The 72,089-nt window shown below is 44.6% G+C and overlaps 1 protein-coding gene across 3 annotated transcripts; it reads left to right on the forward strand.

Moving 5' to 3' along the window:
- Positions 1 to 5,625: 5,625 nt before the first annotated feature.
- Positions 5,626 to 52,685, forward strand: lmo3 (LIM domain only 3). Of its 3 annotated transcripts, none has more exons than XM_018755681.1 (4): positions 5,626 to 5,638; positions 16,471 to 16,684; positions 45,570 to 45,695; positions 51,382 to 52,685. In XM_018755681.1, exons 2-4 carry the CDS (start codon positions 16,479 to 16,481, stop codon positions 51,485 to 51,487), a joined length of 438 nt encoding a protein of 145 aa, XP_018611197.1. In that variant the 5' UTR covers positions 5,626 to 5,638; positions 16,471 to 16,478; the 3' UTR covers positions 51,488 to 52,685. The 3 variants fall into 3 exon arrangements, with proteins under 3 accessions (XP_018611197.1, XP_018611196.1, XP_018611195.1); XM_018755680.2 differs by lacking the exon at positions 5,626 to 5,638 and adding an exon at positions 9,945 to 10,440; XM_018755679.1 differs by lacking the exon at positions 5,626 to 5,638 and adding an exon at positions 12,065 to 12,132.
- The last annotated feature ends 19,404 nt before the right edge of the window (positions 52,686 to 72,089 follow it).

Genomic DNA, 72,089 nt, shown 5'->3' on the forward strand with positions numbered 1-72,089 from the left:
CGCGATGAAAGCATCAATGTTGTCTTCAAAATACACAAGGAAATGCATCAGACATCCATAGTTGTTTTATTTGCATTTAATGTCAAGCCAAAAAAAAAGAATTGAGGTAGCGTGGGCTGCTTGTCAGATGTACACACTCGAGCACCGTGGGGTACAAAAGGGTGGCTTCACTTCAAATGCTCACAGGTAACTGTCAGCACATCTCAGCAAATGAGTTGTTCATTTGTGATGCGTTTGCACCCCTGCTTTGTGGCGGCATGGAAAATGGCAGGGCTTCGCTGTGACACAATATCAAATCAATATGCCAAACTCCTCAAGGTGAAGGGAAACGTCTATGATGGAATGTGTTTTGAACATCACAGGCGATATGATTTCTAAAGCCTTACTTGCAACAGGAAGATGGAACAAGAGTTCTCAGTGTCTACTTTTTGCCTGTTTGAAGTGTTCTGTGTGCTTTGGTTCTTATAGACCTGGACACCTCCATGTCGCCGTGTGACAATGTAGTTAATCTGTATTTTGCAGAAGCCTGAAAGCTCACAACAAATCAGCTTTCTTAGGATTTATGGGAAGAACCCGCAGAAACACTATGAAGTTGTTGGTTCTTCACTGGTGTTCTTCACGGAGTGCTCACATCTGTGTGTTCGCACCGTAGACGAACGGCTCCTCAACCCTTTACCTCATCAAGACAATGCTGGAAGGAGAAGCACAAGGCAGTGGGTGAGCTCTCTCTTTATGGGGGGGGGGGGGGGGGGGGGGTCCATAGGATCCATCCAATTTCAATAAGCACCAGTCATAAGCTGGGTTGTGGTCAGGACCCTGGGATACCAAACCATTACTGGGTAGAAACACACACATACACACACATACCCAACAAGGAATTTAGAGTGACCAGTTCACCTGAACTACATGTCTTTGGACTGTGGGAGGAAACCAGAGCACTTAGAGGAAACTCACACAGATGCAGGGAGAACATACAAACTCCACACAGACTGAGCAGGGACAAATCCCACGTTCTTCCATGCCGCCCAGGTGTTGTGAGGTGCCAGTGCTACTCATCGTGTGTTACTGTGCATGCACCCACTGACTCATTTTAATTGGTATAAATGTATGAAATAAATATAAAAAGACAAAGTTCATTAGGAGTAGAATTACTATTTATATAATTCTCATACTTTTGTACATTTATATTACAGTAAAAATCTCAAATATTAATGGTGACCAAAGACCTGCAGTTCACAGACCCTGTTTTAGTGATAAAAGCATGGTAATTCCAGTTGGTAAACTGGTAGTTCCAGTTGGCAGTCAGTATAGCTCTTTTGTTTTTAACCTAATAAGTGTTCTGGCACAACTGTTCCTCAAAATTTATTTTCATTAGCAAAAGTTTTGCTGATATGCAACTGAAAACATCCAATATCTAAAATTATGAAAGTTACAAATAGTATGTTCCCTGGGCCAGAGCCTGAGCTGACATTTGGAACATGCTCATCATTCATTCACTCAGCAGAAACACTTAATCAAATTCTTATTTATTTATTTAAGTTTTCTTTCTGCTGATGTTCTTCTGACGGTTGCCACACAAAATTTCATTATATTGCATACAATGGCAATAAAATATCTTATTTTATCTTACCTCTTGTAAAAAGCAACTTGCAGTAATGAACTAGTATTTTGGGGTACCAGATGGCGTAGTGGTGAGAAAAAACACGGGGAGGAGATGTAAACTGTACAGAGAGCCACATTCAAACTCACATGTGAACCACAGAGCACAAGTTGCAATGCACTTTTTCTATGTGGCTCATTAACCTTGAATTTCTGGGGTTGTGTGAAGCTGACAACAGGGGCAGCTGGCGGCGTGGTGGCTGGAGATGCTGCCTTCAGATCCAAAAGCTACCAACTTCAGTCTCACCTGGTTCTGTAGTACCCTTGAGCAAGGTAAAATTGTTCCACTAAAATTACACAAATACAGTATATAAATGAGTAAACAACTCTGGGTAGCTTAATATTGTAGCGAAATCAATGTGTAAAAGCAAATGAACTTAGGTAGAATGCTCCACTGCCAAGCGTGGTAAAGTAAACTGATGTTAAGCTCACTCTTATTCCATTATTACTACCTTTAATATTGCTGCTTAGTGCAACCTTCCCAACAGTGTCTCCTAAATAACTCATGAAGGAGGCTATTTTATCACTGATATATAATAATTTAATTCAGTCCCCCAACAAATCAACACAAAGTTCTTGACGTGCGTTAATGCTGGAGCCAGGCTCCAGAAATTGGTATATAATTGCGAGTCACTTGTAAGTTGCATTGAACAAAGGTGTCTCCTCAATAAATAAAGATAATGCTCATAATTACTCCATAAATCTAAGCAGTTCATACCGTAATACAAGAATGGTGAAACCGATGGCAGGCCGATGACACTGCCACTGAATATTTAAAAAAAAAAAAAAAACTGCCCTTTTAACATGAATAGAATGTAATTGTTTTTGTAACTTGTAAGCACTGACGCGTGTTATAATCACTTTGATTAAGAACATTCAATTTTCATGACTGACGGTTGACTGACTGAAATAATGGTATCGTATGGTAACTGTTGCTTTGTGCTACATTAAAGAACAACCATTTTACGAACATTACTTTTTCCGAAAATGCATCTTTACAAAACAGATGGTCCTTGAGGCTTATTGGTTTCTATAGGCAAGTGCACCATTATTTTAATCAGTCAATCAGCAGTCATGCAAACAGAATGTTCTTAACCAAAGCCATTATGGATGGTGCAGCGAGTAGCGCTAGTGCCTCATAGTTGGGTTGACATTTCTGTCGGTATTTATACACACACACACACACACACACGTGAGATCCACGTACAATAAATTCTATAATATATATCCATTCATTTTCAGTAACTGCTTGTCCTGAGCCTATCCCACAGTCACTGAGCACAAGGCTGAGGGGGGTACACCCTGGATGGGATGCCAGTCCATCACAGTGTATAAATCTTTTTCATTGATGTGTAACTTACCGAGAACCATCTATAGCTGGATAAGTGGTTGGGCTTTTCTGTAGTTTATGCCATGTGATCTTCAGTAGAGGCTGCAATGTGTCCACCACCACCATCTTCATAAGCTGCTCATAACTGCATTATATTTCCTATCCTTTATGTTATTAACCCTGATATATCTAAAGTAGTTTGCAGCTTGTAGTTATACAACTGGATACTTTGATTGAGCAATCCATATTAAAGACCTTACTCAAGGGTAACACAGCAGGACCCTTTATGAGACTGAGCCAGCTTCAACTGGAACACTTTACTTTGCCTTACAAATTTTTCTTCTGAACCACTATGCTACCTTGCTGCCAATGCTTTTTTTGCCCATCAGTAAAACTGGCTTGGGGAGTATTATTATTATTAAATGTGTTTATCCCTTGACCCCATTAGAGGGTCTACCTTAGTGCCCATTCCCATTAGGCCTATTTACGGGAAAGCTGCTCTACAGTTATATGTGTAGTGATGTGCTGACGTGCCCCCAGGAGGTGAATGTCTGGTGGTCCAGCAGCCATGGTGACAAACCACATTCACTCCTAAACACCCACCTGGCTGCACTGGATTCTCACACACCTATATATGTGGGATCTGAATATTTAGGATCTCCTAGGGTCCATATGAGAGCTATTCTTGGAAAGTGCAGGTCCCACAGACAGTGAAAAGATGTAGTAAAACATCAGCAACAGAGGAGATGGCACGCAGGGTGCCTGTTTTACCCGTGACTGGACGACAAACGGCAGCACCGCAATGCCTCTGACAAACACTCACGGAGATGTACATATACACTTGCTCACACACACACACGCCACAAGCACAGGTGAATGGTAAACATTTCCAGTTGTTCTTTGTGCTATCATGTAAACAGAAATAGCTGCAGTGCAATCATGTTCAGAATAAATCATCGTGGGTTTAGGGGGGAAAAAAAAACTAGAACCACAATTTGCAGCACACTCTTTATATGTTTAAAATATACAAACAAACACACACTTGCACACTGGGCAAACATTGCCCATTAGCAAAAGGACTTGACAGTGCCAATCTCCTCATATTTTTTTTTGGCACTGAAAAAAATGTCTCCTCTTTTAAGTGCAAAACCATAACATTACCATTTCCCAGAGTGCTTTCTGTTTTAGCCCGCTTTCTAATTAGAGCGATGATAACGGCGCCGTTGATTGGCATTATAAAAGAAGCGGTTTGGCTTCATCTGTCCCAGGTGAGCGCCGCCACTTCTCTCCCTCTCTCTGCGTTTCTTCTCACCGTTTCAGAGCATTACCTTCTCCCCCTGTACCGTTCCTCAAAGTTTCCATCAGAGGAATTAATGAAGATAAAAAGACATTAGGAAAAAAAAGGATCCTCCCCTGACATACCTTATCATTACAACCTTTTATCAAAAGTACAAACTATACAAGTAAGTTTTTTTCCCCTTTGCCTCCGTCTTACCCTCTCTCTCTCTCCCTCTCTCGCCCTCTCTCTCTCTCCTTCCTGCCTTCTTCCAGAGTGTTTCAAAACAGGAGAGAGAAAAAGGAGAGCAAGAAAAAAGGAGTGAGATTGAGCTCTTCCAATGGAGTGAATACACTATTAAATCTGGCTTCACTACAAAGGTTAGCAGATCCAACTGTCAATACTGTCAGAGCCAGGGAGTCATGGGGAAGGGGGTGGTGGGCGGTGGGGGGCGAGCAGAGGCAAGGGGGTACGAGGGTGGTGAGGAGGACAGGGGGGTTGCTTTGTGAGAAAGAGATACTTTGATATTTTGGAATGTTAGAAGGGTGAATGTGAAAAATTGGAGGTTGGGGATCTAATTACCCGACCATAATTGGGGGCTGGGGAATAAGTTGCCGTCCTCTCAACTCACTGCAGATCAATTATGTTAAGAGAACATCTGTAAGTAGAACTTAATGAGGTCCATTAGAGCAACATGTACTGCCTTCTCTAACAGTACTTGTCAGCTTCTTGGATAAGCTGGAGGAGACTGCTGACTGGGGACCTGGAGGAGAGCTTAAATACGGGAGGAGGCGAGGCGGCCCGCTCAGGTCTGCCTAGCGCTTTGGCAAGGAGCGAGGGAGGAGAGCGCAGCCCCACCACAGAGCGTGCGAGGACACGGGGAGAGCGAACGAGCCAGAGGGAGCCCAGGCAGGTGCTGCCCTCGCATCCACACCGTACTAGAGAGAGGAGGAGAGTCCGTGGGCCCTGCTTATGCCATCCCTCCACCTTGACCTTTGGCGCCTTTGACCCCCTCTACACCCCCCCCTTCATGTATGTGTCAGTGTATGTAAACAGTTTTTTTTTTAAAAAAAATGCTACCCTTGGGACACTTGGCTGATATTTCTATTCATTCGATCACTTTGGCCTTTTTTTAGCACAACAAACAACAACGGAGGAGCAACTGACCTACAGAGTAAGGAGAAGAGAAGAGAAGAGAAGAAAAGCCCTTTCACACTAATTTTTGAAAAATAATAAAAAACCAAGAAGACAAGAATAAGGAAATCTCCACTGCGTGTCTGTTTTCAGCATTTTAACTCCAAAAAAAGTGGAGAAAAACACTTGAAAAAACTTTGATTCTTTTTTTGACTGGAGAAGACCCTTTTTCAGAAAAGGTAGGTTATTTATTTCCCTTTGTGTGCAGCTGGATTGGACCATGTTGCCCGGGCTTCGTATATATTCTGAGGAGGAGGTTTTATAAAAAGGAGGATTAAGTAGATGCTTCTATGAAATGAAAAGTCTTGACGCGGAGCTAGAAAGGAAGCTCAGTCTAGGGTAATCGGACCAGGAAATAGCTCCTTACCTCATTCCTTTCAGGGGGAAAAAAATCCCCTCCCTCCAAAAAAAAGACGCTGTAATTAAACTCTTAATTTAGTCGCCGGGAAAAGAGAAACAGCTTGCCTTGTTCCGGACAACCTTTGGCTCGGGTGGTTGCATTAAGATGGCGATTTCTTTTTATTCCCACCCCCTGTTAGAGTGAGAGAGAGAGAGAGAGAGAGAGAAGGGAGGGTGGGGGCCTGAAGCACGGTGTGTTTGGGGGGCCACGAAATAACAAGCAGCCTTTCCCGGGCGTTAATGATGTCCTTTCGTGGAAAATGATGATACTCCACGTGTCCTCCTGCCGGATCGCTTGGCGCGGGGGCGCGCGTTCCCTGGCTCCACAGCCGGCCACTGTCGCCTCCTCGAAACCCATTAGGTGGATCTCCTCTTTATCTTCATGTTCTCTCCCCTCTCTTTTTTATTATTATGTTTTCCTGTGTGAATAATTCATGTGATTATGAGAGTGGAGGAGGGCAGCAATGGAAGAGGGGGTTAGTTTGCTCCTCTCCATCTTGGTGCTCACCCCCCCCACACACACACACACACACACACACACACACACACACACACACACACACACACACACACACACACACACACACACACACACACCTCCACTTCCCACCACCACCACACCCCTCCCGTGGCTCCCCTTCGTCGCGTGGGTCTCAAACATCCACACTGCAAAAAAACTGCATGATTGGGAAGATAGCCCACTCCAGAATAATTTAATTCATGACAAAACCTAATTACTGGCAGGTAATACCCTGTCAACTTTAATGCATTTCATCACTAATAATGAAAAGAGGAGCATTTTATGACCCGTCTAATTACCGTTACATTTTAGGCTGGAAATGAATGGCATGGAGCTGCATGTTAACCATTGATTCTGGTTCCTTCCTTTCAAATGCGGCCCAGCATCTAATTTAGCCATTTCTTTTTTTTTCTTTTTATCCCCTTTAGTGTCTATAAAAAGAATGCGTGAGGGTACACTCCCACTACCCAAAGTGCTCCCTCTCACTGAAAAGTGGGGGGCACACTTCAGACGGGGACAAGATAATAACGAAGGAGCTCTTAGGTGTCTGTCACTGTGTGGGACAGCAAGGCATCTTAGGGAAGGGGACTAATCCAGCTGAGGGGGCCGTGGGCTGCGGGCGCCATGGAGAGGCCAAACACGGTGCTGATTAGAGTACAGCCATGTCACCAGCGGCTGGGGGTGTCCTTCACTTAGGGCCATGGTTTAAACAAAGGTTTGCAAAGATGCGCTCACCAGCAGCTGCACTTGTACCTGGCAACCTCCTCTGATAAAGAACACGCGTTTTGCTTTGAGGACACAGTACAAAATAATCCCCCTCTATGGATATATTTCATGTAAAACTCACTGTTGGTTTGGTAATTTCCCTTGATTTCACTTTTTACCCCATAACCCCCCTCCAAAAAGGACCCCTGCTTCTTTTGGCCTGATGAATGAGCAACAGGGGTCAGGTCAGCTGTTCCATTGTCTCTAGTACAGTAGAGACAGACTGTGGGTGTGTGAGACACACAGTACTGTACATCACAAAGGCGGCTGGTGTCAGAGTTGTTATGGATAACAGCAGTGACCCCAATACATTTGACACAAACATGCATGACGAGGGAAGGACAGCGAACAACACTCCGCCACAATGATCAAACACTCCCTTAGGAACTGTAAATAGCTCTGTTCACCTCGCATAAGCTCACCAGTGAGCTGTTTGAAATTCTTAAAAAAAAAAACTCCTGAAGAGGTTTATTACATTTTTAGATTTAGTTTTCTGAGCTGTGTTTATAAAACATTACTGAACATTACCAAACGGTAACTGGAATCAAACTCTTTCTTAACAAATCCAATAAAGGCAAATAATACACATTAATCTATACAAGTCAAAAAAGGGGAAACAATAAAAAGTTTATCTGTTGTTTTCTAGAAACAGTCATTTCTAAATGAGCTACACAAATGGTGGTTGCTTATTACTTCAAGGGTGTATCTCATGTCAGATTTTCGGTGCTCTATTTTGATTATTACAGTAAAATCTTACTAAACACAATCATACCAAATCATACTATAAAACTCTAGCAGCACACTGCACATGAAATACCAAAAGATTACAAAGACACTAGATGGGCACAGATTTATCTCAGGCATCAGTCTCATTATGGCATTTACCACCTGAGTTCAGCCACACACACATTATGTAAAGTAAAACTGTGACTATTTATCAAACAATATGCGTGTTTAATATATAGATAAAAATACAGAGTAACATTATACACAGAGAAGAGTCGTATTCTGTTTTTGTTGATGATTTATATTACTGGACTCGTTTAAGCAGGAAGCATTTAAATGTGTAGGTGCACGTAACGTCAGGTGTGTTTGCTACGCTCAGAGTGCCTCTTTCAAAGGTAGACCCAACCTATTCTGAGGGACCAGACCTTACCCATCCACAGGGAAAGCAGAGTGTGTCAACTAAGTGCACCCAAAGCACTCGCAGCTCTTGCAGTCCTAACAGAGCTGGACAGAAACATTTCTGCAGAAGGCTGCGGCTGTGCTCTTGCAGATGATGTGTGAAAACTCTAGGTGTTGAGAAAAAATACTTACAATTACTAAAAATAAGGGTTTCTTTAATAAAAACATGCTTCTGGATTCTTTCCATCCATTTGCAGAATATCCAGGCAAACTTTAAAATGTATTTCATGTATTTTACAGATTTACTGCAAAGTGTTTCCAAACACCAGCCAGTGCTATTTCATCTTATTTGCAACCTGTTAGACATTTAAAAAACTTTTTTACCGTGTAGAAGAGGAGGACCATTCCAGTTGATGAAGTCCTCAAAGTTGCTGCAAAGTCTGATGCCATGATTATTTTTTCCCACTGTAATTCAGAGCAAATAAAAGCACAACTGCTTGTACTCCACTGAAATAGCAGAAACTGCAGCACTCGTTATTTTCTGCTAAATCACTGACAAATAGTGCGACTTGAGACACGTCATTCTTATATATTAGACTAGTAGCAGTGCTACTTCAGCAAAATGTTCTTATTTATTAATTAATAGTACTGCTGCTTATAGCGGTAGCACCGCTTATTATATATATTTTTATACATTTGATTTGCACAGGTTGTCCTTAGACACGTAAAACTAGTAATACTATACACACACACACACACACACACAACTACAAATTAGTTACATATCTAATGATCGTTTTTTTCCTACAGGTACAGATTTAAATTACACTACAGGTTTTAATTTCGTTGTGCTCGTCTATGAGGTGAAATAGTGTGAATGTATTGCAGACCTGCAATAAAGTGTAACACACCGCTGCGGTGTCCTCCTTCTCATTGCCGATTTACACCTAATTGCGACAGTTCCGCTCAGTTCCACACACACACACACACACACGCACGGACACATTTACCGGCTCTCCGCTCCACCGATTCGGAAAGTCGGCGGTTGCTGCCCGTGGCACGAGGGCGCTTTGACAAGTTCGGGTTGGGATCGATCGCGATCCGCGGACCCCACAACCCACAGCGACGGTCGAGTCCCGTTGTACGGAGATGCGCGACCGCAACACTAACACACTAACAGCTACCCGCCCCCCCCCCACACACACACACACACACACACACACACACACAGCGCGTTATTCCAACAGCACTCCTGACATACATGATGTGTACGTGTGTACAGCCACATGTGTTTGTTAATAAGTATGTATGTGTGTGTGTCTGCCTGCGCGCGCGCATGTGCATGTGTTTTACAGTCTCAATAGACACACAGTGCCAAAGCTGCACGTACGTAATAAGATGACACGTACCTATCAGTACAGTATGAGACGATGGGCTGTCGGTTGCCACTGTGTGTATTGACTGCGGGTTGTGTATGAACGGAAGGTAAATACCTTATCAGCGGTGTAAATTGCCGTATCACTGCGGTAGTAGTGCGGGAACTCTCTACATCATTGGCTCACACGATTCGCTGCTGTGGGTGTGAATATGACTGCGTGGATGAGAGAGATGCGCGTGTGCGTGTGCGCGCGTGTGTGTGTGAGTGAGTGAGTGAGTGAGTGTGCGCGCGCGCGCCGGCTCGCTTACTCGCGTTCCTCGAGCTCGCAGTAATAAGTGGATGACCTTTCCGCGCCGTGTTATGTCTCCACGGTGAGGGATTGGGGCTCGCAGATAATAAAGGCCGAGCCGCGTGCCGAGCGCCTCTCAGTCACCGACGGGCGCGGAGTGGCGGGGAGGCCGCCGGAAGCCCATGTCAAAGCGGACGGACACCTGTAGCGCGGCTGCAGAGCAGAGCGAGCCACTCGCGGAGCCACGCCACGCGGAGCTGCTCTCTCCTCACCTCTCCTGTCCTCCACGCGTCTCGCCGCGTAGAGGAGAGCGCTGAGGTGCCGCACGCGCACACGACACGGCCATGCTCGCGCTCTGAACTTCAGCTCTCAGTCTCTGTGTGTGTGGATATTGTTGGAAAGCTGCGCTGAGGTGAGGTGAGCTGAGCTGAGCTGAGCTACACGTCCTCACGCGTTGCCTCATCCCAGTTGCCAAGTGAGTCTTTCGCGTAACTTGGCCGACAAGGTGAGTAAGTGCTCCTCGTCATCATGATTAGTGCAGGCGTTTTGCACTTGATTCCTTCCAGCTTGTTTAAAACGGTTGGTGGGAAGTGCCGACAGAGACAATCACAATGGTAGCAGTAAGTTAACTGTAACTGTAACTGCGGGGCGTTCGTTCCTGAGGCGATTTCTCGTTCTGTTGTGTGACAGATGCGTCCAAACCCGCGCTTGTCACTCGCACTTTGCCAGTGGGCTTTTCCGAGAAATAAGTGCCTCTAAGTGCGTCTTCACGTGTCGTGTAAAAACACCGTACTGCCTTAATTAAATACAAATTGAGACTGAGTGAGGTGGCTGTGAACGTGATGCGCTGGAGCCCGCGCGCGAGCCGCGTTACGTCGTGTATACTTTTAATATTTCCCGCGTCCCCTGTCTCTGGATTTTATCACGCTGTAAATCTACCCTGTCTGTCTCAATTTTGGTGTCTCGCCGGAGTAAAAATCCGAGTGCATGATGTGGTGCGGCGTCAGTACCTTAGCAACAACAGTATCATATGTGCTTCGTGTTTACCGCGTGAGTCAAAACGTTGAGAGAATAATATGCGTGGCGCTTCCCTCTGCTCTGGTGTCGCGTGCAGAGCCACGCGGAGGAGGGACAGTCCTGTGGCGAGAACATAAGTTTCTCCACCCGACTTTGTTGTAAGTCTTTTGCGAGAAGGCAGCTTCCACTCCACGGCGAGTTGCGCCTGATGGTTAGGATCCTTGTTTCCGTCGCACTGCTTACACCGCCGCTCGCGCTGGAAGTGCCCCATGCGCAAGGGGATTATAACATCAGGGCTCCGAGGGGATATGCGTGCGTTTTCTTCTGGTCTGCTGTCATTCGCTCGGCATCACTCGCCCGGCTCAGGCTGCTGCCCCATCTGCTGCTTCCGCTTGCATGAACCACCTTCATAGGCTGCATCTACCACACATCTTCTCCATCACTCCATCTATCACATTTTCTCCATCAACTCCATCTATCACATCTTCTCCATCAGATCCATCTACCACAGCTTCTCCATCAACTCCATCTACCACAGCTTCTCCATCAGTTCCTTCTACCACATCTTCTCCATCAACTCCATATACTGCATCTTTATTAACTGCATCTACTATATTTTTCTCTTCTCTATCCACTTCCTTTACTGCAGCCATTCAATCCACCACATCTACTTCATCTACTCAATTATCTAATTCACGTTCTCTGTCATTTTGTCAACTATTTGCACTACCACATTCTTCCATACTGCATTTCTCCATTTATTGCATCTTCTCTGTCTACTCCAGCTTCTCCATCAACTATCCCATTATTTGTTCGGTCATCTTCTCCATCAATACTATTTACTCCTTCTGCTGAGTTTCCTCCATATACTCCATCATCTACTGTACCATCTTCTCCACCATCAACTCCATCATCTTCCTCATCGTCTACTGCATCCCCCTGTGGAGCTGCCCTTCTCCCCTTCCTTCTCCTTCCACAGCCTCTTTCCCCTCTATCCCTCTGCCCCCCCACCCCCCATTCGGCGGTGGGGCGGGTTGTCACTGTGAACAATAGCGAGCCGTCCCCGGTGCGTGTGCGCGCACACGGCTGCTCATTTGACCCCCGGGCGCGCACACACACACCGCTGTGCCGCGAGGTGCTGAAACGAGCCGCCAAATGCAGAAAAGGGACAAAAGTTTCGGTAAGACGTGTTTATTCGTCTGTCCGTCCGTCTTTTTTTCCACTCTCCTCCTCCCTTTTTTTTATTTTTCTGCGCGACGACCTGCCGCGACGCGCGCTTTCTTTATTCCTAAAAAACTTTCAACCGCGTCATAAATGTCCGTTAGCTACTGTTCGCTGCCATGTAAAAATACAGAGTGTTTACCAGCTGTGGAGGAGTAACTTGGTTGGTGTGTCTGCTGTGTGAATCTCGGCGCGGTTTTGCGCGAGCCTCAGCCTGCGATGTGGTGTGTTAGTGGTGCCGAGTTTTACCGTATGTTTATCGCCCCGAAGGGGGTGTCGGAGGGGGGGGTGGAGGTCTTTTCTCCGCCGGTTCGTCGCGTTCGGGGCTCCGTTCGGACACCGTCTCGCTTCCCGCGACTCCCGCAGGCAGCGGCCCCGCCACGCACCGGCACTTCGCTGCCATGGCAACGGTAATTAAAGCGATAAGAGTATGGAAATACGCGGGTCGCGGCGCTGTGGCGGGTAAACGGGTGCTGTGAACGGGACCCTTTCTTCACACTCCGCCCTGTGTACCGGGCATCTGCAGCTGTTCCTGCGTGCGGCTCGGGACAGGTGCTTGTGTGTGTGGTCATCCGCCACTTTGTTTGTTGTAAGCTGCGGGCGGCAGGGCCACATGGGCGGGGGAAAGGCGCGTTTTGCGGTCAAGTCCCGAGATCATGAGAGATGAGATGAACTGAAGTGATTGAGCAAAGTTCTACCCCCCCGTGGGCTTCCTTTACGAGCGGCCGAGTCCCGCACCGCAGCGCGCCGCAGAGCCAGCGATGGGTCTAAGTGAAAGCCCCCCGTGCGACCCCGGGGCAGTTGAAACTCTTTCCTTTGTTAATGACTTATTGTGTTAAAGAGCGGAGGGGAGACGAGGGAGAAGAGCGGCGCACAAAAGAAAAGGGCCGACGAAGCGTCCGTCCTTCTCACAGTGCGATCGCGCCAATTAAAAGCCCTCCGTTTCGCTGGGAATGGAGCGAAAGTGGGAGCGCATTCTCTCTTATCACACACACACACGCACATACACACACGCACACACCAGGTAGTTAGTAAATACTGTAATCCAGGAAAGGCGAAACTTTGTTGCCATCACATCTGACAGCCCCTGTTCAGAACCACGTTTTGTCCCAATATGTGCGACTTTTTAAAACAGATATGGTGTCAGTGCTCTTTGCATTATTTATATTCATGTGAACTATCATATCATGCTGACTCTGGATTTTGTGAACCTGGCTGTGGCTAAAAGTAAGGCAACGTTCACCTTGTTTACCAGCACTCACCTACATGAATATGCGTAGCAATTTATTCAAAGTCCCATAAATGACACGATCATTAGCCAGCTTTCGTTTTTGAGGAAAACTCTGTTCAGATATTTCAAATGACTTTAAGGAAATGAAGCTGTTTTCTTTTACTCATCTTGAATTGATATAACCTGTTACATTGAGGGCTTTAGTTAATCAGTTATCATTAAATATGCAAAACAGCTGCGCATGAACTTTGGCAACATTTTGCAGTTCAATGCATATATCTGGTGTACTAATAATATACAGTATATATGTACATAGCTATATATACATACTGTATATAAACACACATATGTCTTGTTTCAAAATGTATTGTAATGTCTAAAATATCTGTATCCATATATACTGTATATATGTATTGTCTGTGTGTGTGTGTGTGTGTGTGTGTAGTCCTATATGATTTCAGAGCATCATAACACATTGAAGCAGGACAGAGCTCTCATTAGGCTTTGTCCTTCCAGTGTTCTAGAACACCTGTAGTGCTCAGATTAGAAAACAGAACAGCAATCGCAACTTAACGTGACATGAGAAGATAACCTTTCCTAAGATTAATCTATTGAAACGGAATCTGTGATTTTTCTTTTCCCCTCAGTCAATGCAAATGTTTTATTCCTGCTGTTACATTTATGCTGTTGTCAGTATTAGTTTTGTGCTGCTCAATTTGTGAGAAATTCATTATGTGTGCATTTTCAGTCGTAGGCTGTGATGTGAAATGTCGACCTAGGAAGGAATGTGGTTCCATAAGTGCTTTGGTAGCTTATAAGTATCTTGTTAAAAGAAAGTAGCAGGTCACAAACTGTGTTTGGAAACATTAGACATTGGGTAAAAAATGCAATGAAAATGATTATGTTTCCAGCAGTCTTAAAATAGACTTTATCTTTATTTCAATAGTCTTGAGAATAGACTGGAAAATATTTTCAAATACTGTTTCATATATTTCACAGCTTTTTCATGAGGCGTTCTCAAACACCAGCTGGTGCTCCTGCAGCTTTGTTGCAAGAGCACTTCTTTTCATGGTGTACCATATAACACGGAGTCCTCCCTCAGTGATGTTTGCCTGATTGTAGATTGACAGTAAATTCTGAGATGTGCTATATGCTGAAAGACAGGCCACCTCATGCGTCTGCAGCACATCACTCGTGGAGCTGTACACAGCAGAGCTCCGTTTCACTGCAAAAGTTGTCTCTTAACTTCTGCATTAGTTATATTTACTATATTTAGGGAAGTTACTCTTTGTTGGGGACCTTCTTGTTCTTGTGTCATTTTTCTATGTATTTCATTTCTGGACATTTTGAAGCTATACGCCGCCAGGCCTGAGAATAGTGCAGGACCCTTGTTTCATTCTGAGAGGAGCACCATGTCCAATAGTGCGTCCTAAACTGCATAACAGCGTAGTACATAGTAAGTACGTGCATCAGAAATGAATGTGTGGCGCATGAGTGGCATTTCTCTTGTTACAATGCCTAGTCCTTCTGCGAAAACACAGTCGTCGTCGTTAATATTATCTTAGTGGGTGGCTTGTTGGCAGGTCCACCATGGCGGCTCTCCGTACACGGTGGCTGTACATGGGTGTGGCTTTGTGCAATTCGGGGCTGAGGTTCTCACCTTGGACGTGACAGTTCACATTGTGGCCTCGTTCTTGCAGAGCGCGATGGGTTCCTGTTTTTTCAGCGCTTATTCAGAGGCCTTCAATGTTTTGTTTTTTTCTTTTTTATGTAAAGGCAGTTGAATTGATGCGTCGTTGCAGTGTAATTAATGTCCACATTTTGGAATGTTCCAGGGCACCATGCATTTGTTTGGATCATGATCATTGCTGTGTAAACCCGAGCAGGTGCCACGGTGACACACACACAGGCGCATCGTAAACACACAGGAAGCACTCCTTAATTCCGCATTATGTATCGAATGCTATGTTCATTATAAAGGAAGGAGGAGAGAAGTGCAGAACACGGACAAACTTGTGGAAACCTCGGCATCGGGGAGATGCAGTGTTTTGTCACCATTAAACACTGAGGTAACATAAACAAATCATTATTTGTGTGCAGTGAGTCTGCACTCTTCACCTTAAAATGGCAAATGTGTTTTTGAAAACACTTCCCCTCCAAACGTTTCCTTATTCATTACTGGGGAAAGATGCAGATGTCAGTGTGATGCAGCGCTACAGCAAAACAGCATCCCACTTAAAAGGGGAACTTTTTTGCATTGAGCGCGCACAAAGGGAGACAAAACACGGTCGTTGCAGAGTGAGGACCGTTCGTCCGCCCTGTATGAAGGGAGAATACTAATTACGACCTGTGCGTGAGCCCACATTGTTACTGCTGCATTTCAATAAAACTCTTTCACACCCCAAGCAGGGACAGACAATGGCAGTTCCCACAGAAGGCTTCGGGCCAGTCCCCAGAGGAAGGCCAGGGGGGAGGAGTTGGGGAGAAGCTTTGTGTGCGTCCATCCGGCCGTCCGTCCATGCGTGTGTGTGCGTGTGTATATGTGAAAGCGAGCAAGTGTTTCCATGCCTATTCAGCACAAAGTTTGATAGGATTTGGCTCTACTGGTGCTATAATTTAGACAAACGTGCACTTGCTTGTACAGTGCTCCTCAAATCACGACAGTGAGACTAGAGGCCTTGCTTGCGGCTCACATCAGCGTCCTGTTTCTGTTAGAGAAAGTGTTCGCTGGAGCTTGGCTGCGAAACTTGTTGATTTACAAATTCACTGTAGCTTTCAATTCTACAATGACATGTTTCCCGAAGATCACCCGTGCGTTTATGGCGGTCACATCAACTTTAGGCTCCTCTGAAGGTTCACATAAAGTGATTTGTAAATGGACAGGTAGCGAAAATGTCCGCTTTCGTCATTCCATGCTGGGAAACTTCAAGACGCCACATAAAATCGGGGAAGCGGAATCTTTCTCTTGTGCTCAGTGGTAGCGGTGCTGTGCTGTGCACTGCTTTGTGGTGCTGCTGTAAGGGCCGTGAATGCGTCCTCACACCCAGCGTCCCTTCCTTTCCGCAGGTATACAAATGCTCTCCGTCCAGCCAGACACGAAGCCGAAGGGCTGTGCTGGCTGCAACCGCAAGATCAAGGACCGCTACCTGCTGAAGGCCCTCGACAAGTACTGGCACGAGGACTGCCTCAAGTGCGCCTGCTGCGACTGCCGCCTGGGAGAGGTGGGCTCCACACTCTACACCAAAGCCAACCTCATCCTCTGCCGGCGGGACTACCTGCGGTAAGCTTCCTGCGGCCACCCCACCGTGCACTCCCCATACATACCGGACCCGATGCGGGAATCCGCACTTTGCCATCACAAAGCTGTAGTACCGAGTTTGGCCATGCTATTTCTTCTACAATACATTCACCTCTCCATACCAGTGACAACGGGGCAGATCTCTGTTGTGCTCAAGCAGCCGAGCCCCACAAGATAAGTTGAGGTTCCGTCATTTGAACCCGATCACAGGACTTCTTTCTCGGGGGCTATCCCTTGATTGGTTCAGAAGCACAATGGCTGATGAACAAATTATACAAGAAAAGGGCCGGTCTGCTGGTGTAGTGAGAGTCGTGCAGCGTGGCTGGGGCCACGGAGGACTAGACTGGTTACGCAGCTTACGGCACAAGCGGTCATTGAGTGCGTCGGCATCCCCTTCCCTCGGATCGCACGCTTACAGGTGTCATACTTAGGGGAGGAGAGACTAGCAAGTCCAATAATGGCACAGGTGGACGTTGCGAGTTCAAACTCTAGCCCCTGCTGTTGTACCCTTGAGTGAGGCACTTACTCTGAATCGGTGCTGCAGAAATTGCCCAGCTGTAAAACTAGGTAGATAACTGTAGGCAGCTTCACATTACGATCTGTTTCGGAGGAAAGCGTAAGGAATGCAAAGGAACATTCAGCAAGACCAGATGGTCTCAGCAGGTCCTGATGGGGTGTTTGGGCAGCATGTTGCGTAGCGTTTAGTGCTGCTGCTTCTGTATCGGGAGGTTGCAGGTTTGAATCCCACCTCCTCCTATGGTTTTGCTGAGCAGGCTACTTGGCCAGAGTCACTCCAGTAAAAATGACCCTGTTGTGTAAGTGGGTAAATAACTGTTGGTAAAGTGACCTTATAAGTCACTTTAGAGAAGAGCAACCAATAAATGAAGGAGTGCCTTGTTCTACATGTCATTCTGCTGGAGCTGGAAAATACCATGTTTGAGGATTGTCTCTGGATGTGTTTCAGGTGGAGGGGTAAATAAGCTTTAGGGTTTTGTTTCTGTTTGTTGATCGTTGCTAATCCAACAGCCACCAGATGCTTTACAGAGAAAATGTATTATATTTGATGAGAAAGCGGTCTTGTAAACTAAAACTATGTATGTATCTGGACTGTAATTTTTGCAGGTTATATGTGCCTTACGAAGAAACAACCGAGATGTTCCTTGGAGAACATGACATTCCTATTAAGTAGAGCATGTGCTTCTTCTTTTGCATTCTTCAAAATGAGCAGAGTCGTGAAACAAAACAGCAATTTGATATAAATATGGTTTCCCAGCCAGATTTTCTTCCCTCTGCATGTGAGGAAGCATTTCACTGCGCCTGTAGAGCTACACAGATTTTTGAAGCGTGAGCAGCGTTTCAGCTCCGGTAGGAGAAATACACACAGGTGAGAGGTGCGCGGCGCCAGGCGCACACAGCCCTCTGCCACATGAGCCGGCACTTGGTGCGGGGTGGAGGGCGGCGCCCTGCACAGCTTCTGCCACTTCCCCATGAAAACACAGGTGCTTGTGGCAGGCGCTGGGTTCAACCCCTTGCTGGAGGGAGGCTTAAGGAGCAGGAATCCAGAGGCAGCGAGGTTTGAATCCCAGATGCTGACATGAGGGAGCTGACACATACTGGAAAAGAGCGACAATTGATTTGTTCTGTGCTGAAACGCTCACGGTTTTCCTTGCTCATATTCCTGCTCTTTCCTTCTTTTTTCGCCTTTAAACAATACAGTACAGAAGTCAGAGCGGACTTTCTTTGTAAAAGGAGCCCACAGCCAGTCTAACAAAGGTGTGTTTTTTGTATCGAGAAGGACGACTATTTTTGTACTACTTTATTAAAGCGTCCGAGCAGTTTGGGTGCAGAACAGCGACTGAGAAGGTGACATGAGTGAGGACAGGTCTGCCGGTTGGTCACTTTGTCTTGTTTTAAGATGCCAGACCCAAAGAGATTTTTTTAGCATGGGAGCTACCCGTTGGTCACCTGCTGGAGGAGAGATGACAAATGCATCGTGTGCCGTGCCTTAGCTCTGTTCAGCAAAGCCCTGTTGAGCTGCTGCGTGGTTCACAGAGCTGTGTATGTCTGTGTGTGTGCATGCACCAAGAAGCATAAGCCTCAGGACACCGATGTTTGTCAGTATCACCTCAACTAACATTTTAGAGTTGCACCCTTATTCTCATCCATTACATTTAATAAAATTACCATTGTTTGAGCAAAATGTAATGTGACTATTTCTGCCTTGTTACCATGCCAAGCGTATTATCCTTACCTCGCCAAATAATAATGTAAAAAAAAAATCAACTGGAAAATATATATTAAAATGTAAATGTTCTATGTGGACACTAATAGGAACTTATGGTAAAATTTAAAAAAATATATATATATATATATATATAATAGAATGAATATATAGTAAATACATCACACACACACACACACATATGTGTGTATATATATATCTATTATATATATACTCTATATATATAATTTTTTTTTTTTGTAAAAAACCTAGAATCCCTGCCAGTATGAATCCTATTCTCTCTTGCATTGTGGCCTATTATTCGGGCAAAATACACAGGGTTAATGGTATTTTGCAGAAGTATATGACCAAAAGTGATGTGATATTTGCTATTAAAGGAAGAAAAGGAGTTGCTATTGTAATGCACAAAACAAAGTGTGTGCAGAAACGGATGAATGTAGGGCTGCTCCCATCGCACTGTGCTGTGTGATCGAGCGCTAGGACAAAAGATGCTGTTGCAGTGAACCAGTTATTTTGCTTTTATAATATTCTCACAAAAAGTGTAATTATTCACAAGTAGTTCTATGAACTGCTATAACACACACACAGTGTTTTCGCACAACAATGCATTTACTGCAGTTTGTATAAATAGTGCTGGTAACATTAATCCTGTTATTAACACATTTTAGCTGTTTTACTTTTTATTTTACAGTGTGATGTTTTAAAAATAAGTATTTTGCTTGTGTGGTGGGGTGCGGTGGCGCAGTGGGTTGGACCGGGTCCTGCTCTCCAGTGGGTCTGGGGTTCGAGTCCCGCTTGGGGTGCCTTGCGACGGACTGGCATCCCGTCCTGGGTGTGTCCCCTCCCCCTCTGGCCCTATGCCCTGCGTTGCCGGGTAGGCTCCGGTTGCCCGCTACCCGATATGAGACAAGCGGTTCAGAAAATGTGTGTGTGTGTGTGTGTGTGTGTGTGTGTGTGTGTGTGTGTGTGTGTGTGTATTTGTGTTTTGCTTGTATTGTTGAAGTACAAAGATAAAGTTTGCACAGATCATATTCTGCTTGTGGATTTTTTTTGTTTTGTACGTGTGTGAAGAATTTTGAATCACTATTTGCAGTAATTTTACATTGTTTACTAATGAGAAAAGAAGCAGACACAGGCACACAGGCCCTCAAAGTCCTGCATGAAGGCAGAAGTGGCATTCGCAGGAGGGACCCAAAGCACCTTCCGTCACCACACGGTTGGAGGCGATGCGCCAGGCGTGAGCTGGGCCGAGCTGAGTGCTGGTACCCGCCATTTGATTGAGATTCTCCGAATATGTCAGTATTCGGTATGTCTGTAGTGAACGTGAGAGAGCAACATCACATATCCCAAACACCTGGGGTCAGAGATACCTGGTGGTACCTGGTGCTCCTATGTTGGGGAGAGATAAAGCTGTACACGTTAGAGCAGCAGTCAGTGGGTGGGCCTGCGGTCAGCAATCAGCACTACCCCCCGCTATGACCCGTGCTTTTCCGCCATTGCTACATGACGTGTTCAGACTGTTTGTGAGCGGAGGTTACTGGTGGCCTGCAAGCGGCTCCACACACATGTTGTAGTGAGGCCTCTTGTAGCGTCACAAAGGGCTGTGTATAGGTGGTCATGTAATCCACGTGTCACATCTTTGAAAGGCTGCTCTGACACCAGCGATAGGCTCACGGCCGCCACCTTGACCCAAAGCAGAATTTTTCTGTCCTGAAAAGAATCCGCTATTGTTAGCGAACAAGCTGCAGAACAATTACACTACTGCTCAAGAATAATTACAACTTTTTGTAACTCTGACTCGATTCTATTCTGACCTTACTGTGCTTTGCCGATCATAATCATAAGCAGGTGAATATTTTAAACTGATTTTTGAAATATATTTAATAGATTCTTGTTTCAGTATAGTTTTAATTAACGTAAAATTTTTTTATGATGAAGTGCTGTTTTTACATGTACAGTGTTGCCTCAGCCACCACGGCCACGCCAAGCGATGCATCACGCAGTCAAGGCCATGGTGTTAACGTCAGAAAGCTGTTAGGCATCACTTAATGAAAAACGGCAATTCTGAGCATACATTTAAAAGACAGCACAGGGAAAAGGTTTATTTATGTATCTGTTCGCTCATTTTTTACTGCAACTTCAATTTTCCTCTAGAGTGGTTTTACAAAGATTGTAAATGCAAGCAAAAGCGCAGAGCTGTCAAAATGTTGAGATTTATTAGTGTGCTGGCTAGCTGGCTATCAGTGTAAGATAACCAAAATGTAAAGCATGCTTTGCTGTAATTGCACAAAAATGCCATTTACAAGGTGCAGCTTGTTTTTTTTTTCCAGTTTCAAATTGACTTTGATGTCCCAAGGAGTCTTGTGCAGCCTAATGTTTATTTAAACCAAAATAATCAAATTTCCCCATACTGGCATTTTACTCATAAAAACATACCGATGAGGGCACATGGAATGTCAAAGCAAGGGCAGCAGCCAACACAGCAGTTAAGAGCCTGCACTCGGTGGGGAAGGTTGTTAGTTCAAGTCTTGGCAGCATTCCGTTTTGTACCCTTGAGGAAGGGGCTTAACCAAGCCGTCTTTTCCAGAAAAAATGTATATATCTACAAAGAAGAAAATAATAAATAAATGATTTCTTGTGTCACAAGGAGACATGGAGAGTTTGAGAGTGAGTTCACATGGAAAGGATTCTGGCCATTGGAACTCGAGTACTGAAGGCCTGTATAAAACTATCATTAATAAAAGCACTGGTGGTATAGAGAGGAGAGGGGAAGGTTTGATTCGCCGTTAGTTTTATAGATGTCAGAGTTCGGAGCAATCAGCCTTGGACCAGGCCGGTTCAGCGGTGTGTGTAAATGAGTTGTAAGCGCAGTAAATTGACAAAGAACCGGTAGTCGCTGAGGCAAGGCAAACAGACCCAGGCGGAGGCACAGAAGAAGTTAAATTAAAAGTTAAAGATTTCATGCATTTCCAATAAAAGGAGATTAAATTAAAGCATGACTTGTAGGCCTTTTTTTTCCCCTAGAAATCCTTACGGTGGCATGATTGAATGTACCATGTCACTGTCCTTGAAGGGCATGGTATACGTGGATAGCCGGCGGAAGCATGGCTACTTTCAGAGCTCAGCCCGGAAAGGTGGGAAAATTGGTAAAAAGGGACACTCGGTTACGACAGGGATGGTACAAACCTGGCATTCCTTCAGAATGTCCCTGAGTGACTGCTAATTTATTCAAATGATATTGAAATGTATTCATTTAACGAGGATGGGCTGAGGTCGGAGATAGCTCAGTAAACAATGCAGTTCTGGTGTCGCAGTCTGTCTGGACCCAGTACCGCAGTGCCCACAATTAAGGCATTTGTGAATGTAGGGTTTGTGTGAAGATGTGATGTGAAATAAACCCACCATGTGCTTCTGCATGAGCAACAATGCACCCAAATGTTTCAAGTTCTGTACAAGATATCTGCCTTTATTGTTCTTATTTCCGTGTTGGCTCCTGCAAAAGAGGTGCCGTTTAAGGTTTTCTCGGTCCAAAACCATAACACAGTGGTAATGTTGAGGTAAAGTAGGTGGTGTTGCGGTTAACACTGCTGTCATTGGAGTCCAAGGATGTGGGTTTGTGTTCCTCCTCTGACCATAATACCCCTTAGGAAGGTACTTACCCTGAACTTATACAGTAAGAAATGCATAGTTGTATAAACAATTAAAGCTTTTCAGTAGCTTAACATTATACATATTTTTGGAATAAGGTGTCAGCTAAATGAAAGTTTTACATTTAGTAAGTGGAACTGGTGCTTTTATTTGTTATTTACAAGAGTGTTAATAAGATAAAATTGCAACATACCGGGTAAAAAAAATCCTCAGTAAGTCCGAGTAAGCTACGACTTATTAAGATATTACTCCTCATAAAACAGCAGTACATTTTTCTGTACTCAGCATTAAAATCATTGATAAATGATGATATTGTAATTTTGTCATTCTGCAGCATCCACGCTTAAGTGAAATATTGAAAATCACTTTTTCCCCCATTATGTGCAAGATCCGTTCCCACCAAATGTGCTTTAAATCTCATAAATAGCATTCAATGCAAATTTCCCAAAGTGCCTTAAGTTTGATTTGGATGAATTTAGCGTGAGACCATGGTGACAGGAAAAGTTCAGCCCTGGAAAGTTACCGTTTTTTTGCTCCTTGGGGATAGTTGGCAGACACAAGTAGTTTGTCGTACAGTTTCCTCGCAGCCTCTCCTAGATGAAAGATTGAGGATGCTTCGAATGATTAGAGCAGACGTTGTGCTCTTCTGCTCGCATCCTGATTTGTTCAAGCAAAGGGCACAGCTAGCATGGAGCCACAGCTCCGAAACTTTCTCTTTCCTGAAGAGCATAAACGCTGCTCTGAAATACTTCCTATTGCAAGTGTTTTGTTTGGGGAGGAAAAAAATTTGCATTAGCTATGAAACATGGGCTCTGTCCCGACTGTTGTGTGCTCAGTATAAAAGCACCAAAAGAGGCTGCTGGGAAATGTAGGTCATCTCAAACCATGTGACGTAAATCAGATATGTATTATTTTGTTAAAAAATTATTTCGGCTAGCATTAATCTACAAAGGTGAACTCGACACCTCTCTGTCACTACTTGAACCTCGTCATCGTTCACTCCGCAGATTATACTGCGGTGGTGAGAAACACACACAAACCAAGGGCGTATCTCCCGGAAGTCACTGATAGACCTTTCCCTCCATTTCTGACCCACGTCAAACGGAGCATCTCTGAGCTTTGCTGTGAATCAAACAAATAGCACAAGGCAAGCCATGGCGTTGAATGACTTTTCTTTTGAACCCGTGAAAGCGATAGCTTCAAGGCATTGCAGCACTATCAGAGGAACCAACATTTTATTATTTCATGTTGTTGGTTGTAAATATTATATCAGAACCACATCAATACCTCGACACATTCTACCCTCTGGCCCCAGTTAAGATTTTAACATGAGCACTTTAAGCGGGGGGGGGGGATTGCAAACAGCCGCCCACTGCATCCTCTCAAATATAAAGAAAATTACTGGAGAACCTGTTGCCCTGGAGTGAACAGTCGAATGTGTTATAAATGGATCAAACAGTGGGGGAATCAAGCCGTCATATTGGGGTGAGAAACATGCAACCAGATTTGCAAATTGATTTTGATGGAGAAGCTGAAAAGGATCCTAGAAAGAGCTGTTATGTAATTTTCGGTCTTTTTTGGCTTTATTTTTGTGATTCTTGTTAGTAGGTGTGCTTCCTCATACTGCAGCCACTTCACATTTAAAATATTCTTTGACAGTTTTGTGGAAGTGATCATATCATCAGTAATGCCTTTAGAAATTGATGTTATGGGTCAACAGTTTTAGCAACCATTACGTGTGGAATTAAAATCTAGAATTCACGCCACTAATTGATTTTGTATTAGGGTAGGAGCTACTTTAGTGGTTAAGGAACTACATTATACCACCTGAATTTTTAAATATCTGGAGGGGTTCCATGTTTCACTTAAGTAACTGAAATTACAGTGTGTTTTCTGCACATAGTACACAGAAAGAAAAGAATAGTACGAAAGTAGGAGTGTTGCCCGTTTTTTTCTCAGGTTTTTTCAAATTCCAAACATTAGACCTGTCTGAAGTATACATGAAGCCAAGGTCTTGCTGTTACTAGTAGCATGCAAGCCGGGCTGAGTGCAGTAATGCATTTGGTTTAATGGCACTGAAATGCCCTAAATGTTTATATGTCTCAAAAAATTTTTTTATTTATTATTTATCATTTTTTCAGCCACTACTCTGGCATTCTATTTGCTTGTTTGTGTATCTTATAATATTAAAAAAAAAAAAATTTGGTATCAGGATTTGTCTGTCCTGTGTTTTATGCACCTACTTGAACGATGAACCTCGGTGCAGCAAGCGGAAGGTAACAAACTAGGTTTACTTGAGAGTCACATGTCTGCAGCCATGTCTCTTTCTCTTAATGTAATGCATAAATTGTTCTTTTGCTGAGATGTACGTCGCCTTGGACCAAAGTGTCTGCTAAATGAATAAATGTAAATGTATGTGAAAAACTAGGAAGATGATTAGGAATCGTTGATATTCTGATAAAGTTTTATATAGCTACTTGTGGGGGATGTGCATTGGTTCATATGATGAAAGAAACAAACTGTACTTAAGAATCACGAATCTGAATCTAAGTCTCTTTTTCTCCTAACGTAATGAACACATTGTATTTTCTGTGAGATGTACGTCGCTTTGGAGAAAAGCGTCTGCTAAACAAATACATGTAAATGTGTTTCACCAAGCGGTTAAGGCATAAACGCTGCTGTAAACAACAAAACAACAAACACGAATGAGGTAGCAGGTTGCAGTGGTTAGAGTTATAGGCCCCCCTCCACCTTTTGCTGCCCTAAATATTGCTCCAGGAAATGGATAGATGACTATAACTAGTGTAACATTCTCGGTTGCTTTGTAAAAAAGCATGAGCTAAAGAAATAAATATAAATGTAACCCTAACCGAATGCATTTGATGCTGGAGTCTGTTCAGGGAGATGATTGCTGGGCGACAGGAAGCTCCCCAGCACTGATGCTGTGTAATCATTTACGGCGCCCCCCCCCTCTGAAACTGCAGTGGCTTAGGAAGGGTCTTTGGGGGCTGGAGTTGGGGATCGTGCCAGGCAGGGACAGGGGAATTATGGCTGGCAGACGAAAGCTAACGAGACGGACAGAGCGGATGCTCGAGTGTTTGGGACCCAAGGGCCGAGCTGAGTTTCCTCCAGAGCCAGTCCCGTTCAAACCATAGTCTGGCGAAGCCATTTGTTAGTGCAGAGTGGCCCGTTGTGGCTGGCGCAGAGAGGGCCGAGATGAGATCAAGGCCATCGGGGGCTTTCGCGGGGACCAGCTCAACCCCTCCTCGAGTGCTACTTGTCTCAAACACCCAAGGCCATTAGGAGGCGTCTGCTCTCTTAAGCTGTTAGCAGCAGAGGGGCCCTTAACCGCTAGCTGAGCATATGTGTTTAGGTTTGAGCGAGGGCCACGGCGTCACACTTACACGCAAACACTTTTGCCAAAACCGCTTGTGTCCCGTTCTTTCTGTTCCCATTAGTTCTGTGTAAATCAGTGCATCTTCTTTTGAACTGGTTGGTCTGTTAATGATCCGTGTGTTTTGTGCGCTTTCTGAGATCCAGGAAAATGTCCGACCTGGAACCTGGCAGAAGTGCAAAAACCTGGCACTGAAATGAGGACTTTTCATTGATGCCCTGTGATAGCAAATGGGTGACAAACCGAAAGTAACCCACTCCTGAGTTACTTTACATGCCCTCCGACTAAAGACTTTCCTACACTTCAGCGGATTCTTCGGGTGTTGCTGTACTTTCCGGTAAAATGTGGACGCACATGTATCTCACACACCACTCCAACTTTGTGCCTTGCTTCTTTTTTTCCCTTCCTTGCATGAATTGTCCTCGAAGACTGGCCGTTTGGAGGGGAAACGCAGTGCTTTATCACTACAAGGTGAACTATTCCCCAGTGCGTGTTATTATTAATAAATGTCAGATAGCGGGTCATGAGAGACAACTCTTTAAAAAGAACCTTGGTGAGCCATGTAGGCCAGAGCTTGGGGACAAACAATGCACCCCCCAGCCCAGCACCCCACAGGATTGTTCCTAAATCAAGGATAATGTATGGCCGAGCAAAGCCCGTCACTTTTTTGGCATTGAAAAATTAAGATGTCACATCTTTTTCAGCATTCTGCACAGCTACCCCAAAGCAAGGTTTATGCAGTAACTTTCAGCAGTTCTCTTTTTTCCTTCCTCATGGTGTCTTTGGACTCTGTCGTGCCAGCAGCTGTGGAATTATGGGATGCCACCAACAGTACCGTTATGTGGTTATTTGGTACAGTGCAGCAGTAATGTATGACACACACCTTTGAAAAAAAGAGCTTGGCTAGTGCTGCAGTGCAACACAATATGCCAGATATGTATTTTAAAAACGATCCTGTGCCCATTCTCTTCATGGTTGATTGGATGGCCATGGGTACTGTTTTGTGTTTTTCTGATCCGAATGCCTGTTGACAAGTTCTTCCTCATCCCTGGCACAAGACGGCAAAGTGAGCAGAGTGTCACAGTGATCTGTGGGCCCGTTGCTGTCTGTCTCATTCATAATCAAGGGACTAATCCATTCCGATATGGTTTTGTCAGTCTGAACACTGTTCTCAGTACCAACCACTCAAATGAGACCTACGGATATTCTCATTCTATACGACACAACCAAAGTTCTGGTGGCGATCAGACAAATTCTTTTTTCTTAATAGTGTAATTTCCTATATAAATATATGTAGCCATGAACATTAATTTGATGGAATTATCAGGTAACAGGTAAATTTGCCTTTTACCTAACAATGTAGGTACAATCTAGTCTACGACTGGGCTGAGATCGTAAAGTCGGTTCCTTTGGAATCTACAGTAAGTGCTGCTTTGGTATTCTGCTCCGCATTTGAAGATTGTGGGCATCGCAGCCCTGTTTTAATTTTCTGCAGTGCAATGTAGAGATCTGCAGTTTCATCTTCCCAATCTCTGAAAATGGAATTGGTTTTCACAAGTTGAGGTTTATTGAGTGGTCCTGTGTTATTCTGTCATCTAATCTATAACAGGGGTGGGGGTGGGGACCATAATCCCAGCGCTTTGGACCATTTTAGCATGTCTGTGCCAAGGAAGCCATTGTACGATCCTATTTGTTGTAAGGGCAGGGATACATTTGCCATTACTCAGCTCTCTGAACTGTGAGACTTGATAAAATCATGATTTTAGTGCTGATCGGAGCTGCTCTTGAACAACGGCTGTTTTGGAAGAAGAAGTGAAAAGACGAGTGACATGAGGCAACTGGGCACTTGTAGTAAATTACCAGATAGAAGAGGGGGAAATGCTTTTGGACCTTCGGTCAGGTCTGCGAATTTTCATGGTTATTAGGTGATTATTTGACCGGTGTGAGTGGAAGTATGTATGATATAAGGAGAGGAGGCCATGTGAGATGTCATCTTCTGAATAAGTACTGAGGAAAGCTGGGTGGTAGCTAAAAATTTTGCTGCCAAATAATGGCTCTTTATCTGTTTTTTCATGCTCTTGGCACTCCAATTTAAATGAGAAGTATTTAGCAGGTAAATAAGCCGTAAAAGTGCAGTGTCGCAAAAAAAAAAAATTAACCGCACGTCAATTAAGAACATTAGCTACCGCAACTTTGCAAGTATTTGGCAAAGTCTGATTTCCATATTTATTATTTTTTGTATCGGCTCCAGCTGGCCATATTTCACTGAAGTCTAATTGTCTGCAGGCTGATCGCTTGCAGAATGTGTTCAGCTGTACACGCCCCCAGCAATGCTTAATGTGCAGTGTAGAGCTAAACCCCCCCCCCACACACACACACACACACACACACACACATACACACACACCTTCAAAAGTGCTCCTCCCCTCCCATCTGAGTGTGGGCTCACGCCCGTTTGTCCTCTCATGTCGAGACAACCCTGGGTCACACTGCTGACAGAGCATTATGGAGGGAGTAGCTCACCGCTCCAGCTGGCCTATTGTTCAAGAGATGGGAACATTCACACATACTTAGCAGTACATACTGTACTTACACCATGGCAACTTAGGGTGCTAATGTAGCTGTAATGCACTGAATATATTTGCGATATAATTATACTGTATACTCTGATGAGTTTAGAAATGACTTTGTGCGTAAGTTGAGGGTCTGCTTGCCAAGCCTATTGAGCTTTGGTCCCACACACCTTGATTGCCCGTAACATCAAGCACAAGCAGCTTGGATCAGAACTGCTGCTTCCTTGTGCAATTCGGGCGACGGGCCTTTTGAATGGCTGCCTTCGTTCGGCTTGTGAACCTCTGTTGTATTTCCCATAACCGTTGATAAGTTGATGATGAAATTAAATCCCAATGTGAGCTGATTGGGCTCAGAATTGAGGTAATTTCCATGTGCTGGTGCTTAATTTAACAACCCTTATCCCGAAGCCAATATTCCTGTAGAGCACCCGCCCCCCAACACACACACACACACACACACACACACACACACACACACACACACACACACACACCTAACTATTTGAGATTTTGGCTCCTCCAAGATTAACCTTTATGCCCCCTAATAAATGGTCTGTATTGACATCAAAGGAACGAGAAAATAACGCAAGTTCCTCAGGGAGGGGGTCTGGATCCTTCCCGAAAGGGCCTCGAATCAGCTCCCTCACTTGATCAGTCGTAATAACATTTGCCCGCTCAGAAATCACGGTCCTCTTTGTCTTTTTAATTAAACTCAACCAGGGTTTGGAGGCTATTTGACCTTTCACAGCTCCTCATTGTGGAAAGTGCTGGCGGCCATTTCCATCTGCATATATTAAAGCTTTCCATTCCAACAACATTCTGTGCAGCTTTGAGGATTAAGGAGAGGAAGAGTAGCCCGTTCAGACCTTCAGAACTCTACCGTTTTTAATCTCTGATGAGAGAGCTTCATTACACTGATAAAATGAGTGGTTCGGGGTGGTCCACTTGCCCACCTGACGAAAAGGGTGAAGAATGGGTGGGGCTATGGATGGCTGTGGCACTCCCCCAGTGAGAACCATTGAGATTGTGGTCAGATTGGGAGCAAGGAAGTGATGTTCCCTGGCTGGGTTTTGAGGCTCCCACCCAGACGGGGAGGGATGTGAACTGCCAGTAGTGAGAAGACACTTCTCCCTCAACCGGCGCTGGCTGCACTGTGTAGCACAAGGAGTGTGGTAAGACCATGGTTTTTGCAGCAGGAGGTATTAGAGGAGCACCTGCCCTGCCCCTGAGGTGTTTGAGTTCTAGACAGAGATGGAGGAATGTGTTTGCATGAAAAGAAGAATTTTACCAAAAACACTTCTCCTCACTCAGTATGTTAGTAGTAACATATTGCTGTGATATTATTATGGCAGGTAGCATAGTGTCCAAGGATATAGACTTAAGACAGAATGGTTGCTGGTGGAGTCCTGGGAGGGTCTCTGCCATCGATGTACAAAGTGTACAAAGTGCTTCGACAGAATTGCTTCATTAAAATTTCCCGGTTTTACAAATGGGCTAAAATTCTAAGCTATATAACTGGATAAAAAGCATCTGCTAACCATAAACGTATGTAGTACATCACCCTAGGCAAAATTTCAACATAATTAAAGAAGATGATTCAAATTTTAATTAGGACAGCGGGGAAATTTTTGTATCAATAATTTTCAGAAGACTGGAAAAATAAACCGAACCGTGTTTATTTTGAAAAGACAGGAGAACCGTAATATCCAGTCATTTGTAGATATGTATTTCCACTTCATTCCACACTGTGCAGGCAAAGTGAAATGTGTCTCCCGCATATAACAAGGTATTAAAATCACAGGTGACCCACTGCATTGTAATCATATATCACAAAATACAGAATTAACATTGAATATAATGCATGTCAGTGTAAGAATCATGTAAATCAGTGCATTAAAAACTCATATCAGTATCATTTATAGCATAGTGTGTGAGAGTGCATTAGGAAATTCAGAGCTGTATACTTAGCAGCATATTTCAATAATGTACAGCAGTGCGGTAATATTGTACATAATAATAATATTGCAGTGATGTTATAATACTGTAGAATCACAGTTAAGAAAGTGATTGGGAATAATAAGTGAGACTGTCAGAGGTAACTTTGCGTGTTGGAGTTACGGGTCTCTGCTATCATGGCCCGTGTTCCGCTGCATCCTCAGCCTCGCCTGGCTTTGCTCCGGGGGAGCGTTGCCACCGCATTCTTGGCCAGCGAGCCATGGCGGCAGGCGTGCGCGAGTGCGATAACCAGCCGCCGCGCCGTTTCACACGTGCCGAGGTCCAATCCCTCGCCCCCGCTTCAGCTTTGGCGGAGACTCTCTTTTATCTGGGGTGGGGCACCTAGAGTGGGGGGGTGCGGAGGTGGCTTGAGAGGATGTTGTTTGGATAGACCCGAAATTTCACTGAAAACACCACCCTCCCACTTGGACCTGCATAAACGGAACTCCCACAATGCACCGCAATTCTTATTCCGGCAGGGCCGCCACCATTGCGGGCCCACAATAAAGAAAAGATAACCCTTACCAAACCGTTACGGTGTGTCTGCCTGAGACGGAACAACGGCTTCCGCCATCGCCACCTTTCTTGCTAGTGAATTTTAACTATTGATGTAAAATAGCTCCGAGTGACATAAGCAGATGCCTGCTAACAGCCGGAATCAAATGAACCCATACATTATTAATGCGGCCCTTTGGAGCAGATGAATACGGCTTTGACTGTGGCTGCGAGCCAGCTGACATCCAAAGGGCTCCCCTGACAAACAGGTGAGCTGGCAACTTCAGTGCCCATTGTTCCCGTCCGCAAGCTGGAGCCACATCTGCGAACGGCCGGTCGCTCGAGCCCTGGGTGGGGCCCCCGACGTAACTCGTGGGTACGCGGGCCACGCGCAAAATTGCTGGGGGCTGCGAGAACCCTGGAGGAGCGTGGCGCACGAGGCGGAGCGTATCTCGCTAATCGGGATGCTGTCCGATCGAGATCCGTCCCATCCTAAGCATGCTAATGAGTGCTCCCACTACAGGGTTCAATGGAAGCGCTAATAAGGGCACGGGAGCTTCTTTACTCCAGCTACTGGCTTCCTTCACAAATAGGCCAGTTTGAACAGAAAATAGAGGAATTTAGGAGAATGCAAAGGTAAGTGTAGTATAGGCTCAAAGTTATCCTGCAGGTATTCAGGATATCAGTTTTATGTGCATTTGTATTTCTGCTCATGGAGTGTAATTTGTATTTCTGCAATTCAGGTTGTAATTCAGTTGTAATTCAAATTGTATTTCTGCTCAATTAAATGACCTCATGCTTATTTAATTTTCAAACACAACATTATGAGGGTTCCTTTGACCAATGGCCCTTTTAACTTCATTTGTCTTTGAATTAGACATGATAGCTGAATTTCACATGCTGTTGCCTTTATTTTACCGTTGAAATAATGTACATGTACATTTACATGTATTCGTTTAGCAGACGCTTTTCTCCAAAGTAACGTACATCTCAGAGAATACAAATTGTGCCTTACCTTAGAAGAAAGAGAGACATAGTTGCAGACGTGTGATTCTTAAGTGCATTTAGTTTGTTTCTTTCCACCATATGAACCAATGTACATCACACGAGTAGCTGCACAAAACTTTATCTAAATAACTGACGATTTCTAATCACATTTTTTAAACAAACATTCACATCACATGAATCGCTACATGAATGTTTTATCCAGTATTCAACAGTTATGCACCATAACTTTGAGATCATGAACATTTACACATTAACATGAGCGTAAGAGATCAGGGGAGAACTGAGTCTGGAAGGACCACCAAGTGGGCAGATGTGGAAGTGTGTAGCAGTCTGGGTGGGGTGTAGCAGATGATCAGGTCTTGTAGATATCTTGGGGTAGTTCTGTTGATTCTTTTGTAATCCATAACCAGGGACTGAAATTTGATCCGGGCAACCATAGGAAGCCAATGCAAAGAGATGAGTAGAAGAGATACATGGGAACGCTTCGGCAAGTCAAACACAACTCCGGCAGCAGCGTTCTGTATCAGCTGTGGAGGTTTGATGGCAGCAGAAGGAAGGCTGGACAGGAGAGAGTTGCAGTATCTAGATGGGATGTCACCGTGACCTGGATGTTATGCCTAATGTCTGTCTTGAATTAGCAATGTTCTGTGTATATGTAATGAATATAGGTGCTGTATATAGTGAAGAGTGGCTGTTACCAGAGTAAAGATGCACACCAGCCCTTAGACTGAGAACAGTAGCAGAGGGTAATCCATCCATCCAATAAGGCAAGACTCTCGTTCTGTCATCTGGTTTTTGATAGCTGCTCTACATTGCAAGCAGCAGGCTCGGGAATATTAACGGCCCCTTTGTTTGTAGCTCCGTGGAAGCCATAGCATGTTGTTTTCTGTGGGGAAGGAGAGGTGACTCTGTGGTGTCATGTGCGGTCATGGTAGCTGGAGCGGCACGATTCCCCCAATCCTCTCTGTTTGTATTTATTCATTTATCTGATGCTTTTCTCCAAAGCGCCTTACTATGTTAAGCAACTTACAATTATTTTTCTTGTTTATACAACTAGGCCATTTTTACTGGAGCAATTTAGGGTAAGTACCTTGCTCAAGGATTCTGCAGCCAGAGCTGAGGTTGAAATCCGGCTAATTTCGGTGCAGCGTGGCAACTCTAACCACTACGCCATCTGCTGCTCCTCATGGTGGTAACTTGTTGTGTGGGAAAGAACCTGTGCCTGGGAAGTTAACTAGGCAATGAGGTAAACTAACCTGCCTTTGGAAAATGAAAATAGAGACTGTGAAGGTGCCGCTGCAACGTTCTCTGCATAAAAAGTGTCTTAAATGTGTATTCATAAACCACTGGTAACCGATAGCAGCCGCTCTCTGTCTGCGGTCTTTTTTAGACTTTTCAGAATGGCCTTGTCCTAGTTTAATGTAACTGAGGTTATTTAGTTTGTTTGGAAGTGCTTTGAAAGGCGGCACGGTGGAATATCGCAGCGCTGCGAGTCAGCCGTATGCGCGCCGGGTCACCAATGTAATCAACGGCTGGCTGCCGAAGCCGGCACTCCGCGCTCACTGGCACCGCCGCGCAAATGGGACGCTTGTGTAATCACAAACAATTTATTCATGAGAAAGCCCAAGATGCAGGAGACTGCATGTGCTGTACACCAGTTTACCCTTGACCTCTCCAAACTGTCAGCCCAGTCAACCTCACCGAGGAATTAATGACTTCATTAAGTCATCTGATAATGTTCGTTCGGTTCACCTGGAATATTTCTCACCGGCCTCTTAATGATATGACTTTATGATGCACTAATACATTTTATGAGCATAATGAAATTTGTCAGTTTTTGAATTAAATAACTCATTTAGCACAGTAATATTTATTATAGTATCAAAAGAAGTAATGTGAATTTGATTATTGCATTTATAGCTGCTTTTATAGCTCAAAAGCTTCATTTAGAGAGAAAGACGTGTTTGCGCATTGTGTCTCAGTGTGTTTCTGGATCAAAGTGTGGAAATGAAAAGCAAGTCCTATGAAAAATATTGTTTTTCCAGAAGCACTGTCTTTATGGTGTGGTCATTGCGTTGGTCGCATCTGCTCCAGTGACGGAGACGTGCGAGTGACCACTGTCTGGGTCACGTACTGTACTTCAACAATTGTCCCGCCTCTCATTTACAGCATCCCCGTTTACACAGTGAAACCGAATCATTTGCGACCATTAGTTTCCTGTAAAAAGTCCAGTTTGAGGCACCTTGTATAACTGCACAATTTGCTGAGTTTGCCTAAGTTACCGGTTGCTGTTGACCAGTTGCACCCACATGATGACCCTAAGAAGGTTCAGGTGGAGTCACCTTTGCTAAACTGATAGCTGTAGTGACATCTGGCCAAAGTCAGACTAGCAGTCAGCCGTGCTTTGTGGCATTTATGTCAGTGATTATTTACGTAAATTCAGAATGTATTATAAAATCTATAAGATATTATAAAGAAAAACGGCAAAGCGGACTAAATACTGGTTATTTCGAGACAAAAGTTCTTGGACCAGCACTGAACTCAGTGACGTCAGCATTATAATAAAGACCATTAAATCAAGCATTGGGATTATTTATTTTTTTATTTGTTAGATTTCATCGTATTTCATTCCTACCAAGTAAAGGCCTTACATAAGTGGGCAGTATTTATGTCCAATACATTTAGCACAATTCACAGAACAGCTGCCTCCTTTTATTACTGGGCCACTGAAAGGTTTCCTTTGCAGTGATGTCCACCTGGGGACTGGACAGGTTAACCCACAAGTGGATTTTCACCCCTATTCCTCAAGTGTCTTCTAACATCAGTCATATGCTGGTGTTGTGCTGCAGACGAGGTTCCCTTTCACCAACCCTGCAGTGTAGTGTGGAAGGTCACACATGCATCATACGTGTAGCATTATGGGCTGACGTTCAGGCACCTGAGTGCGACTGCCCCAGGACACTGCAACACCATGTAGTCCCATACAGTCTTCTGTGCACTATGCCACAGTGGTGGATATCTTATCCATCCATCCATCCATCCATCCATTCTTTGCCAACAACCGCTTATCCTGAGCCAGAGCCTAACCCGGCAACACAGGGCGCAAGACCGAAGGGGGATGGGACACACCCAGGACGGGGTGCCAGTCTGTCGCAAGGCACCCCAAGCAGGGCTCGATCCCCAGAGTCGCCACACAGTGAGCACTGGCCAAACCCACCGGGCCACTGTGCTCCCCACATATCTTATCCCATGATTTAAAAAAAAAAAAAAAAAAAGCAAACAGGTCCATTGTCCGAGACTCCAACCAGTACTGTGGGATTTTGGCCCCTACCGGTGTGACCATTAGCTGATGTTTCTCTCCAAAGCAACTGACAGTGTTGACTACTGCTACTTACCCAGCTGGGAAATTTTACCAGAGCAATTTACGGTAAGTACTTTGCTAGGAGTGGGATTGGAACCTATAACCATTTGGTTCCCGGCAGCAGCAAGAACCAGTGTGCTAGGAGTCGCCCCTACGAGTGACAACAGCCATCGCTGTCATGTGTTATTCCTAGCAGATGATAAAACGAACGCTTTGGCAAAGTGCAGTGTGAACGGGGCCATGGTGATGCGAGACCCCTGACATTCACATGCCACTGTTGTGTGGTGTGTTGGGGGTGGGGCCTTCGGTCCACCACTTCAGGAGACCAGGTGTGCCACGTGCCGTGTCCCCGGGTTTGCGTCTCATTAACGGCCAGAACGCGGCGCTCGCAAAGAGCCGGGCCCTGATTCGAAAGCAGCGGCCTTGCCTGGCAAAAGCAAAGCTCACGCTGCTAATCAATAACACACACTTACCAGTGACTCCAGCTGTGTACTCGCTTTGGATTGACTATTAGCGGCTTGTCAGCAGTTGTTATTCACGGAGTTTAAAGAAAAGACTGCCATTATATTTCGCTCTGTGTGGCGGTTCAAAGCGCACTAAGAAATATGTCATAGAAGCACAGATACTGAATAGGATGTGAATGAAACCATTAGAGGGTATCGGGGTAGTAATTATTATGCTCATAATAATGGTAATAATGCCATGTTTATAATGAAGCTCGAGACACTGTTTTCTATTAATGGAGTGAGTAAAAGTTCTGTACGTTGGAGTTACTGAAAGCTTGTCAATATTCACATTTTTCAGGATTTTCGATGTTTGGATGTGATCAGACCCAGGGCTATTGTTCCCTCTTATTAAATTAATTGGCTTTGCACTAGTCATTTATAACAGCCGTATCCATTGTGAGGGCTGGAACAGTCAGATCATTTTCTCTGATTTTCTACTTACGGCAACCCTTTGGAACAACGCAGAGTTATCACACCGTGGTAAATGCAAGCATTTCCATCCTTAATGCATTAATGTTTAACAGCCATGCACAGGGCATCGAGCAGCAATGTTCGTTTGATACTGAGAAGTGCATATAAATTAATTTGATTTTCAAAAGAGAAATACTGTGATTGACTGTTGGGCACGCTTTATCTCTTCCACTGATTACCTCTTACTTTAAATAATGTTAAGGTGAATTTTAAACATCTTGCCGCAGGGAATTACTTGAAAATCTCAAATCTGTATTTCATCCGTGATTAAAAAATGTCCCGTAATTATTTTCGGGAGCAGCCCTCTAGCAGAGCGTCTGTCACATCTTGGAAACTCATTGAATAAATAACCCGCATTAGGTAGTTGTTTATTTTTGGCCATGCAGAAGTGAACATGGTATCGATTTTGTTGTGTACTAATTATATTTTGGCACTGTGGATATGAGGAAGAAGCGGATTGTGCTGTTTTTGTTTCCGGGGAACCTCTCACCTTATGTCCCACCTGATGAGGCAGTGTGCATGGCCTTGGCTTTATCTTTTGTGTCTCGTTTTTTGGAAGGTCTCTTCCTCGCCGAGACCCCTTGGCCGCACCATTTCTGCACCGTTTCTGCACCGTTTCGCACCGCAGACAGAGGAGGCGCAGATGGGCGCTGCTGGACACAGCCAGAGACAGGACCTAGGCAAGCAGCAGTGTTATAGCCTTTTTACATGTAGCCCTGTTGAGGCGAATCAGCGCAGCAGCCAGTCAAGTAAAACAAAGCATTACACACCACAGAGGAATAAAAACCTCCAAGTGAAAACATTATTTAGAAAAAAAAATTTTAAAAATAAGATGATTTAACAGCAGCTTCTAACAGAAGCCGGTTAAGGATTCTCACAACAGGTCCTGAACAGGATACAAAGTGGGTACAAATAGCCACACGCTTATGAGAAAAGCAACCTGTCTGATGACACTGAAGGATATTTATATGTATTTATATTTCACATTTGTGTTTATTTATATTTCATAAGTCTGTTGTTTCATTCTTTAGCTCTTATTCTCTTCTGTAATTTAAGTGGCTGAACTATATTCAGTCACATTGCTGGAATAAACCTTTTATTTTTGTGAATTTTTTTAAATCTCCCCCTCCCCCAGAAAAGCTCTTGACGTCCCTCTCTGCCACTGTCTTCAAATGAGGTGCTCCGCTGATGGTAAAAGCTTTGAAGGCATTCTGTAATTTCCATGTTAGGCCTAAAAAGCTTGGCCGCCATTAACCTTAAAGCTCCACAATTTATTTTATGCATCTGGCAATCACCTCGCTGACAGTGCTCAATCAGAAAATGTGCGTGGTCTTGACTCAAAGTAATTAAATAGAACATTTCGCATATTATCCCGAAACACAAAAGGTCACAACGGGTGCTTGTAAACAGCCACGATTAAATCTCTGAAATAGGAGCATATGTTTTCAGGTGCCCGTTGTTCTTGTGCACTAGATTATGCCTCATGAAAGGTAATTTTTCTATGATTTGTCAAGGACACTGTGGAGTAGTTTTCTCTGCAGAAGCACAGATTGTGGAATTTTTTTGTAAATAGAAATTGTTCCATTTTATTTAAAACACCACTTAAGCGTTCCAGTTCCCCCCTCTCTCTCTTTCTGAAAGGCTCACGGTGCTTGTCAAGTAGTTACTGTACATTCATAACAAACGCATTTTTGAATCTCTGCCCATACATTACTTTCAAGTTAGATGGGACTGCTTTCAAGGGTAATTCATTCTTAAACTTATTATCTGCATCCATTGCGCTGTTGTGGGGAAGGTCATTCTCTTGTATGGCAAAGTGTTTCCACTGTAACTCTTAGTATTTGTTATCAAAATGCACACATTGTTTTACTTTATGTTAAAAATGGTGAGTGTCACCTTACTATATGGTATTTACTTCTGGAACTTAACGCCAACTTTTATTCACATTTGCCCTGCGAAAAAGTTATGCACTTTTTGTGCTTTTTATCACATAACGAGAACTCTGTCTTTTTCTGTGTTTATAATGTGGTATTGTGCAAACATTGTAATTAAGCAGTAATACATGTATCACTAATGTTACCTCGGGAACGCACATCAAATTAAATTTACATGTATATTTATTAATTTGGCAGGCGCTTCCCTCTAAAGCAACGTACAGCTCAGAGTAAACAAAGTGCATTTCACCACAGATGGAGAGATCTGGATGCAGACGTGTGATTTTCGTACAGTCGCTCGCTCCAGCACCTCGGACTCCTTATGGCAGCATACATGACACAATTAGGTGCACATAGAATTGGTAAGGGGCTATTTTGTTCCCTTTTCTTTTTTTAAAATGGATAAGTAGTGAAGGTTTATGGAGCAGACAGGAGTTATTTTGCATTTGTTAATGCTTTGATTTATTTTTTTCTTGTATGGTTATTCATTTAGAGCTAAAGAAACTGCATTTATAAGTACAGTTATAAGATGACATAAGAACAATGATAGCAACCATTATTATTATTATTATTATTATAATAATAATAATAATAATAATAATAATAATAATAACTACTATTGTTAGGCTCAACAGATGGACAACTATATAAATTATTACATTTTCTATGCGCACAAGTTAACAGCTATGTTCTGGCTGGATCAGTATACCTTCTCATATAACTTCCACAACAACTTCCACTACCATATGTTGGTACTAAACTGAGGTATTTGTTGTCTTTAGATGTATTCTGGCACCTGGTCTCTTTAGTTCTTTAAGATTAACTTTAACCAAGTCCAAGGAGAAGGGACCAGGTGAATGGCAGCATAACGTCTCCCAACCCCCCCAGCAGGGTGATGTCCCAAGCACTCCAAGTACTCAACTGAGTACTCGCTTCACACTTGTTGTTCCATGACCAGCAAGAGCTCCGAACAATGAAACACACGTTCGCTTTGGCAGCACTTCAGTTCCAACACAAAAAAGCAAAATCAATGATAAAATATAACTTTACATCTTCACTGGCGTGTTTCAGGCAGGGGACTACAGGTGCTACATGGGACAGCCCAGTCCAGTGTGGAGGGGCCTGACACTGGGAAGATGGAGCTGAATGGAGCAAGTACATGGTGCAAAAGCAGTTCCAGAAGGGTATTTTTGTAAGGTTTACCTTTTTTTTCTTTTTTTTGCTGTGCAGTTACAAATAATGGATGATTTTCCTTCACTTTTTCCAAGGATTCAAACCCAGCAGCATGAAAAAGTTTTATAAGTGAGGTACATATAAATGTCCTCGCTAAAATGTATTGTCTTCACAACCATTAAAACTTAGCCAAGTAAATGTATAATAATAATAATGATATATTGCATCACTTTTTCTGATGCAAAAATTCCTGCCTGCGCATACGTGTGTGTACAAATGTGTGTATTTTGGACAGTAACCTACTGGAGAAATCAGTTAAATTAGCTGTGAAGAGCAGTGATTCATGGGACAGTGCCAGGCACCGTGTTTGGTGGGGATAATTGCGGGGTTGGCACAGCAGGACCCGGCGTGCTGCACTGCCTGTGATGCAGGTGGGTTGGCAGACTCAACTGCACGATGAACTGCGCATCTGGACTTCGCAGGGGTTGAAAACTTTCATACACCCTCTTAAGCAGTAAAAAAAAAAAAAAAAATACAATCTGCATATCCCGGTGCCAGTTTTCCATATCACGCATATCCCCACCACCCCAAAGCAAATCGGCCTCCCCCATGCTTTTATCCAGCGAGAATGATTATGCCTTGTTTGCTATCATTTTTTGCCCCAATCAGCTCTGAAGGACTGGATGGGGGAAAACGCAAGAGGAGTGTAATCGCAGTGACGAATTAGTGCGCATAGGCTGCTGTGCAAATGCCAAGCTTTCTGCCCCCTAAGGTGTGTAACCTTAGAAACGATGCCCATAGGGCCAAATGAGTGTGTTCCACCCTCCAGGTCACAAGTTGCTGGACATTCGTCTTAATCCAGCGATAGTGCTCCATTTTGTAAGCCTTGCTTCACTTTTGAAGATGGAATCAGAAGTCATTGTACATTATACTCTAAAGAACCATTTATTTGCCCAGTGGGCTCCATACACTGCTGTATGTATTTCCTTGGTTAAGTGAAGGCAGAAATTAATGTTTCAGAGTGAAATAATGTTGTTACTGGGGCAGGTTTGAGGGCATAAAAGAGGGGCGAGCCTGAGGTTGCAGGTGCGGTTGGGGGGTGGGGGTGGGGGTTGGGGGGGTTCTGGAGAAGTCTGTCAGAGTCCGTCAAAAACAGGAGCATTGTCTCTGAGTTAATTAGATCAGATTTCCGCCTCTGTGCCCTCATTCTGGAGGCTGACAGTTGGGTAAAATGTTCCTGTGTACGTCTGGCCCTCCTAGGGAAGGGGGCAATAATTCATCATTAGGATCTCAGAGTCCAGGTGCAGATGAGAACTGATGGAAGCGGCAGCCAAGCAGACCCAAAGCGCACTTGAGGAGAAAAATCTTATCGGAGGGCCAATTCCCCAGTTCCCACCCACAATAATTGAGATAATATTGCTTCAAAAGTTGTTTTATTATTAAAAAAAAAAAATTACATTCAAGAGGTGGTCCTGCAAGGCAGCCACCTTGGACCCCCACATCCTTTTGTTTCTGGTCCCCTGAGGAATTACCCTCCCCCCCACCAAGTATATAAGTATATAGTCTCTCTCTCACACACACAAACAAACAAACAAACAAACAAACAAACAGGCTTATACATATAGCATGTTACTTGAGTCCCTTCTCCCTGCTGAAGACGGACTACAATGCTGGAGACCCCTTACCGCATTCCCGATGGCTGTTTAGACGCAACAAATCATTTGTCTGTTATTAACCCAGAGCCTGTAATTATGCAGATTGCCATAGATTTTCCCCGGGCCGGGGAAGTGAGATTGAGGGTTGCTGGCCGCGTCGCAGGCAGCTGAAGGGGTGGCTAGGCATAGCTGAACCGGGCACATTCATCATGTTGACTGATGGCAGGAGAAGCAGGTCCCGGGTCCCGGTGGTTAATGTAGTGGGTAATTAACTGTCATTTGCCTAGTAATAGGCTGATGATCAATGGTTTGTGTGGAAACAAATTCTAATCAGGTAGCTGATAAATGCACGCTGAGGCCGGAGCGACTCGAGAAAACGGGGAGGAGAGTCGACGCCGCAGACGGAATTTCAAACGGCTCTCGAGGTTGTGCCGTTGTTGCCCTGCGCCCCTCCGAAAACGGATTAGCCCCAAAACAATCCCACGTTTAATTTGTAGCCTCCAATATTGTGTGAATGGCCCAGTAGATGACAATGCTGCAGAAAGCCGGCCTTAGCGCTATAAAAGCAACACGGTAGAGGCCGTGTGGCTGGTTGTGTTTGGTAAGTGCTCTTTGGAGCTGTCGCCGTCAGGGGTCTTTTCCAAACATTAGATTGCTTTAATTATGTGGTCCCGAGATGCACAATTATTTAAGTCGATGTAAATCACTCCTTTAAATACTGCAGTCGGGAGGAACGAAAAGAAACGCCGATTAGTGTTTAAGTATTTACAAACGTGTAAGCGCTTAGGATATGCGCATGGCTCTCTTGCGTCACAGAGAATGCTGGAGAATCATTTGTTTCATTTTTATTTATTCCGTTTTATAGAATCATGGCTGTGTGATCGAAATTCCATTACATAGATTTTGCAGTGCAATGAATTTATCAGTGTTATTATCCATTGAGATGTCACTGCCTGTGTGCTGCCCAAAAGGGCAGCAATTTTAATGATTTTAGTCTTGCTGTGAGAGTGAAATTCACTTTTGGGGTCCAGTAGGCTAATGCTTTGTGGAATAATTTAATTGGTGTCTGTTCAAAAATGACAGAATCGTTTCATTTTTCCCTCATCAAGTGGACACGCCATTGACCACACCAAACCATTCTCTATTTTGAACGCCTTTTGCAGCTAATGAGTGGTCGTACCACACAGGCCACTCGTTGCGTAATTCGCTGCAATCCGTTCATCCTTTCTTCTTCAGATGCCGGCGCCTCGCTTTCATCTCACGTCCCACATCTACAAAATATATTGGTCCCCACCGGTACGTCATGTGCATCCATTGGACCATTACTTCAGCCGCACACGGGACATTGTCTTCGTCCGGATGCCTTTAACTCGCAGGAGGCCTGAAGGCTTTCCCCACCGCAGCTACTAGGATCAGCTCCAAGGCCCCGGTGCAGAGATGAAAAAGAAACATGAGAAACAACATGGTAACATTCATTACCCATTACAGTCCGACGAGGATGAAAATCAGTTCAATGAAACGGAGAAATCAGAGGCACTTGTCCTCATGTAAGCATGTAATGCCTTCGCTGAAGACAGTGCTGGAGCAGGTGCCGTTGAATTCATTAGGAGGAAAGCGCTTTTAATTTGCGAGCTCCCCTGGGACCCATTACCGTCTGTGGCATCGGACTGGCGATGCGCTAAAAGACAGGCAGCAGACAGCTTCCATTTATTGCTGAGGACCATGAGTGTTTGAAGGAACATAGTCGTAGCATGCACAAAGGTTGGATACCTCTCTTCCTCGGAGGTAGCGTGGCATAGGCCGCCCTCGTTTGATTCGGGTCTAGTCTTACAGGATTTATTTGTCACACACCCATTGACTGAAACCGCTTGTCCCAAGTGGGGTCGTGGCAAAACGGAGCCTAACCCAGCAACACAGGGCGCAAGGCTGGAGAGGGAGGAGGCACACCCAGGACAGGACACCAGTCCGTCTCAAGACACCCCAAATGGGACTTGAACCTCAGACCTGCCAGAGAGCAGGACCTGGTCAAACCTGCTGCGCCGCTGCGCCACCGGATTTTTTATTTATTTATTTATTTATTTATTAATTACCAAAAATGCTTCACTTATTACATCTCAGTTCTGCCTTCTTGAAGCAAGTCCAAATTGAAGAATGCATTGTAAGGTGGTTGGGGGGGCAGCAGGGGGTATGGTGGTTAGTGTGGCCACCTTGTACCTCCAGAGGAGTGAGGTTTGAACCCCACTTGCTGCTGCAGTTCCCTTGATCAAGGTACTTACCCATACATACCACCTGTATGACTAGGTAAATAATTTTAACTGAAGTTACTTTAGAGAAAAATTTCAGCGAAATGAAGAAATGCAAATGGTTGCGGTAACAACACTAAAACTGAGAAAAGTCTCAACTATATACATAGCAGTAATGAATGTTCTTCATTAGTAACAGTTTGTACGTGTATGTCACTGCATTTCAGATGAACCTCAAAGGATCATAAATAGCCAGCAAGCGGCGTAACAGGCGGACCTGGAGGTGGTGAAGGGATTGCTGGGTGGTACAACTGTCTGCATTGTTACTGTGGATCTTTCTGCAGAATGACAACCATTTAAGCATGGGCTACTTGAAAGGGCACCTCGCAGAACTACTGTAGCTGCCCTTCTCCTATAATAAATTACCGGTTTTGCTGCAGATGTTCAAATACAGATATTACATGGTCTCACCAGGACTCAGACTCCCACTGCAGAACTCGTATGTAAGAGCAGTTTTAACATATTTCGTCTTCATAGTTGGACAATCACACCATTAATACAAAATTATATTTTAAACCGGTATAAAAACAAATTACAGTTAATTTTCCTTGTGTATCATTTTCTACGACTAGATAATTGCACCTTTTTTCAGTTTTCACATCAAGCTACAATGAGGTACGGGTTTATGCAAATAGTTAAGCCTATCACCACCATAGATTGGGCTGCTGTCATTGAAGCAAATTGTCGCGGTCTGTTTCTGTGCGTGTCCTCAGCGCTTCGTAAAAAGTGCTCATGAAAAAACAAGGCCCTTGCTAAACAAATACATTTATTCACTTAGCAAACACTTTTCTCCAAAGCAACTTACAATGGTTACTATGTAGCATTACTAGCCAACACACCATATTCACCAAGGTGACTTACGCTGCTAGACACACCTCTTACAATGGGTCACTCATCCATACATCTGTGAAACACACTCTCTCTGAGTCACTCACACATTATGGGGGAACCTGAACAGTATCTTTTTAGACTGTGGGCCACACAGACACAGGGAGAACATGCAAACTCCATACAAACTAAGCAGGGATCAAACCCACATTCTCTCACACTACCCAGGCACTCTGAGACAGCAGCGCTACACGCTGTGCCACTGTGCTACCCAGTTTCAGAACAGAAGTTAATTTGCTGCAGTTCTGCATACTGCAAAATGTGAACACCTGATGAGTTTTTTTCTTTATTATACTCTATTAAATAATTTCTAATGTGACTCTGGCTTCATAATATGAATTAAACATTGTATTTTTAGTGATGTGTGGGTTATTGTTAAGTTTTAATTTCTTGATGTCTCACAATGGAAGGGTATTTCCATTGGACAGACATGGTTCACAATCACTACTTTCTTTTACACTGTCCCATACTCAGATGCCAGTGCACTACGGTAATTTCTGCACTCGCTGATTATATACCGTAGGTCCACGATCAGCATTCCTCAGCTTCTTCTCTTGTTAAGTCTGAAATCAGCAGGGCTCTGTAAAATCAACATTTCATCTATTGCACGAAGATGCCTGTGGGGAACAAACATTTACAGAAAAAGAACAAAGACCAAGAGATAATGTACAATATTTCTATATTTAGACAACTCAGAAGAAAGAGGCCTAATTCTTTTAATCATTGTTGCCTTTCAACAACCATTGTTGTTCTTTCAATTAAGTGTGCCGTGTATTACCTGGCATTGCGCTGAGAGGTAACTGTCATTGTTTACCGTGGTGTTGATATGAGGCCACAATTCAGCAGATATTTACAGCACAGAGGTCTCTATCTACTGCAGATTCACTTCCAGGAGGTACGTTTTGTGAAGGTTAATAATTATTGCCACATATCCTCAATCTGAGTTCGCTCATCACATTGCAGTTTCTTGGAAGCTCTTGGAGTGGCGTGGATTTTTATCATTTTAACAATGATTCCAAATTGTCCCAAAGGAGTGGCTTTTGATGTTTGATGACTGTTTTGCTGTTGTTATGTGGGCAAACGTGGAATTGGCAATGAACATATCACGAATGTGAGCATGTCGGTAGACATGATGGACCTTCCCAAAGGAGCCCTGGGGCTGAGCTCAGGGATTCCAGGGTCCTGCCTAATGGACAGTGTATCCATGCCCGTGTTTTGCAGGTTGTTTGGCGTGACAGGGAACTGCGCAGCTTGCAGTAAGCTCATCCCTGCCTTTGAGATGGTGATGAGGGCCAAAGACAATGTCTACCACTTGGACTGCTTCGCCTGCCAGCTCTGCAATCAGAGGTGAGTGAGACTCTGGACTTCTGATTCGGGAACAGTCCACAGTACGTAGTCGGCCGCATCTTTCTAACCTGCTTCGTCCAAAGAGGACACAACACTCATCGTGATAATTTGCATAAGGTCATTTATAACGAAACCTTTCAATGGTTTAAGACATGACAATACATAGTTCTGTTACTATAAAGTAGAAACTGTACCAAGTAGAGGCCTCATGGATTGTTGACATCAGTATTATTTTATCGAGCGGATTACTGCATTTGAAGGATGAGACTGTGCTGCTCAATCCAGATTAGTTTCTCATATTCATAGTATAAATAAGGAAAAATGTACTTCAACTAGTTATTGATTAACTTTGCAGTCAATGTGTATTATGGAAGTTAGTACTGTTTTCCTAAAGAGCTTAATCCATTGCACAGTTCATATTATTATGAATTTCTACTGAAACTTCTCCATGGTGTAGTCAAATATAGGTCCCATGGACTGCTATTCCTAGGGGTAAAGGTAGCCCCCCAAGTGTGGATGGATTCTGATTTCTCATGGGCAGTTGACTGGCTTGATCAGGGAGACAGGGACAGGGCTTCAGGGGTACTGACAGGATGAAAAAGTGCCGCCTGAGACTTGGGCAGGTATTTTGAGGGTAATTTCATCTCTTCAGATGCACTTATCACAAGATTTATTCCAGATATGGGCTTTAGATTGATGGAGAAGGTCCAGTCCTTCTCCCCCGTTGGACCACAGCCATAGTTTCCTGTGAAGGTATTAAACACAGAGGGAGCTTGCCAGTTGCTTGCCAGTTTTTTTAATAAAAGATTTCATATTCCAATAAAGGTGTAAAAAATACAAAAATGTAAGTCTTTTCTTAAAAATGTTTATAACCACCGGATGATGCTCTTTGACTTTTTCTTTTGAGAGTTGTTTTAAAAACCCATCGGTGAGAGTGACGTCTCCACATCAGCAGATGAATAGGCCTCAGTATACATTTTCAGCAGCTTGGGATTCATCGAGAGCTTTGCTTCGTTTTAAAGTGAAGGTCAAAATTCGATGTAGCAAAACTTCCATGCCTTATGTTTTTAAACAGAAACAAAGACCGCTTTCTTGTTCTTTTTTCATGTGCTGCTCTTTGAGATGAAGCAGTAAACCCATGTTTTCAATAAACCACTTAACCTTGAATTTTGTTCAGTTTCAATGGAAACTGCCATACTGCAGAGGAAACATCTCGTTTCTCAATATCCTGCTCAGAGTACATATGATTATTCTCCAGTCACTTCTAGTTTATCGTATGTGTTTAAATAGTTCACAACAAATGTTTTGGTTCGCATGGTCAGTTACAGACCCTGAGAACACCCTGGAACGCATCAAAACAGTTCAGTTGTGCTCCTCAACCGATATGTTTCTCCTCCACTTTCCCCAAGGTGTCTGTGTGTTGACTTTTTTATGCTCAAAACACTCAGCTGACCTGAAAATGTTTGCATTTTACTGCCCCTACGCTTTTGAATAAGGATATATATATATATATGTTGAGCCTTTATCCCATCAAAACCCAGCAGAGAAGCACTAAACATTTCTTGCCTTGTAGTGAAACATGACGATTCAAGAAAGTGCATCAATAAGGAGATATGCAAATTTTTCCCAGCTGTCAGACAGAGTGGAATTTTGTTTGTTAGCAAAGAAGCAAGATTATCTAGTCATTCATTTCATCTTGACTTGTTTGAGGTGCACTGTTGTCCTCGAGAACATTTTTAATAACCTAAAAAAGTTTGATGAGTGTTTATTATCATCTTGCATACCTTGTGACAAAGTGGCCCTGCGTGAAAGATCAGTACTCCTTCAACCTCGAACCTACAAACTACCTTCAACCTGCAAAAATACTTGTGTTATTCATTCATTTACACCCTGAGCGCTACATGAATGTATAAAATCCAACGGCTGTTGATAGTTGTAGTCCTGCCCAGTCCCATTTTATAGCCACTATTGTTGGCTTCCTTTTAATTCCAGACCTATGAGAGACAGCAGTGCACAGTGTACATCGCAGTAGGCTGACACCACCGTCCTCTTGATCTCCTCGAGCACCGCTTTAGACCCACACAAAGCTCAGGGTGCTTGTTTTGTCTCACATTCCTATCTCATCACTTGTACATCCAAGCCAGAGCGCCGTTCCCTTTTGAAAGCCTTTCAGCCTCACCAAACATTAAAGGTGCTGGCGTTCAGCGAAGCAATCTAATCCATCTAACAATTGGCAGAGAGATTTCTCTCCAGAGCATCATTAGAAATGTGCTATCTGATAAACAGAGCGGGCAGCGCGAGGTCGCAGGGGTCTTGGGCTGTAATTACGTGCTGTTTCCGTGGGTCAGTTCCATCCGACATCTGTGTTTGAAGGTTAAATTGCTACAATCAAATATGTAGGTACACCAATTGCCTGGGCCACTTTGTTGGTAAATACTTAAAACATGTAATAATTTATTTTGGTTCCCTTACCTATACAGTGATCCTCTTGGAATGTCAGGACAAACTTACTATGCTTCATTCACTCTGTTATGGAATAAACTAAAGCGCCATTCTGACAAGAAAAGAAAACTGAATTAAAAATCTGGTTCAGACGGTGGAGGGTTTGTGGAGGAATTCTTTCGTTTGAATTCCTTGCAGTGCACTTTTACCTTATTGCTACCAGCTGATATTTGACCGTTTTTATCTATATTGGCCTAACTATAAAGGAGCCCAAACACCATTCTTCCAACTTCTGCTCAGTCCGATACCCAGTAAGAATCCCCCAAGCATGACCTTATCCTCCTCTACTTCAAGTGAGGAGTCGCACGATGTGGCCGATCCGGCTCGCTCGCGTTCCGTAGTGCTGAAGAAGAAAGGAGGTCCTTCAGGCCCACCCCTCCTAGTGTTGTTCCACCCAGCTCGTGACCCTCCACAGGGCGAGATGAGACCAGAGTCACCCCTTTAGCCACAGATCAGCCCGTGGGACAGATAATCAATGGCTTGTCTTCCAGCCTCATCATCAAGCCACCGTGGACCCAATTTCCTAGTGACGAGGGCCCGGGAGCGCTGTCTGTGGGACGCTCTGCTGGGCGACAGGCCGCGGGAGGTCACCGTGGCTAACTAGTGACTCGGCTGGCCGGGGCTGGCGCCGCTCCTCCCGGGACCGACACCTCAGAATCAGCCGCAAATTGGCCTTGGCCCTGGTCCAGAGGCCTGGGCTACGCAATGCTGGCAGTTCCCCTGCCCCAAGAGGTGTCATATTAACTTGGTCCCTACTGTACGTGGCCTGTGCCCATTAATTAGGGCTGGAGGTCCTTGTTCGGCACAGAGAGAAATCCTGACTGTCACCGGTAGCTGCGGTGGTATCACAAGACATTACTCCAGTGTAAAGTCAAACAGATGAACATTACAGGACGACGGCCGCATCCAGGGCAGTAGCTAGGTATTCTGGGCCCCTTGAAGGACATGTGGGATATACATTCTCTATTTGTGGATCCCTGGAATCGTCACCATGTTCACGTCACCGTTCACCACACTGGCAACGGCCTCGACCACATCAGTGGCTACTGACCATTTCACCCGATGGCTAACTTCGCATCATATGGCACCGCTTGCACTCGTCTCAAAGTGCAGAATAGAATGAAGTGTAGGACAGTGTTTTTACTGTGCTACAAAGTAACACTTGGGGAGGACTCTTAAGTGAAATAATTTTGTTATTTTGTTTACTTTTCATTATTTAATTTAACCATGTACTGGTGAAGCACTCATTGTTTGGCTTCTTGCTCAAGGATGCAGAAACAAAAGATCTACACGGAGGATCCTGAGCGACAATATCTCTGCTCACCTGGCCATCGCCGCTTCCAGTAGCACCTTTTTTACTTTCATCAGGGACGGCGATAAAGGTTCTCGCACGGTCATCCCAGCACCCTCCTTTCCTTTGTGTCCCTCTCTCTCTCCCCCTCTCTCCATGGTCACACTGTAGACTCATAATTGTGGTACTCGTGTGGTTTTCATTACCCAGTGGCATTCTGCAAAAAGGAAGAGAAAACAACAGCAAAAAACAACATGCTGCTACAATTAAGGATCAGTGTCATAAGGGCAGCTTGTTTTTTAACTCTGCCTTTCTCAAATGGTAATTCGATCTGGTGCTGCTTGTGAAAAGTGCCTGGATATTTAGCGAGAGCAGGCAATGACTAGTAAAGGAAGTGTGCCTCCGAGGTGAGTAGCTGGCATTGCCATATGTACGCGATTCGGCTGCCCGGCACTGGCCCGGGCGCAAGTAGCAAGTACAGCGAGGAACATTTAATGGGGAAGGGGGGTGTGGTGAAATGCTAAACACCACCTGAGGAGACAGATCTGGGAAGAGAAACATGATTGCCTCCAAAACATGTCCAAAACAATTGAACATACCGTAAGGAGAAACGGAAAGAAATCACCAAAAATTGAAAGGCTAATTTTATCTGTATACAAGTACATTTGACTCACAGTAATTGAGGTGCACATATAGTGTACCATAATGATTATTTAAAATAACTGTGGTGCACAAGCAGTGTTTTTTAAAGGGCTTTGATGGGCTGAAAATAATATCCCAGTCAGGATAGATGCATAGACATCTCAAATGCTGTTGACATTTCTCAGTGTGGAGACAATTTAGCTGCACGAAATAAGCAAGCAGAGGGGGCAATAACCATGAGCAGAAAGGGGGTAAAAAGGCAGTAAATAAGTGGAGCGGGATCCTATTAGCGGAGAGTGGAAGGGGAGACACGTCGTGTCAGCAAAGACAGATACTAATGGATTCTCAGGGAGCATGTATCATTTAAAGAGGACTTTTTTATTGGGGAGAATGACACCATTATGTTAAGCGCACCTATGCCTCTTGTTAATCACTGAGTCAACAACCAGCATCCTTACTCCATCCGGACAAGAGTTTGCACACGACTGACGCTGGTGCATCGAGCGCTAAGTCGTGTGAAAAAAAGTTCTACTGCTGAGAAGGAAAACACTTCACCTACGTTCTGCACTCGCAGTGTCCTCATATGTCTGAATAAACGCCTTTAGACATTGAATATGGACAAGATACTGTTGTCAAATCCTCATTCCACCCAAAACGCCCTCTCATCTTGTTATATCTGGAACACTTCATAAATGCTATCCCATCAAGGCCAAGGGGAATGCAGTCCACTCTGCTTTACCGCAATGAGGTTCTTAATCCAGCTACGGGGGAAAATAATTGCCTTTAATCTCTGAATCGTAGCGCTCAGGTATCGCTCTGCCAGAGCCGTGCTGAAACCTCACCCCCACAGCAACGCAAACCAGTTCCCTCAGGTGGATGCTGTGGAAAGTCAAATAAAGGCAAGCCAGACGTCCCCAGGTAAACAATATCGCTCGCGCTCAGACCTCGTTGAACTCGTATTGCAAATACGGTAAGCAGCCCTTAGGACAAGTTGTCAGGAGCATTCTGTTAAACTTAATCTCGACTCGGCTGCGGTGAAAAGGTCAAGTACAACTTTCGCCCACTTTGAAACGGAACAAAAGGTCTCGGATGTTCGAGTAGTGCTTTGTAGCAGCTCTGGGAACCGTGGGGGGGTCCAAATGAGCTGGACAGTGGGGGAGGCCTGCAGCGCAATACTAATGAAGAGACGTTCGTTTCCTGTGCACTAAACCTGATGTGTTGTTTCTCTCTCTTTTTCTGTGCTTTTTGCAGGTTTTGTGTGGGAGACAAATTCTTCCTGAAGAACAACATGATATTGTGCCAGACAGACTACGAGGAGGGCCTCATGAAGGAAGGATATGCGCCCCAGGTCCGCTGAAGCCCAGCCTCCGACCCACCTCCCCCCCCACCCCAGACAACGAAGAAGTAACTACAAAAGAGGACCTGCAATCAGATGTCAAAAGCACTAATACCTTTTTATCATCCGCCCCATATGTACATAACCCCTGCCTTGGGGATCTGCTGTATAGAGTGGCTGTAGAAATTGGACACAATTCAGGCGAAGATCCCCCTCCCCCCCCATAAGGTCACACTAGACTGAGTGGGATGTTTTATTCAAGGAATACTCCCCGCCGCATCTCCCTGACCCACCCCAGGCTATGATCTCTCACCACCTTCACCCTCTGGCTCCCAGTGCCAACAACGCCTTATCAGGGGACCCCACCCTGCACCCCAAGCACTGTTGGACACCCCCGTAAGCCCTGATGACAGCACCCTCTTGGGATGAGGAAAAGGACGAACGATTCAAACCAAATGGAGATGTTAATGTAAGCGTGATCACAACGGTGAGATGGAGCCACCTTAAGATCTCAGGTTGAAAGGGGTTTCTCGTACCTGTCCTCCCCAGTCCCCCCAACACAGTTTTTTCCTTGCTCTGCTCTGAACTGACATAGATTTGGGACCGGGATTCTGATGCCCTGGCCGTTAACTAGATGGGGCATAATTTTCATTGTGTGGGTCTACCTATTTAGCAAATTTTATGCCTGTCATTTCTCTGCATTGGGAATTCATGATCTATAAGTATTCCACAAATGACTGAAAAGAGAGTATGAGAGTTTGTTTAATAAATGTATTTAACTGATATGCTTTCAATCAAAAGTTTGCAGGTACTTGAGCTTAATTGCTGTCCCTCGCAGCAGAAGGCCTTATTGGAATGTCACTTGAGAACAACATTGTCAGTATTAGACCAGCTTGCGAATGTGGTTGCCTTAAGATACGGCTTGTCCCATGCCGCAGGTTAGCATTACCGCGGTACGCCTGTGGTCCAATGGGTAGCGTCACCTTTTGCTTATGGTTAAAGGAGCAATTCGCCGCTAAACCCGCAGACCACTTGGTTTGACTTTAAACCACTATGTCGAAGAGTCACTTTCATAACATACTAAACCAGGCAACCGTTTTGCAAAATCTGAAGACCAATTGATTCTCACTTTGAATTGCAGTTGTATATACAATTTGTTTCTTTGCTTGCTATTGTATAATGATTTCTTTTTATGTGTCAGACAGCATGAAATGTTTATTTTTTTGGACTACTCTTGTACATACTGTATTGTAATAATTTTAAGCACAAGTGTAATACAGTTTTATTGTGTTACTATTTGTGTCATTTCATTCTTTTTAGCCCACGTGAGACAGTCATCATTTAGTCTCTTGTACACTGTCCACTTTATGTACCAGGGTATTTTAACAGAGCTGACAATTTCTAGTAAAAGATGGAAAAAAAGACAACTACACCACAGTTTAATTCAGCCGAGGCCTCTTTTCACAACAAAAAATGTTTTTTTTTTTGTTTTAAACCCTCATGTCAATAAACTCCAATACAAACGATGCTGCTATATTAATGGCCAAATGGAGACGTTTAGCATCCCAGCTACAGGCATAACAATCTAATCCACATTTATCATTTTTAAAATTTTTGTGAAAGAGGAATAAATCCGTCGCATCCTGGGTGTGTCCCCTCCCCCTCTGGCCCTACGCCCTGTGTTACCGGGTAGGCTCCGGTTCCCCGTGACCTCGTATGGGACAAGCGGTTCAGACAATGTGTGTGTGTGTGTGTGTGTGTGTGTGTGTGTGTGTGTGTGTGTGAAATAAATCCAAAAGACAAGAACAATGATGTGGCCTGAACAGAAAAGTCCCATAAGGTGTATTATGGTGAGCTCGTTGCTGAATTAAAACACACACTGTTGCCCTTGAACACACACTCATTTTGCATCTCAAGGAAATCGGCGGTCACAAGAATCATACGGCTCTTGTTGGAGAACTTAGGTATAAGAGACCTGAAGACAAAATAAAATGTACTTGTTCAACAACCACTGGGTCACTTTTTCCAGATTAGTTGTGCATTTTTTACAAGATCTGCAGGGCATTTACTCCAAACATATTTTCTCAGTTATCACACATGCAGGCGATGTTGCTTGAAACCCAAACTGGGCTTTAATATACAGTAGATGCTGCAAGAGCAAAGGCAGGACACATCAGTCTCACACTGGAAAGTGTTTTTTGTCATCATGAACTCGTTGATTAACTGAAAAATATGTCATTATTATGCATTTATTATTGCACACCCACTGAAAATGCAAATGACAGAGTTGTGTGAAAGAATACAAAGCCATTGTTTTTCTCAAATATGAATTGCATACATGCCAGGGAAACTCTAACTGATCACGACACTTTCGAGCTTTGCTGTGGAGGACACATGCATCTGAGCTCTTAACAGACATTACTATGGCACTAATGGAAGACACTTATTGTTAATATCATCTGAATGCAGGGAAAGCATAATATTAGGTTATGACCCAATGATTTTAAATCATTATGAGAAAAACTCTTGCCTGTTGTTAAGCAAGTTCTTGTGGGACATTTCTGAGCAGAAAGTACCACATAAAAGAGAACAGACCCAGTAAATTAAAATCTTTAGTTAAAATTCCATATGGGTGTGCATAGATATGGAATTTTTAGTGAGAAATATGGATTTTTAAATGTCCGTCACGTGTGAGTGTGTGTTTGTGTGTGTATATATATATTACCATTAAAACTCATTACTAACAACCATAGTGTTTGGGGAAAATTTCCAGTCTGACAATGGCCGTGGAAAGTGTCATAAATTTCAAAAGACACAACTGTAAAAGTACTTTTAAAAGCTGACATGTATTGCTTTTTATTTTTTTTTATTATATCCGCATTAAATTTCTGAATTGGTCTGAAGTAAAATATTGTGTTGCAATTTGAGAACATTAAACTTAATATCTAAAGAATAATTAAGATAATTGCAATAATACACAGGAAAACATCATTTAAATGCTAAAGAACATGATGGGCTTGGAGTGAAGCCCATTTTGAGATGTTTTGACCATGTAGTTTGTCTTAGCTTATTAAAATTCATTGTGCTGAAATGTCCACTTAATGGAATCGGTCCGCTGACCCTTTGCGCCTGGTGGTCTCTCGTAAAGAGCGCAGTATGAGCGTAGACGCAGCAGATCTGCCACAATCCATCCCCTTGGGATGACCTACTCATGCATGCTCCACAGGACCCTCCAGAGGATGTCTCACCTTGCCTACCGCTCTTCCCCACTCTGCTGATATTACACCTCCAGAGGTGCCCCTAGGTAGCAGGTACTCCTTCCATTTACGGTAACTTGATGTAATGCACTCTGTAGCCATACTTGTAGAAAAGCACAGTGACCGTGTGCATCTATGCAACAGTGACATCGTGCCCTGGGGATATGGGAAATCATCATCTGTGCCTTCACTCTGGATAATGCTGGTCCCCGGGAGCTTGTGCAGGTTGTGGCTATTGAGGATGCACGTTTGAACCCTGTCGAGGCCAAGCCTGTTATGCTGGTACCCATGTGATACTGCAGGTTAGCGTTTCCTGGCTCTTGGGGCCGATGCTCATATTTACAGGGGAAGGACATCACAAAGGATACCGAGCCAGTGATGATATCCCATGACCGAACACCATGGAGCACCTTCCTTACAAAACATAGGCCCATACTGCGTGTTTCTTCTGTGAGGGTTGAGGAAACGTGCTGACTGTTAGGTGGAAGAGCTGCACTGTTTTCTTATTTGTAGGACGGGTTCCCCAAATCGGAGGGATTAAATCACAGCAATATGCTAAGGGAGAAGTTATGAAAAAACAGCAAAGGAAAATTAGAATGTGTCCTAAAACGGGGTTAATGTACATGTATGAAATTAATTCACTTAAATTCAAAGGCCATCATTTTAAAGAAAACTTGGTGGGAAAGGGCACTGAAAGGACTTGCCTAAGAATTTTACATTTACTGCATGTATATGTCTGCTGGGGCAGCAAGGCAGCGCAGCAGGTAGTGCTGCCACCTCACAGCACCTGGGCTGTTCGGGGCGTAGGTTCTCATCGTATCTGTGTGGGCTTCCTCCAGATGCTCTGGTTTCCTCTTACAGTCCGAAGACAAGCAGTTCTGCTGAATTGCCCTTAGTGCATGAAAGGGTGAGTGACTGTGTCTGTGGTTACCCTGGGATGGACTGGCCTCCTGTGCGCTGCATACCTCCCTCAGCCATTCCAGGAACAGGTTCATTCCAGGATATGTCTGATACCACCGTTTTTCCTGTCCAATTTAATACTTTCCTATCGAATTGAGTCTGATTGGAAATACCAACATCACTATGACAGGTGATGGAAAATTGCGGAGCTGTTAGGAAATCGGGAGGGAAGTGGATCTGAAAGATATGTGTTTTGAAACCCTTCTTGAATGCTGGAAAAGATTCAGCAGCTCTGAGGGAGAGAGGGAGCTCATTCCTGCACACCAGAGCCAAAACCAAGACCGTAAAATTCTTGATTTTGGATCTCCTACGTATGGGACCACTAAGTTGTCAGAGGTGGCCGAGCAGAGAATTGCTGTCGGGGTAGAGCAAGTGATCAGACCCTGTAGGTATCTGGGATCGAATCCTGTCACTGTCTTTAGACCAGCTGTAGGCCACTTTTACTAGGTGCTGTCAGAAAGTTCAAGTCACTGCTGAACCACAGCAGATAGTAAATAACTGTAAACATGTATACATTTTTATGGATTTGGAACAATAGAGTGAATTTAAACTAGCATCGTTATAAAAAAATCTTTTCCTTTTTATAAATAAATAAAGCTACTTAGCCTTCACAACAGTCTTGGCATATAGCAGCAGTCTTTGTTCTCCTCTAACTTATCTTGTGTGTCTGAAAAGCGAAATCTCAAAGCACCTTTATCCACCAAGGGCAACTGAGCTGCAGAGCGAAACACAAATTCCGCGTTGTATTTATCGAGTATCGGAGTGGGAACATGCAGGGAGTGTTCAGAGGACTCATACTCGGGGAAAAGAAACGTTAACTTGATCCCCCGAACGACGTCACGCATCCCCTCAGCAGGAAGCTTACATCACGAGCACAAAGGATGAGTGAAACTTCGCTCTTTGGCGAAGTGGTCATTAAAAGCGCTCAGAAAAAACATTAGCTGCCAGCCTGTGTTTTGCTAACGACTTAGCTCTCGTTCCACGTCTGACCCCAGAGTTTACATCGGGTGTGTGGCAACCCAGTGCTCTGCTTGGCAAAGGCTCCAGGGGCAAAAATAATGATCTTTGCAGACATACCAATGTTATCTGAACCAGATAACACTGCTTTAATGACTCTGTCCTTAGGCCCTTCGAGGGAGATGGGTCCATGACAAATATACTCGTGTTACTGGATCAGGTTGAATTAGCTGTTTGTTGCCCAGATAATGGACTTTTGTATTTTTGGCTGATTGGAATGTGCCACCCTGTGGAAAGGGCTCTTTATAAAGATTACCCAGCCCTCCATGATGATTTATAGAGCCTGTACCTCTGTGGATATTTTATACTCTGGTATGGCTTGTCATTTCTGACATGATCTCTTCTCCAGTGGTGGAAAAGCAAAAAATGAATGAACATAATGAGACAGCTAAAACTGCGATGTTCAAACTGTAAAAAGAAGCTTTTAAGTCCATCTCTAAGGGATGGATACTCCTCAGTGTTTGCTTGGAGTCATCGATCCGCAAGCGTCCAAAGACAGGTTTTGTCCAGGAGGCTGTATCCTTATTTTTAGTTCATTACAACTGTTTTTAAACATTATTTATCTGCGTTGCTGTGCACCTTTCCATGTAAGGAAGTTGTAGCGTCCAATCGATTACAAATTTGCTCCATCATCATCACCACCACCATCATCATCATCATCACAAGATTTGTTGGATTTCTCGAGGAAACTACAGAAGGCTATGCACAGCACTATGTTCCAGTACAACCTCTCCCAGTCCGGCAACAACAGCAAAGCGGCTGAAACGAAAGAGATTTAGACACAGCAGCAACCAAATAATGCAAATGGTGACATATTGAAATGCACTGGTATTTAACAGTCAAGTAATGAAAATGGAAGAGTATTAGAGCAATCAAAGAGATGAAACGTCTCCCAGAAACACTATTAAAATGCCATCAATTGCTACAAATACATCTCATTTTCAAATCCTGCCTCCATCCCCGTTGATCTACAATTTACGGGACGCATTTTACGTTATCGACGCAGGGGAATCTGCAAAGTCTGACTGCTATTATCCCAAATAAGCTATATATGCATTGCAAGATGCAAATGATTCAAGGAGATAGGATTTGTGGGAGATTTCGTGGTTTGGGCCTTTAAAGTTTTCCTTTTGAAGTGGTGTAGTAACCTGTACCAGATGAGGAGTTCGCAGTTCGCGCTGCAGAGGCCCGACAGCTTTGGCTTCAGGGAACTTCTGAAGCAGAATAAGAGCATGGGAAAAACACGAGTTGAGAAAAAAACCATAAATGTTCTCAGCCGTATGTTTTATCACCTGAGCTTTGCTTTTTTTTTTAAATATTTTATTTTTACCTAAATTAAACTTTCAGTTACCATCACATACATACTTAGGCCTGCATGTGCAACATTCCCATTTCCACAATTTCCACACTTGCAGACCTCAATGAAAGCATCTGCTTCTCATACACTTGATTTTCTTACATTATTTTCCAAACTTTTTCTAGCTGAGCTGCATTCACTGAACAAGGATGTGTGACAGTGTTTCTGTTCGCATGATCAGAAAAGGTCAGTGACCCACGAATACAAGAGTCTTGTAGGCATGAAGCAGACCATTCAGTGGATAAAAATATGGATATCAACAATCTGTGCTCTTCATTCTCATGTGTGAGCGCAGCTCTGTGGTTACAGTGGAATAAATCTTAGTGCTGCGTTTCTCCACCAATGTGTATAAAGTTTTGTGTGATTTCATTCAATACAGATATGAACATGCCCCTCAGAGCCCATCCTTGTAATAACTCGTGTGACTGGCTGGTGGTGAAGCTAATATCGAGCAAGCATGGCATTTCCGAAATGAGAACGCTGCACAAAAAAAATCATTGCTTCACACACGATGCTGCTGCACCTTCAATGTCCACAAAATCTCGGAGAACAGTAATGTGTTCACGATGCAATAGGAATATTTTGGAGGCAAGAAAGGATTTCTGAGGAACATCATCTAATTTTTGACAGCTAAGAAGAGCTATTTTTTTACCTGAGGAGATCAATGAATATATTAGTGTGCGCTGGAAATGACTGAGCTGGTGAGCGTTTCCTTTCGTTGGTGCTCAAGCTTGGCATTTGAGACGTATCTGTTAAAAGGGATGAGACATTAGCTCCACCTAGGTTTAAAACACAGCATTTCCATATTGCCTTCTTTAAAGTGAATGTGAAAGTAAATTCATCTGAAGAGGGACTTGACACACTCCTTGTCATCAACACATCCAGCCACCTTGCAGCATACACAAGTGTGTTATTTAGATCATCTCCCCTCTCGTCATACTCCGTTTTCACGTCAACTGCCCTGCAATTAAACATTTTACACCATTGAGCACTACAGACCAAGAGATGTTCAAAGGCAGAGCCCCCCTACACACGCACACACACACACACACACACACACACACAAACGCGTGATAAAAAATAATCAAACAGTACAGATTTACAGTCTGCGGTGTGTGGAGTTCTCCCTGCACTACACCCACCCCACCCTCTTTAACAAGCGTGCCGTTTGTGTAAAAATAAAATCTCCCAACGCCGCTCCTGGGAAGTATTTGTTCAGGGAGGGTTATCTTGCACAAAGTGCTCATTAACTCAATGGCACACAATAAAACAGAATATCAATTAATTACTGTGGAGGCCCCTGGATTCCTTCGATTAAGACTCGGCTGCTGGGGGGGACAAGGTGGATGCATCTCTGCCCGCTCTGCCTGCACTGTCCTCCAAGCGACAGACCCAGCCCCTGGTTACCAGCTCCAGGCCACTGGAGTAATTAGTCCCAAACACTGGCGGGATAACAAAGAACAGAAGCAGAGTTCGGGTTATGGGCCTAAAAATCCTGTCTCCTCCCCCACCCCCCCGGCACAGTACACAGGAGCAGTGGCGCCTATAGCGGCAGGTTTCCGCCAAGAGCAGCCGCTGCTGAGGACAAATCTCCTCGAACACAAACGAGCGAGCCAGGCCCGTAATCGTGGCGGAGACGAGGACGGGTCGCTCAATAGCTCCAGCAAACCTGTTTCTAATGACCACTCAGGAGACCGGGCGGGCGTGCCTGGCTGATCGACAGCCTCCTTTTGAAATCGGGATCTTGACAGTGCACCGCAGAGCTGTAATTACAGCCCTCCATCCCACTGCAGACATCTATAATCCCCTAATAGGCAGCAGACAGCCCAGTCAGGTAGCAGGACAGACCGGGGGCCCGGAAGACAGACTCGAGCAGAAGACTCTTTAGACAACAGGTCATCCCGAGCCATTAAAAAATGATCAGAGGACATTTTGATCGAGGTAACGGAGGAATATGCATCCAGCGTTAAGGATCCGTGGCCTTGTTATTGCATTGTTGCCGCAACCGCCGTGATGGGCGGTAGGGCCCACGTCGGGCCGCTCTCGTCGCTTTTTCAAGCGGGCGCTTGGCACGCAGGTCGTGGCGTGAGGGCAAACAAAGGCTGCTTTGCCAGTTGTCTGCCAGGGCACGGCTTATAGAGCTTTCGGCCCCCCAAAAAAGTGCAAAAGTGCAAAAGTGCATTGACCGTTTGTTTCCTCAATGTACCAGTGACCCGGACTCGTTAGGCTTTGTCTCGGGCTACGTCTGAAACACAATGGGAAACTGTCCTGTCTCCTATCCCCTTTTTCTTACCACTCCCATGCATTTGTTTACACTGGCAAAGCGAAGGAAGACACATCCCTCCATCACCCCCCCCCCACCCCCCCACTTCCCACTTCCCACTTCCCACCCGCCTCCAGTGCTGACCCGTGGACCCGATTCGCATTGAAATGCACACCCACTCACCACGGAACCCGGGACCAAACCGCTGCGGGTTCTGCATGTGGGCAGGAGAGAAGAAAGGGAAGGTGTTTAGTCTGACGAGCAGCTTGCGAAGCAGACAGGCTGCTGGCTACCTTGAGGAAGCTCTGGTCAGGCGATGATGCCTCGGCCTGCTGGAGCTTTTTTAGCCTCTGACGTTCCAGTAGCACAAGCACTCATACACACACACACACACTCTGCGCACGGTGCACATCTGAACACTCCTGTTCCACCTGCACACCAGAGAGGGCTGTGAAACAACCTCATGCTGTATAAATAAATCATGGATGCACGAATCTTGTTTAAATGTAGCAAACTATGAGGAAAAGTAGGCCTGCTCGCACTGTCCAGTGCAACACTACCAAAAAATGACTACAAAATGATTTTATACGTAAAGTTTGAAACCACATGAAGCAATGACTGCTAGAAATCACATATTCTCAGGCATCGGAATGATGATAGCACACGAGCTTCTGGTAGTCGCTCTCACTCTGCTGAACAGGTTTACAGGCCACAGGTTTCAGGTTTACAGACTACGGTCGACCATTACTGATACAAGATCTACTTCGACGGTGACATCAGATTGTCGTGGAGATGTGGTGTGGGAACGTACCGCTTTCGGCAGCACAGATTGATTTTGTCCTCCACCTTCTGTTGAAAAGTGTGGGTGGCGTGCAATGCGTCCCATTGACAGTGTGTGGCGTCTGTTCTTCTATAAAGTGTGATGATCCAAAGGCAGCCAATAGCTTTCTGAGGGTTAGGGGGGTGGGGCTATATCTACAGAAATGTTTGAGACTGTCAAGAGAGTTAACATGCAAGGATAGATAAGGATGTTGGCCAAGCTAAACTCGCATACTGGCTGCTTAAGACCTGAGCCGAAATCCTTATTGTGCTGTTGAAATTGCGGGAGCCCCCCTCTCCGGATTACTCGTCATTACCTTAAAAACTCTTAATCAAAACAGGGCCTCGGAGAGTTAATTATTGGGCCCGGCGTTTAAGGGCTTTCCTCCCCATCCTGATATTCAATCAAGCGATGGAGTTAGGAAACAAGGGCTAGTAGATAAAAGTGTTGGGTATAATAATGATGCCAAGTAATGATTTCCCTGGAGATAATCTGATCTATTGCCACAGGGAAGAGGGATAGAAGAAAAGCCTAAGGGAGGGTAGGGTGGGGGGGTGGGGGTGAGGAAAAGAGGGAATCCACATCAGCATTTCATAGGAGAACCTGAGCCATGGTGATGTAGGAAGAGGCAGAGAGCTTGGAGGGAGGGGAGGAGAGAGAGCAGAATAACAGCGAGAGCAGGAGGGAGAGGGAGAGGGAGAGATTCTAATCACCCCAGCAGATGTCTTCCTCTTTTTCCGAGACGGCGAAATAAAAGTGCCGGCACGCTTGAGAGGAATGTCAGGTTCACGCGACGAAAATTAAACTGCTGAAAGGTACGATTTAACAATGCTCAAAACTCAATAAGTACAAGATAAACAGCAAATTAGATCGCTCCGTGTCAGAAGGACGGGGAGGGGTGTGTGGGGGGTGGGGGTGGGGGGAAGAAAAAGTCTCTCTTATCGATCAGATCGTCAAAAATTAATCTGCCTCCCTGCGGCCCAGACACCCCTCCCAAGGCTGGAGAAAAAATAAAGAAATAAGAGCATTAAATATGGCTCAGCTTTCGCTTTGACTCTGGCCCCCCCACCCTCAATCTCCAGGCCCTGATTACAATCTGAGCTGGGCTATTTCAGAGCAAAGTCCTGCTCTGTCAGGCTACCGGAATAAACCTGGCCATCAATACTTCACTAAAATAATTGGGGAGGGGATGGGGGTGGAGGGGGAGCACATGTCAAAAGCAGGCTGGCGGACAAGCGCAGACCAATTGGAGGCTTGGCTGGTGTCTCCGCCGTCGATGTTGTCTGCTCAGCGCTGCGCTTTTTTCTCTTTTCCTCTGAAACTTCCTGTGATAGACTGCTATAGGTGAGTTTCGGCGAGAAAGAGATTTTTCCCTCGACTTCTGTCAGTTGACAAGGGGTGAATTTTGTTTCTTAGCTGTTTAAAAAAAAAACTGCTGCAGCAACCTTCCAAAATACCAGTTACGCACAGTGGACGCACTCTGTGGGCAGGAGAGCGAAGGCACGCTTCACGTAACTGACCCTTTTGCCGAAGGTGACGGTAACCAACCCGGCTGTACAGATGGGTAAATAACTGGAGGGAGCTCGACATTGTCGGTCGCACTGGAGAAACTCATCGGCTACATGAATAAGCGTAAACGTAGAGGTGATTGTGTTGATCCAGAATCCGTCACCGGTGACACTGGGTCGCATTCCCTTTCTCTGTGTCCCGTGAGAGAAACGGCGTGGCGCCGTCGCAGCAGCATACTTCCTGACGTGGACATGGAAGCATCGCCATCTGTACTTCTTTTCAATTAGGCGCACTTGATGATTGGGGCAGGATGACCGCCCGTCTGTGCCAACCCCATGCCCTTTGCGGGGCATATGGTCGGCGGGGGGAGACTGGCATCGCCACCTCTCCTCAACATCTGCCCCTTCGAACCCTAATGATAGGAGAGCTGCGGGTTGCCTGGGAACCAGTTCGCCGTGGGGTGTTCACGCATCCCACTTTTTACGCTCTCATTACACGGCAAAGTCATAAACACGGCAGCACAAAGAGCCGAGAACAATATTGCACTCGCGGTGTATTTATATCGCAGCGTAACAAATAGGGATGTGCGCATACGGCACGACTAAAGAATTACCTTGTGCCAGCGGAGGGAGGCCGAATAAAACATGTATGTTGTTTGACAGAGGGGATTTATATAGAGAGAGGTTGGCCCCACCATTTATCAGCCTGGACACTACCATGGAGGCCCCCTCTTGACAACGCAGTGACAATAGACAGCAAATTACCCCTTTCACTGTGCTTTTTTTTGGCAACATTTCAGCAGCACTATGTCTTGACAGCCTTCCCATCTTTGCGCCGTGTCTGGCAACCCTGTACACAGAGCTGGGAGGCAGCAGCTGATGGGTTCATCAGAGAGTGCCACTTAAATGCCACGCGGTGGTGAATGCTTTAATGTAATGACAGGGACGATAAAAAAAAAAAAAAAAAAGACAGACCTTTCTGGGGTGCCACTGTACTCTGGAGGCGCAGGACCTGCGTAGCCACCTTCACAACCACTTTGTCCCTACAAGCTCTTATGAAGCTCTTAATGAGAAGCAAACAATGGAGGTGTTTTAATTACTTGTGTGTGACCCTCTCCCTCTCCTACCTGTGCACCCGGGCCCTTTTCGGCCCAATAGCACGATCGTTCCGCATTCACGGGCATATTTCTCACCTGCCCCGCCGTGTTCCGTACACTTTGATAACAGCGAAGGCCTTTGTTTTACCGTATCCAATACGATTATTTCAATGCTGCAAATGCAGCAGCACATGATAGGATTTCCCAGTTTTTCTCAGCGGCACTGATCAATTGCTAAAAGAAGACTAAATAATGAGCCCATAATGAGCCGCTGCAGACCTCCGCGAACAGACTCTGTGATCCTGAATGGCACAACAGTGCGCTCTCTTTGTGTTCGCCACCATACTGAAAGAGCTACACGTAGGTTCTCGATGTTTTTACAGCGTTCTCATGTCTGACCCGGACCTCAAGCGTTTGTGGGCGAGCAGCAGCCATGAGTCACCGGTGGGCGGCACCGTGGGTCTGCCAGGACGTGTTGCTGGACACAGTGGAGCGCAACGCAAACCCCCGTAGGTCCAACAGGATGCAAAGAGGCGACACAACGTGATGACACAACGTGACTGACATTTTAACAGACACATAATTTAGCACGTACTCCAAAATACAGTTAACAAGTTGACACCTCTCTCTTTCCTGAGCCGCGCTGCTTTTTAGATGTGTCTCTGCTTTGAATGAAGAGCCTTCTTTTGTAATATTGCTTTCTCCCCATGGAAGCAATTTCGAAACAGATATGAAATGAAGCTGTAGGGGGCCATCCAAATTTGATCACTTGCTCATTATAGAAGATATGTTAAAAAGCTGGAATGCGGTTCGGCTTGGAAACGTCTGTGTCGCTCCACTTGAAAGACTGGCTATTTGCACATTTCTGTGGAGGACGAGCGGACGCAGCTATTTCGTTTCCATCAAATCAGTTCGCAGCATTCGGTGACTAATATCAAATGCTCCTGCTTTCGTTTGTCTTAAACATTAGCACTTTGACAGCCTTCCCACAGCAACTCTCTGCGAATGGGGTGGAGCGATTGTGTTGATGCTGCACAACAAATAAATTCGGCATGAAACCGATCACTTGCTTTTGAGACGCTTGGTAATACTCAGGTGGTAAATCCTCCGTTGCCCGCAGCAGCGCTAAAGCCTAGGACCTACTGCATACTGTTCTTCAGACCAAAGATAAGGTGCAGCGCAATGTGCCGACAGCATTCCCACAACAAGTGTTGGCAACGTTTTATTTGCGGACAGTGGCACAGGGAAATGACAGCAGAGCAGGAACAATGATTTAGTGTCCTTCCCTCGGTCTGGTTCAATTAGGGTCCCAGTCTGAATGAAGTCATTACTTTGCCCGAACAGAAAACCCACGTGGCGGTGTTCCTGAGGAGCAGGAGGCAGTGTTGTGAGCGCTCCGGCGATATCACCAGCCCGACAGCTCCACGTCCTTGCTGTGAGACTCTGCTCCCGATAACGCGCCACTGTGATATTTAGTCTTGGAGTTTGTCATTGATCTCATACAGAAAAGGGAGCAACGGGCCCGGGCAAGAAAGGAACCTTCTTTCAGGTGTCCCACACAAAAGCTCCAGTCGCTGCCCAGACAAATTGTGCCGCTCCCCCCCGGTGGGCACTTTTGTGCTGGGATGCTCATCTTTTTAGGCGGCTTCTACATGAAGCCCTGGGCTGAACGTACGGGCCGAGATTAGCGGTGTCTGTCTTCACACATTTCTGTTTTTTCTGTGTTCTTTTTTTTCAGTCAACCAAGGATGTCTTTTCTTCTTCTTCTTTTTCCTATAACCAGTAACGTCCAAGAGACAACATGCACAGGGGTGGGAGGGAAATAAGAAAAATGTAATTACGTTGCTCAAGCTACCATCACCATGCACCATCTTGAACAAAAGTACAAGTAAAAACATAAAATCCCATCATAAAATCCCATCATTCCAGAGTCAGCAAAAGCCCAAATAAAAGATTAAGAAGAAGAATAAAATAGTAAAGATAAAGTGTCTTTGGTATCCCGTTATTTTAAATTTCTGTTATTTTTTATCTGAAGTTCTAAGACTTTCTTTTTCAGTTATGGTCTTAACAAGCGAAAAGAAAAATAACCTCACAGTAATTTATTGTACATTGGAAAACAAGATATTGTACACATTAAAATAAGAATAAATGAACTATGTTAGCTACACTGAACGCATAATATATATGACTATTAACTAAGACTACCATAGTGAATGTTTTATTCATAGTATTGCTTCCTGCATATATCAGAGAATAGGATGTCTCAATTATTTACAATATATGGGTAAGGAAATGTCATTTTATGACATACTGTCCAATTTTAATTATATATCACTTGTACATTCTCTGTCTTCTGTATTTTTCTTTTCAAAGGCGTAATAATAATCTGACTCAAATTATGTTCATAAATCACAAAGATTTTTATTTTCAGGAATGAAACAGAACAGCTGAAGAGAAAGGCTAAAATGACCTATGATGCATAAATATTACTGTAGGTAAAGCAACAATTCAGGTCTGATGCAGATCAAAATATATTAACTAATTAACCACCACGCACACAACAAATTTGAATAAGAGAGCAAACCTAATCATGTAAAAGACAGAAAAAAAACTATTTAACCTTGCTAGTCAGAGATTTAAATACTATTTGAAGCCACTCCTGGTTAGTAAATTACAGTAGATTCCGGAAAGATCTTTCATAGACATTTGTCAAATCTTGAGGGTAGAAGAATGAACTGTGTTATGAAATATGACTGAGAAATGTTATGAAATTAGACATACAATACAGTACTGTGCAATAATAAAAATACTGGAGCATGAAAAGGTAAATCTTGTCTTCTCCAGACTGGTGTTTTTATTTCCTCTTTTTAGCAGCTCACTGACAAAACAAACACTCCTTCCTTAGTTTTTTAGTTATTTTAAAAAAAATTAAAGCAGTCATCTCTGTCTTAAAGCCTCCATTTCAGAAATTTCAACGCCATTTTTTGAATGCATTGTGATAAAATGAGCTTGTGCAACGTGCTTTAGGAATCATGACACTTTACGTGATCCGCAGAGACACTGGTGCTCAAACATACTGTTTCGTGCTACTGTCCATCTAGGTGTTGCACCACCTCGACTGTTGGAAGCATCAAGCTGTCAAGCTCACTTCCCGCACGGTGAAAAAGAAGCCCGAACAGAGCCATTAAAAAGATCGTCGTCCGCTTTCGTCAGAGTCAGAGCATGGCCAGTGGCCCCCCAGGAAGTGATGTAATTGATATAATACCGGCTGCCTTAAAGGTGTGCAAATGACTGTCATGCCACAGGGCTTTGGGGTGGGGCGGTAATGGTCCCGGCTGGCCTCGGCGTTACCGTAACGCTAATGCAACACAGCAGCACTGCCAGATCACGAGCCATCGCACTAATGAGAGGAGCGCTGGGTTTAATGGAGCACTGTGCCCCGTGGCTGGAAGGGGCCGGCAAGGGACCCCCTCACATATAATCCTCACTCATGATTCAGGCTAATTATAAGGGATTAGTTCTTCTAATAGGTTTTACCCACACACACACACACACACACGCACACACACACACACACACACACACACACACACACACACACACACACACACAAGTGCGCTAAATATTTTTGGGGCCACCCAACTTTTGAAACACTTTCCTCCCACCGGCTTTGTGCTCTCTACCCCTGCATTGTTTCGTGTAGCTCTGAAGGCCAAACAAATTCAGCATAATTGTAATATTTTGAGGTGTTCAGAATAGCACCCTGCAGCTCATTTTCCCAGCCAAAGATACGTTAGATTTAAAAATCTTGTGCAGAAATATACAAGTTTATACAATTTGTTTAATTTACTAATTTGCTTCACCAGTTCTTCAGTTTTTATGAAACACGTGGTTATGGAGTTAATATGAAATGTGTGTCTTTATCACCTACGATAATTTAACAGCAAAAGCAAACAATGAATAACCTCCAAACTATAATGAATCCTTGAAAGATTCAAAAACCATTATATTTCATTTAATTTGCTCGGGGGAGCCAAACAGCACATTCCTTCCTTTCAATAATCCAAGGAAGTGAAGAGGCCTTTGATTTCCTCTTCTGTGATTTCGGTCCATTCGGCAGTACCAGTGTCAATTTTGCTACTTGAAAGAAAGGGTAATTTAATTTAATGCAGAGGAGATTTTACATTTCAGTGATGTTCCTCTTTAATGCATCGAGCAGCCAGCGATCACTTGAGATCCAGGGTGCGGCGATGGAGGGTCAGCGGTGTGAAAAACCCCACCGATCTGCAGGACCTCGGGGCTTTTCTAAGGTCACCACCTAGACTGGGAGGTCAGAGCGAAATGTGGAAAGATGGTGAAGCAGAACTCAAGAATGGGCCACAGAAACCTTTTCAGCACTGAAATGACTACCTCAGCAGCTATGATGACGTCAGACACATGTTACTCAATATACAGGAGTGATAAAGGTTTATTTCTGTTTCAGCAGCACTGGACCACTCTGTTGCAGTGAATAAAGGAGTGTATCTGATTTCAAGACAGATATTAGAACTCCATCATACCACGATGATCAGTACTGTATTAGTTCTACTCTCACCTAAAGAAGCCCTGTATCAACCAGGAAAATGGAGCTCATTCAAGTAATCAGATACTGTAATGAGAGGTAAATTGAAAGGGGAGTGACACTCCTATTGCCCTTACTTTAATAAGCTTACTCTCTTCGTTGCGCATTGAAACCCCTTTAATGTGAAACCCTGCAACAAACGCCCTTAAAAACACACCCCGTAGCTGCACATGGCTGGAATAATCCTTTAATATAAGTCTCAACACGAATTTCATGACTTTTTTCAGCAGTTAAATATTTAGTAGACTAATACTTTTGTTATTTGCTTTTCGGAAACCAGGAAATGATGTTGTACCACTTTGGGATGATTTAAGCCAACGCATCGTCTTGGACAGCTGAGTCTAAACAGCAAATGTATGACGAACAGGTCGCGTGTAACTGCTGTTCCAAAGGCCAGAGGTATCTCAGTTGGGGCAGCTGGTAGCGTTATGGTCAGAGGTGCTATCTAAGGGTCCAAAGGGAGCAGGTTTGAATCAAACCTACTGCTGTAATACCCTTGACCAAGGAACTTAACCTACACTGCTGCAGTAGAAAGTACCCAGCTGGGTAAATAATTTTAAGTTGCTTTGGAAAGGAGGATCAGATAAATGTGAATGGACTACCTCTACCGAACACCATTCCGAAAGGTGTCAACAGCAAATCATTGAGATGTGGACAACCTAGTGATCACCAGAAAAGTTAAAATGACATTAAAAAATCTTTAGCTGGAAAATCATTGTCAGAACTGTAATGCCCTTAATAGCAAATGTAAGAAGCTTTATTATTAGTCTGCATGTGTACATGCAGTAAAATAGTTTTTACACACGACACAAACACCTTTCAGTGGTTTCCCACCACAGCTCACATCACGCTGTAGACCCTGTTTCTGTGCTGCTGAGCTTTTGGGAGATGGATGCCACTTTACCTGCAGAATACAGTTGTTCTACACTGCGCCTAGATGGCGGGACTGTCACATCCACACCCGCCCCTCAAGCAGCAACACCTGATTCCGATTAAAGCACCTGGCAGCAATCAGAGCGCTCACCCTTCTTAAGACACTCTCCAGCCTCTTCTCACTCATGGAATCTCATCGAGACAACCTTCCCCTCTGCATCTATGTCCTGTTCTCCTTCGTCCCTGGCTCCTGCTCTTTGTTCCCTGACTTCTGACCATTCGTCTCACCCCCTGACTTTGTCTACAGATCTTCGCTCCCACTCTGACCACCAAACAACCGATTCCTTGCCTGTCCCCAACTACGAGAACTCGCCTGATTCTTCAGTCCCAAATAAATGATCCTGCACTTGGGTCCAGCCTTCCCCACATCTTCTGTTCCACATGACAGAAGATTTCGTTGTCAACATGGACCCAGCAGGGATCGGACAACTGACCAGTGCCCTGCAGGAGCTCCTGTGTTTGTTTCATCCGGACAAAGATCCGAGAGCCAAGACAGCGCAGACCTTGTTGCCAGACCCTGCGTCATCACCAGGCATTGCACCTGCTCTACCAACAGACCCTCAGCTTGCTACACCTGTACCTTACAACGGTGACCCAGAAAAGTGCCAAGGTTTCTTGTTCAGTGCGACCTGGTGTTCTTCAGCCGACTGCAAGCCTATCACACCTACACCAACCGGAAAACCTTTTTGGTGTCCTTGCTGACAGGTCCTGCACTCACCTGAGCTACCGGGGTTTGGAAGCAGAACAAGCCCAGTTTATATGAGCAATTCAGGAAACGGTTCAAGGCCATTTTTGATCACCCCTCTTCCAGAAAGACCGCAGATCGTTGCCTGCTGAACCTGTGGCAGGACGGATGGACCATATTAGCGTGCGCCCTGCAGTTCCATGTCCTGGCTGCAGCTGCCCAGTGGAACCCAGCCACACTACTTGCGTGCTTCTAGCAGGGTCAGGATCCTCATATCCAAGCCTTGCTTGCCTACCAAGGTGAGGACTGGACTCTGGACCAGTACATAAAACATGCCATTACCCAGGACGATGTGGACTGTGAGCATCTGCAACGCCCTCAGTCAGCCGTGAAGGATGCCCTGATACTCTTGCTGGTCGTCAAGGATGCCCGATCCCTACTGAGAGACAATGACACCTCCAAGAGGGCCTTTGCCTCTACTGCGGTGGTTCTGGCCACCTCCTAGAAACCTACACTGAGCGCCCCACCACAGGAGTCTCCCAGACCATATATTTAGTAAGTGACCTCCATCCATCCAGCCTCACAGCTCAGCGTTCCCATTGTCTTGTCCTGGGAGGAGTGTACCCGCCAGTTGGTCATGCATGCACTCATAGACTCCAGAGCAGCTAGTAACTTCATGGACATCGCTTTTACACAGTATTCCCACGCAATGCTGTGATGTTACATTACGAGTTAGTACGCTCGATGAGCAACTAGACGGTGGGTTGCGCCCCTGTATTGACTACTGCGGCCTCAACGAGATAACAGTTAAGTACCCCCATCCCTTGCCATTAATCACAGCTGCGTTGGAACAGGTCCACAGGGCGCGGGTTTTTACCAAGCTAGATCTGCACAGCACATATAACCTGATTCATATCAAGAAGGGGGATGAATGGAAGATGGGGTTTAGTACCACCCTGGGACACTATGAATATTTGGTCATGCCTTTCAGTTTAGTTAATGTTCCCTCCATATTCCAGGCCTTCATAAATTATGTGCTAGGGGATTTAGTAAACAGTTGTGTTCTGGTGTATCTTGACGACATCCTAGTGTTCTCGCACTCCTTGGCTGAACATGTACTGCATATGTGACAGGTGCTGTCCAACACCTCAGTCGCCTGTTAGAAAATGGTCTTTTCGTCAAGGGGGAAAGTGCCTTTCCTACCCGGTGGTCTTCCTGGGCTTTGTTCTTGGGCCGGATGGGGTGGAAATGGACTCGGCTAAGGTCCAGGCAGTGCTCGAGTGGCCCCATTCAATCTCTGTAAAGGCTTTACAGCGGTTTCTCGTGTTCGCAAACTTCTAAAGCTGATTTATTTGTAGTTGAGTAGTATCGCTGTTCCACTCACTTCGCTCCTCAAGACAAAGGGGCCCCGGATCACTTGGCAGCCGAAACTCTTGAAGCCTTCCAGGACCTTGAAGGGCATTTTACGACCGCTCTAGTCCTTCGGCACCCCGATTTGTCGCTGCCTTTTCTAGTCGAGGTGGATGCCTCCATTATGGGCGTAGGAGCTGTTTTATCTCAAAGACAGGGGACTCCAGCTAAACTTCACCCGTATGCATACTTTTCCCATAAGCTGTCGCCCACCGAACACAACTGTGATATCAAAAATAGGGAATTGTTGGGCATCAAATTGACGTTACAGGAGTGGAGGCACTGGCTGGAGGGAACCACTCACCCATTGTTGGCCCCTATGGACCACCAAAGCCTGTACCTTAGAACAGCCCCTTGTCTCAAACTCCGTAAAGCCCATTGGGCTCCTTTCTTTACCAAGTTCTGGTTCACTGTCTCGTATTGTCCCAGCTCCAAGAACACTAAGGCCAATGCTCTGTCCTGGCTGTATAACAAGGACCCGACCCCAGCCTTACCAGAAACCATTCTGCCGAGCACCTGCTTTGCAGCTCCTGTTCATTGGCAGTTCACGCAGGACCTCAAGAGGACCCAAGCAGAGAAGCCCAGGTCAGCCGACACTCCCGAGGGCAAGGAGTATGTCCCAGCTAGGATGCGTCCCTAGGTGTTCCACTGAGTACATGATGCCCCAACTGCTGGCCACCCAGGGTGTCAACAAA

Source organism: Scleropages formosus, chromosome 24 (genome assembly GCF_900964775.1).
Source record: "Scleropages formosus chromosome 24, fSclFor1.1, whole genome shotgun sequence".
NCBI classification, from domain to species: Eukaryota; Metazoa; Chordata; class Actinopteri; order Osteoglossiformes; family Osteoglossidae; genus Scleropages; species Scleropages formosus.

What these genes read in the sequence shown, in the direction of transcription:
- lmo3 (XM_018755679.1), top strand. Translation starts at nt 12,108, where the DNA reads ATGCAGAAAAGGGACAAAAGTTTCG. An exon ending in TGCCGGCGGGACTACCTGCG is followed by an intron (nt 16,685 to 45,569) that starts GTAAGCTTCCTG and finishes CGTGTTTTGCAG; the next exon opens with GTTGTTTGGCGTGACAGGGA. An exon ending in TGCCAGCTCTGCAATCAGAG is followed by an intron (nt 45,696 to 51,381) that starts GTGAGTGAGACT and finishes TGCTTTTTGCAG; the next exon opens with GTTTTGTGTGGGAGACAAAT.